At 42.1% G+C, this 72089-nt stretch overlaps 1 pseudogene; it reads left to right on the top strand.

Moving 5' to 3' along the window:
* Positions 1-35246: 35246 nt before the first annotated feature.
* Positions 35247-35364, top strand: LOC126472146 (5S ribosomal RNA; annotated as a pseudogene).
* The last annotated feature ends 36725 nt before the right edge of the window (positions 35365-72089 follow it).

The raw sequence follows: 72089 nt of genomic DNA, 5'->3' as shown, positions 1-72089 counted from the left end.
GGGAAACCAAGAGACGAATACACTAAGCAGATTCAGAAGGATGTAGGTTGCAGTAAGTACTGGGAGATGAAGAAGCTTGCACAGGATAGATTAGCATGGAGAGCAGCATCAAACCAGTCTCACGACTGAAGACCACAACAACAACAATGAGGCAATTACATAATATTCTTTTCGGAATCCTCTTAGTGTTTTTCACCACTCTACACAGTTTCTTGCCAGGACCCCTGTGGTTTTTTGTCATTAGGTCACTAGATTAGGAAAACAGTGAGATAAAGGAACTACATGCTTCAGAAAGCAAATGTTGTACTAGTCTGTAAGCCAATGTGACAGTACAGATCGGACAGTTTCGTATTATATCTTCGGGGTATCCATTACATACGTTCCCTAACGATGGATATTTCGTATCACGAATTTTTCTGGGTGGTAAGGCGCAACACGTAGTGAAGGCAGTTTCTGAAACGTGTAGTTTCTCACTTAAGGCGAGTAACATCCAGAATACAGTTGAGTAAAACGAATAACATTACGAAGAATTTGCTGTGTCATTGGACGTACGAGTAGATTATACGACCAGTGCGTAATAACTAGATTCAGTCACGTCACTAAAATGGCGAGGAGGAAAAACACAAAAGGACGTCAAGCTAACGATCAAATGACAACTATCTAATTAATTTCTGGATACGGGGAACCTGCAGTGTGCTTCGAAGAACACTGTTTACAAAATTGCGTACATCTTATATTCAGATATTGCCAATAGAGGCAGGATTTATATCAGACTAATTAATATGGGATCTGAGTACATAGACAGGAAGAAGAGAACGTACAGTTACAAACTTTTTTTTCGCGTGTGAAACTATTCATGCTGAAACATCCGACCTGGCAGGTACTTGGTGAAAGAAGTCTATTTCAAGAAAATCCCGTCATAAAGCACAAAGAACCGATTTTTGGGTCATAGTTGACGAATATTGTTCATGTCATAACGCGTCGCTATCGTCAAAATGGAGGCTAAACTGAATTAGTAACCGAGTTAACAGATACATATTATTAGTCAGAGCTACATATAGTCAGTTGTCTCGTATTTGGACATACACACCTTAGACAGGAATAAAGGAAGGACAACGAGAGTTTGACGTCTCGTCGAGGAAGAGGTCTACAGAAACTTTACACAAGTTTGGATTTGTTAAGAATGAAGTATGAAATCGGCCAAGGTCTTCGGCCTAGGAAAGAAGAGAAACGATGGGAACAGGTATTTGGACCTTGCTCCTTTAGAATGCGGTTCCAGAGTTGTACTACTGCCACCTCACTCGGTGTTTCGAGACGACATACTTTTGCGTATAATTTTCTGTACCTCAGAACAACTGCGTGGAGACAGGGCGCTATAAAAACACGTTTTGCTTTAACTATATATAAACATGATCTCCAGCCGGGGAAATACTAAGAAGTATTTCATTATAGTCATAAACAGAAACCCTCTTCGCCTTTGTATATCTAATCCATCTTTTTTTCGCCTTGAACGCACACGTACTCTTTAAGGGATTCATAATGACGACGTAGCGAGCAATTGCCGCGCCGAATGCAGCAGGCAATCGCCGCCGCGGAGACGAACTTGTATGTTAAAATGGCCCCAAATAACAGCGTAGTGGCTTTGAATGACATCTCATGAGAGGTAGCAAGCACGGAGCGACAACATAACAACGTGGATGGCCGCGGGGCTGGCCTCTGCCTTCCACTTACATTTGTAACGAGCTCACTCATTAACAAGCGACGAAAAAAGTCGCATACTTTTGTTTAAAGCTTGCCAGCCCATGGTGTTGCAAGTACCAGATTACAGTGTGCTCCATTACATGCCGGCTCCTCGCGTTATTTCGCTAACTTATTTTAACATGCGTAACATTGGTTACTAATTAAAAATACCCGCGAAAATAGTTAGACTAAGAGAAAAAAAGATAAAATTTGAGCACGATTAGAGCTTTATGCGGGAGATAGTTGATTGAAACTGTAATCAAATACGGGTTCTCCCAAGGTTAGTTACAAGTGACCTTAAATAAAATAAGACAGGAAATAAGACGACTACTGCTTCAAAGTATTTAAGGGTTACTTTGCATTTCCCCATGCTCTTCCAGTTTCTACGACTGCACAAGACCGTCTGAATAGCGTGACAGAACGTTCAGTATAATTTCTGCAAACTGGAAAAAAATTGTTAATTTATCTGAGAATATCAAACAAGATTTTTACATATTTGGATTACTGTGAATGCAGTACTTTCGGTGATACTAAACACTAATTTCTCCAGAGTCAGAAGACGTGCATCACAATTACAATCAACAGCAGCAGAGTGAGAAAATTTATCGTTATGGTAAAAAGTATAGCTACACCTCTGCCCACATACTTCGCCGACTGTGGTAAACTGAAATTCATGATTCAGTCGCTCATATCCAGAACTGCAATTCATTTGTATCTCGAGTTAAATGTGCCGTAGTAGACACTACACAAGACATTCGAGAGTATTCGCAAGGGGACTGATGAGCTCAGATATTAAGTCCCATAGTGCTCAGAGCCATTTGAACTAAGTATTCGCTTAAGAGACATATACCTAGCAGCACTCTTTTCTTTCACCCTGATAATGGCACTGACTTGTAACATGATTTACAAGTGACACCAAAACCTTAGGGGCGCCATTCTGAATCGTCTCTGAATCCAAGGATCGCACATCTCACCCAGTGACCACTGTCGCAATGTCTTGTTGAAAGTAGACATAATCTTCCAGAGGCCTTTTGCGGGCAAAATAGATGCACATTATAGGTCAGTAGATTATCTATCCGTTTCTCCGAGAGAAATGATAACAGATCTCTCCCTCATGGGCCCAGTTGATCTAATGTAACTGTCCCACTCACTGCAAAACTTCCAGCATCCGTCTGCACGATGCATCGATGGAAAACTGTATGCATCAATCCATGTGGTTTTGACGTACTGGTATCATACCAGTGTGTGTTGCGACTCAGCAGTCCAGGAAACCTGCTTCCATGGTTCGAGTGTACGACTGCGGTTCTTCTACAACCAAGTCTGAGGTCCGGTGAGCAAACGTACGTCTGTGAGGTTATGGCTTCTGTACTCTAAAGCGAGGAGGTGGATCCAGATGGTATATCTGCTCCCCGTTTGTCATTGCTCGGCATTTATATGGCCTGTGGTTTTCTATAAGCGATAGTTGATGGTCGTCGCTGTAACTTACGTTTACATTTACACGAGTACTCTGCAATTATCACTTAAATGTTTGGAAGAGGTTTCATAGAAGACTTTCTAGAATATTCCTCGACCGTTTCGCTCTCGAATAGTACATGTAAAACAGTGCGAACCCTGATTTCTCTTGTTTTATTGCTACGGCAATTTCTCACTGTGAAAGTGAAACTCAATAAAATATTACTTTTGAATACATTACGGGAAAGGCAGTGATCAATGTCTTACAAATATTTACTATTAAAAACAGTCTTGATCACGATTTATTTATCAAGGTCACCGCTTTCGACCACTCCTGTGGTCATCTTCAGACCATTGAGTAGGAACCTCTTTCTGTTGGAGAATCATTTAATAGTAAATATCAATAAAATATGTCGGCATTCGGAGGAGAAAGCTGTTGACGGAAATTTCGTGAAGAGAAACGCCTTCGTTTTAATAATTGCCATACCAACTCGATTATCATATCCGTGACACTCTCTCCTGTATTTCTTGATAATACAAAACGAGCTGCCCTTCTTTGAGCTGTTTGGATATCCTCACTCAATCTTTTCTGGTAAGGATCCCATCCCATGCAGCAGTACTCATTAAGTGACGGGCTTCCGGATCGTTGACACTGGAACCCGTGATAACAACGTGATGTCCCCGCCCACAAATATTTTAGCCGTGAGTTCTTCCACTGTCGAAGAAAAGTGTAACTGCGTATTTTAAGAACATCCCTTCTCATTTTATCCCGGATTCCCATAGTATATATGTATGTTTAAAAGTTTCTTGTTCCTCCTTATTTATCAGAAAGAATGATTATACGTTCGTATGTTTTTGATTTACTGAGGAGTTAAGGTCCATACGCCAAACTTCGACAACTCTGTATCGCTGGTTGATAGCATAGCTTTCCACATTTCAGTTGGTATGCTATGATTATCCATACACTGACTGACAATACAGTCGGCGAATTCCATGACCTTTTCTCTACTGAATCTTTCCTTCATTACTATGATCCCTATTCATTAACTCTATTTAATGGAACATGTGCAGTTGCAATACACATGCAACAAACCAATCAGATTTCTTCTCCATGTCTGTATTCCTCCGTTATCCCAGTTCTTTTATTTTCTTCCACAGACATTGTTGAAGAGTAAGTCACAACCGGAAAAGGATGTTCCGGGGAACAATGTTTTCTTTGCAGCCATTTCAAAATCTAACGTTGTAGTACCTGGCGATCATACACGCCTCTTATTTGTCAATTCAGAAAAAAAGTCTTCCATATGTATTTCGTCTTTTGTCTGGGAGCGAAGCAAATAAAATAGGAAATACCTTCGTCTTTTCTTATGTGCTTCCAGTGTCAGCGTGTGTTATGTACAATTGTCTGAACTTTTTCCGACAAATGTCAAATGTCCCTTAGATAGAGACAGATCTATTTTTATACTGGAATATCTCCTCTTCTTCACAACCAAACGACCAGATTCTTTTGCTAGGAACAGACTCATCGTCAGTTTAAAAGTAAATAAATAAATAAAAAGAAAATGTTATGAATATCAACACTTAACTTCCAAAGTCTTCACTCCGTAGAATCTCCGAACTAATGCCATGGTTATGGGTGGTCCAAATAGCTTCCTTTCTTGCTTTACACAATGCCGTCTCGTATTTATCATAATTTGGTATATTTTTCACGAAATCAAAACTTTTATCTTTCAAATCTTGATTTACTCTTCAAAAATTTGAAAAAGTCTCTCTCTGTTCTTAGTAGACATTTTTCCTGCTGTCATGCATTCGTTTCTTAATCTGCATATCTACTTCGTCAGATAGGCAAGAAAGTTGCTTTTCAGTCATGGCTTTGCCATTTCAAATATTTAAACAACCTCGTCACTTACTCAGAAATTCACGTATAACAGTTCCGTATGCACTGCGGTGACAAAAGCCTTGGGATAGCGATATGCACACTCCCAGGTAACGGTAGTATCACGTACACAAGGTATAAAACGGGAATGCATTTACGGAACTGTCATTTGTACTGAAGTGTTTCATGTGAAGCTGTTTCCGACGTGATTATGGCCGCAGGAAGGGAATTAACAGATTTTGAACGCGGAATGGTAGATACAGCTAGAAACATGGGACGTTCCATTTCGGAATTCGTTAGGGAATTCAGTATTACTCGATCCACAGTATCAACAGTGTGTCAAGAACAGAAATTTTCAGGCACTACCTCCCACCAAAGACAACGCTGTGACCAACGGCCTTCACAAAACGACCGAGGGCAGCAGCGTTTGCGTAGAATTGTCAGTATTTGTATCAAAACTGAAAAATACACTCCTGGAAATTGAAATAAGAACACCGTGAATTCATTGTCCCAGGAAGAGGAAACTTTATTGACACATTCCTGGGGTCAGATACATCACATGATCACACTGACAGAACCACAGGCACATAGACACAGGCAACAGAGCATGCACAATGTCGGCACTAGTACAGTGTATATCCACCTTTCGCAGCAATGCGGGCTGCTATTCTCCCATGGAGACGATCGTAGAGATGCTGGATGTAGTGCTGTGGAACGGCTTGCCATGCCATTTCCACCTGGCGCCTCAGTTGGACCAGCGTTCGTGCTGGACGTGCAGACCCCGTGAGACGACGCTTCATCCAGTCCCAAACATGCTCAATGGGGGACAGATCCGGAGATCTTGCTGGCCAGGGTAGTTGACTTACACCTTCTAGAGCACGTTGGGTGGCACGGGATACATGCGGACGTGCATTGTCCTGTTGGAACAGCAAGTTCCCTTGCCGGTCTAGGAATGGTAGAACGATGGGTTCGATGACGGTTTGGATGTACCGTGCACTATTCAGTGTCCCCTCGACGATCACCAGTGGTGTACGGCCAGTGTAGGGGATCGCTCCCCACACCACGATGCCGGGTGTTGGCCCTGTGTGCCTCGGTCGTATGCAGTCCTGATTGTGGCGCTCACCTGCACGGCGCCAAACACGCATACGACCATCATTGGCACCAAGGCAGAAGCGACTCTCATCGCTGAAGACGACAAGTCTCCATTCGTCCCTCCATTCACGCCTGTCGCGACACCACTGGAGGCGGGCTGCACGATGTTGGGGCGTGAGCGGAAGACGGACTAACGGTGTGCGGGACCGTAGTCCAGCTTCATGGAGACGGTTGCGAATGGTCCTCGCCGATACCCCAGGAGCAATAGTGTCCCTAATTTGCTGGGAAGTGGCGGTGCGGTCCCCTATGGCACTGCGTAGGATCCTACGGTCTTGGCGTGCATCCGTGCGTCGCTGCGGTCCGGTCCCAGGTCGACGGGCACGTGCACCTTCCGCCGACCACTGGCGACAACATCGATGTACTGTGGAGACCTCACGCCCCACGTGTTGAGCAATTCGGCGGTACGTCCACCCAGCCTCCCGCATGCCCACTATACGCCCTCGCTCAAAGTCCGTCAACTGCACATACGGTTCACGTCCACGCTGTCGCGGCATGCTACCAGTGTTAGACTGCGATGGAGCTCCGTATGCCACGGCAAACTGGCTGACACTGACGGCGGCGGTGCACAAATGCTGCGCAGCTAGCGCCATTCGACGGTCAAAACCGCGGTTCCTGGTGTGTCCGCTGTGCCGTGCGTGTGATCATTGCTTGTACAGCCCTGTCGCAGTGTCCGGAGCTAGTATGGTGGGTCTGACACACCGGTGTCAATGTGTTCTTTTTTCCATTTCCAGGAGTGTATTTCCTCACTGGGATGTTCTCAGTGTTGACTCCACAGTGAATGAGCCACATTAATGACGACAGCCTTCGGCCACCGACGAAAATCGGTATATCCATGTAGCAGCAGACATAGGAACAGGAAGGCTACACAACGAGATTATGCTGAACAAGGTCACCATGAACACATGTACATGTACACATAATGTATGAAAATGTAGTCGATGTCTGTTTTGTAGGTTGACATGTGTGTAGTGCAGAATGAAAAGAAGGGGGATGTGTATATAAATACGACAAGATGGTAACTAAACAATAGATAAAACTAACACAGTATGTAAAATTACAAATTCGTTAATCAGTTGGATGATCATACCAAAGGAAGGGAAAAACAACCAAGTCTACTAATATGGCAGGGAGGGGCTATAGCAGATAATCTGTTCCACATAAAAAACATAAAGGTGGAGAGCTGATAGACGGTCATCAACCTGGATGAAGAGAAGACACGATCAAAGAGTAACTGAGAACTTACAGAACATGCACAACTAATAATTAAGTACAAACAGGAAACGAGTACTAACAGCTTGCAAATGAAGGTCTAAACCCATACATCATGAACACATATCAGTCACGAACTATGAACTAGGAAGATGAGGAAACCTGATAGCATTAAATGGTATGCAAAACTTTCAACTGCTCTATGTATAAAGTCTAAAATGAAGGGCAAAATCACTGATAGAGTTAAGTGTTATAAAAGTGTTTATTTTTCAGAGCTATACGTAACTTAAAGTTAGATTAGTACATAGATCAGACATAAACTTCGTATACAACGTTGTAAACACGAGATGCCCACACAAGCAAGAGGACAACTTTGTTGGAACGTCGAGCCAGGGTCGCAACGATCGTGGGACAACAAAATGGACCATCAAGAAGGCAGCGCAGGTAAAAGGTGGAGACGTCACCGACTCATGGTGGGTAGCAAATGACATGATAGTTTACGAGCAACAAAATACAAGCAATGGATCTAAAAGAGGCAGTATGAAGGAGAATGAAGTCAAGAACGAGCGGCATATAATGTTACCACGCCGGATGACGACAGCCTTCGGCCACCGACGAAAATCGGTATATCCATGTAGCAGCAGACATAGGAACAGGAAGGCTACACAAAGAGATTATGCTGAACAAGGTCACCATGAACACACGTTCAATCCCATCAAAATACCACATAAAACCTGGCAAAGACATCCAATATCGTCAGCTCAGATATTGTGGAATCACACCCTATTCCAGCCCAAGAAGAATGAAAATACAAGCAAGAAAAACAGAATTTGCTGCAAGAAAAGAAAACCGATCATGAAGGAGAAGAAAAAAGACCTGAGCTATAAGAATGAAGATTCACCTTCCAAAATCCTCTCCTGATATCTCAAATGTCAAATATGTCAAAACGCCAATTAAAAACTCCACAACACTTCAACATATTTCTCAGCCAATAGTATGGACACGTAGCACTTTGGACTTAAAATAGGAAACGTCAACACACAATTGCTGCTGGTCTTCATACAGTGGAAGCCAGGGCAAATTATCAAGAACGAGGGCCTACGATCTCTAGCAGAACCGTGATTTGTTACATCACTAACAGGATGACCCTGGTAAAACAGTACTACCACGAAAGTCATGCTGATGTCTCTACAAAAATACATCTAACTGATTGTCTACCACGAAACACTGGCAGCAAAGCTCGTGCCATATTCTCCAGACGCACTACAACTAGATCTGTCGTCATATGTCAATACATACGTCAATACCACATAAAAATAAGACCCTGCGAGCTGTGACAACAGACTGTGTTCCACACAGCCACTCATTATACAGGACCTGTATACTGCCGTCCACAAGTAAGCTCACGAATACGCTGGGAACTGTATACCGCAGTCCACAAATAAGTGTAGAAGTACAACAGGAACGGTATATACCAGTCCCGAAAGTAGTGTAAGGGTGTAATTGTAGTGCGGGTAAAAGTATTTTTTAACCAAGTTATCCAAGGAAAAAATTGTCTTCTACAAGTGTGAAGAAACGTTATCTCAAAGTCACCTGCACGTGAGTGTATAATGTATTCTCTCTTCCTGTGCAAATTGAGACTGTCACGCTCAAAGTATGGTGTGTGACATATCATTTGAATCGTCTCGTCGAGGAGGTGTTAAAATGGATTGTCACCTTACAGGGTCTTCATTCACAGAAGATCGACCCGACCTTCATGTTCAGCCAGTCACCGTTGTGACCGGCAGAAATGCAACCCTCGGAGCCGAATTTCTCTTCACAGCCAGACGGCTGCAAACTCGTAGCAGTGGAATCCAAGGTGGCCATGGCAGTAGCCATTTCATTGTATTCACCAGCAGCTAGTAGAACTGCCCTATCAGTGATGCAACTACAATTATTCACCTCTGAGAGTGAATGGAAATGAGACGAGGGGTTTATAACAGGCGATTACGTGATACCCCCCAACTGATTGTTCTCTCGTTTTCTGAGCCTCTCAGCGCTTTTGGTTGGCCTAATGGTTAACTTCAGGGCTCTAGATCGTTCCCTTATGCAATGTCTCCAGCCTTAAGGGCGTTCCTGCGTCAACCTTTGGTGGAGTTACTACATACAGGGTCGTTACAGAAGAGTGTAGTGTCTGCTCGGCACTGTTGTCTAAGTGCTGAATCAGGTGTTTCCTGGTGACCTCCCTTGCACATTATGAAACAGTAAGCTCCCTTTCTGTCTGTACTCAGCAAACTCAAAGCAAGAGGAAGTGACGTGAGAGGCATAGTAAAACCAGAGTGGAGAGTAATAATGCTGGATAGATTTAAAGAGACGCAAGTAATCTAGTGAAGTAAAATGAAGCGTCGTATAGTATGAATGTTGGTGTGTATTACGGAAGAGGAAAGAATACTGGTATCCGCAAGGAAAATTTGCAATTATTTCTTCCCTCACATCTCATACAGAATGAGGTAAACATATGCTATTACTACAGCGCAAAAGAGTGACAAACGTTGTGAAAATCATTGGGGAAGACAAGACAGTGATTTTGATGGAGTGCATACAGATTATGCAGATGAAATTATTCTTCAAACTTGCACTATTGTTTTAAAAACTTGTCTTTAACCACCTAAGAATGATGACTCTCTAGTAACTGATTTCGGGGAACAAGTATATATTATCTGATTAATAGCAACGGAAGAGAGTAAACGTACTGAAATTACTCTTAAACATATGTTTAAAAATTCATACGATTTGAAACTGTTATGTGAACTAGTCATAATGACTTTGAAATTCACGCTGTCTGGCGGAATATGGCTAATACACTAACGCAACCAAAGTGTTGGATACATATGTATAAAAATAATGCAGCGATAACAAGAGTCGTAAGACATTTTTAAAGAGCAAAGGTTGAAATGAACAGAAGTTTTATAAAAAGTAAAAATGAATCAAATGGCTCTGAGCACTAAGGGACTTAATATCTGAGGTCATCAGTCCTCTAGAACTTAGAACTACTTAAACCTAACTAACCTAACGACATCACACACATCCATGCCCGAGGCAGGATTCGAACCTGTGGCCGTAGTGGTCGCACAGTTCCAGACTGAGGCGCCTAGAACCGCTCGGCCACACCAGCCGGCTATAAAAAGTAATACACATAGTTACGTTCAATGATTAAAGAAAAGTAATTTCATACAGAGACTTTGAATTTACTACATAACTTTAGTGAAATACATATTCTTCGTTTGAAAGTTTGTACTGGTGATCAGACTGTTAAGGGAAGACTGAATGTGTTACCTTCCTCATGTTAGCTATAGTATTAAGTAATGTGAAGGTGATGCTAGAGCATATATTAGTTACTAATCCTCCTAAAATGTGATATAAATAAAAACTTAGGTGATACTGTTTGCTGGTGGGAGTAAGGGGTGGGCGGGGGGGAGGGGGAACAAGGTGGCTTGTGGACCATTTTGTTAGTGCAGGTTGCCTACATCACAGGCAGGTATGCTCTCAGCGGCAAACCTATTGTTCTCCTTTGATTGACAGGTACTTAAACTATTGTTCTGATAAAAGGATTCTTCCTTTTGATTGACAGGCATTTAAGCTATTGTACCCCAGCCCCCTTCCCCACCCCAACCCTCAGGAAACCTCCAACCCACACCTCCCTCTCCTTGCTACAGGTAAATTTTCAAGTTTGACTTATTAGAATAGCCTCTCTCACTCTTATCTCTTTGATTGACTACTTAATTAAATTTATCAATGAATTAACCTAACCCTCCTCCCCAAAAAACGGCCGGAAGTTCAAGTTCCATCATGACAATGCAACACACCACAGCAACCTCCACCAAACTAAGAAAATGGTAGTAAAAAAGGGCACTTGGGCTACCTCCACTAACCTAAGTCATCCGATGGCCATCTCTTCCTAGAAAATGGTGTGAAAAGAACTTGGCCTGTGCTGGATAGGCTGGACATATATCTTTACATAAACAGTATTTATTTAAACAATTTGAGGTAGTACCATCACCCAGTGTGTCCACCACAAGGACCGAACTCCAACTGACCTACTACACTACACATCACCCAGTGTGTCCACCACAAGGACCGAACTCCAACTGACCTACTACACAGTACTGCCACCAGAGGGCACTGTCATCCCTCCTGTGACATAATCCAAGAAGGCGGTCTGGAGGGGCAGAATGGTGTGAATATGACTCAGCTGTTCCGTGTTCTAAATTGCTTGTAAATGTAGTACAGCTGCCAACACCTATGCACTAATCGTGAGGCATAGTATAGCACTGCACTCGATTGCATCCAGTCGCCTCTACACCACATATTCCACATTTACAGAGCATCTTCTCTGTTCCCTTTATGTTTGTGTATGTGTATGCTACAACAAGAGGAATTCGAGAAAACGTCGACATGGACGTGAAGGGAATCAGGGAAATACTCATTTTTTCCATCAAGGTAGCATTGTACCGTATGTCCTTTCAGGTAACAGTGATGCACGCGAGTTGACTACTGTATCTGAAACTTTTAAGGAAGACAAAGAACCATGTGCTTCTAACCTTACATGCATCTGCGTTAAGGATGACGTAGAGTGGACGGGGTGATCGATTGAGATGAAGCTGTAACGAGGTACAATTTCATGACATACCGATGATGCATTGTAGAGAGGGAGGGAGAAGTTGTTGCAGGTCATTAGACCACATTTTCCTGATGTTCTGTGAGGGAGCATCAGTTGTGTGACATAGCCTGCGTTCGACTCGTATATTAACACAAGTTCTGTATTTGACTTAGAGCACTGTCTACTTGCGATCGTTAACAGTAAATCTCTCCACCATCAGAGGTGGAGGACTTGACAAGTTCCATTCATTCACAAGATGCGGAATGTAGCGGTCTACTTCTGGTCAGCTGCAGATTAAATCGGTAACGGTGCTGCAGAGCGGGTTGGTCAAACAAAGACAGAGCGAGGGGTTTTTCAGTCTCTAATTTTATCCAAAGCTTAGCTATAACAGTGAAATTGGGAAACACACTGTCAGATCATTGGTCTGTGTTGAAATTACTGTAAAATGGTTAAAATTGTTCGCACTATCAACTGTGATGCTTATTATTACAGTACATCGACTGGGTCAATTCCATCCAATCCATCCACTGGTACACTGTTGGTTACCACATAATTGTTGACTGACATTGCTTGTTTGAGTTGGAGAAAGAGTTCTGGTGGAGAGGCAACATCATCTGGGGATGGCTAGCACCGAAACAGTGATTGTGTACACGACTGAAATATGAGGAATCACTCGAAACGGAATGCAGAGCCATCAGCTATTCCGTCCAGATGAGTTTAAATGTAGAGGTCGTGAATCACCTTTGGACAGTAGTTTGGAAACACTCCACAACGCCGCCAAACTCTTCCAGTTTCCTTATGATGAAGCTGTCTTTTATTTAAAATCATCCAGTGTGTGTGGTGTGTTATGGTAGCAGCAGTAGCAACCTGACTTATACCGTGCTACATCTAGTTTTTTGTGAGAAGCAACGAATCACAACCTGTTAATGTCAAAAATGGTTCAAATGGCTCTGAGCACTATGGGACTTAACTTCTGAGGTCATCAGTCCCCTAGAACTTAGAACTACTTAAACCTAACTAACCTAAGGACATTACACGCATCCATGCCCGAGGCAGGATTCGAACCTGCGACCGTAGTGGTCGCGCGGTTCCAGACTGCAGCGTCTAGAACCGCTCAGCCACTACGGCCGGCCTGTTAATGTCAGTTTAGAACCTGACGCAGACCTTGAAGTCGTGGTGGAAGAAAACAAAATATATGGCAGTGCACAAAACGTGTTACAGCAGAAAAAAAAACCATGTTTCAGACAACGACACAGGGTCAAAGGCAGGGTCTCTTCGACTTATAGTATAGTTTGTAGGTTACGGTAATCCTCCTACAATACAGGCGATGCACCTTCACACTGGTCCATGCAATAGATCAATAGTTGTGTATTTAATAGGATCGTCACATGTGCTCTATGCCGGAAAGCAGACTAGATTTTGTGACTAGTGATGGGTTAACGAACATGTGCTCTTGCCGATTATGTTGTTTTACGATGTTTGAATACGTGTGCTCGCACTGTGTAACATCTTCACAATTGTATTTAACAGTATTGACAACGACATGCAAATGCGTCAGCTTACATTACGTTGACTTTGCTTAAAGCCATAATATCACCACTTGATAATGACCTAAGACCGAGATTGCAATAGTGTAATAAAAACTTATAACAGTCACTGGTGTGAAGATGATGTCCATCAAAAAATTGTCAATTGGCTGATATAAGCCAGACGTAACCTTATGCATGAGAAAGGAAATACTAAAATCCCGAATGGAGCCAGGTTCTCTATGTCACAAGCCAGAACAATGGGGAGTGATAGCGGAGTAACACCTCTTTAAAAAACCTTGGTTCAGCGGGCCCGGCTCATAGTACCTCGTGAGGGCCCCTGCCAGGGTGACGGTGAAGATGGTCGACGGTTTTGAAGGCGGAAGACGACAACCATGTCCCAATGGTGGATTAAGCGGATCTTTAGCAGCGCCTGTTCTTCAGAGAAGCGACTGCGAGGGGCGTCTGACTCCAGAGGAGTGGCCTATTATCGAGCTCTGGTGCTTACAACCTCTGTTCTATTACTGGGAAGGATTTGACCAACCCACACTAGTTTGAACAACCAAGCATCATGGAATGTCAGCATGAAAAGGACACTACGCCAGGTAGTACCTCTTTGAGGGAATTTGCCACTCTTACCCAGGCCTATGGGTTCTGGGGAGCCTGAACCTAGATGCTTTGAAGTCACGACTACGCATAAAAAATCCAAGACAAAACAGAACTACTATTTTTGGACTTTTAACGTCAACTCTCTGTTGAAAGTCGGGAAACACAAAGAATTCACGATGATGATGGAGAAACATGACATAAACTTCTTGGCCATTCAAGAAAGCAGATACCTAGATGAGGACACAACGGACATTGAAGGATACAGGATTCATAAAGGCAAAAGGGCAGTCAAAATGGATAAGAACATGCCTGTACTTGGCATAGCTTTTGTTGCTCGTAATAAGCCAGCTCAATCGTGGAGTTCTTCAGCCCTTCTGAGAGACTTTCTGTCCTAACTCTCAGCTGTGGTAACAAAGGATACACACTGATCAGTGCGCATGCACCAATCAATGAAGACAACAGACGCAATCCCGAGAAAGTTGAACATGTTTTGGACCTTCTTGAAGAACAGTTAGGGAAAATACCATCTGAGACCACAAATATCCTAGTAGGGTCCACACAAAAAAGGCGATAAAAAGAATGTTAATAATTATAGGGCATCTCATTAGTACCGGTTCCATATAAGAGTCTCTCCAAAGCGATACAGAACAGAATAGAGGGTCATCTTGACCAACAGATGGGGGAATGTCAAGCTGGTTTCCGAAAGGGCCGTTCTTGCCCATAACAGATATTTAACCTGAAGATCATCACCAGGTACAAAAAGCTGGGGAAATAACTGCGTGGTACAATTTGTTGACTTTCAGAAGACATATTACTCCATCGACCGACAGGCATTAATGAATATTTTGGTAGAGTTTGGGGTGGATGATACATCAAGAAAGCTGCTCAAACGAACTCTCACTAACACAGTGTCAAAAACAAAATTTATGGGTGAGATATCAGAACCCCTTACAATCAGAACGGGGGTAAGACAAGGAGATGGACTATCCACACTCCTTTTCAACTGCGACTTGGAAAAGGACATTCGAGAGTGGAGAAAGTTGTTAGGCCAAGAAGAAACAAATGAAGAGCGGTTGAGACTTGGTCCTGAGAACAAAGGGGTGTACATTGACTGCTTGGCCATTGCACATGACCTGACCATTTTTGCTAACGGCATAGAGTCAGCAGTCAACAAGATCAATTGGATGTCAGAAATTGCTGAAAAAGTTGGACTCCAGATCTTTATTCAATCTGGGAAAAATAATACGAGTTAAGAATTTCAGGTATCTCCAGGAGAATGGATTAGAATAAGAAGCAATTAATGTCTAATGTCAGGATGAAGAAGTTAGACCAATCATACCAACTGACAAAGAATACCTATAAGAAAAAAATCTATGAGTATAGGGGCCAAGTTCCGACATTATAATACAGCTGTAAAACCTGAGGGCTTATATGCGTCCGAAACTTTGACCAGCTGAACGGCTGGAAAAGCGAGAGCGTAGGATAATAAGGAAAATCCTAGGTAATAGATGGGCTGATGGACAATGGCGAATGAGAGCAAATGAGGACTTGTACAGCAAGACAGAACCTATCACAGCATCCATTAAGAAGAGACGATTGTCCATCTCATGAGGATGGATGGCGGCCGAATAACTGAAACAATATGGAGTTTCATCCAATCTAAGAAAACAAGGCCAAGATGGTTCGAAGAATGTGAAAAAGATCTTAGGCAGATTGGCATCTCAGAGAGAGAAATTCCTGACAGGAACACATTTAGAAGACTGGTGAACAACTACCAAGGTTTTAAAATGGCTTCAACGTCCAAAAGACGGAGAGGGCCATTATCCGAAGAGCATAAACAGGCACTTGTTGGTGGGCTCAGAAGATAATGGCAGGATGTCAAAGCTGGAACGAGAACAACACCTAGACACTGAAATGAAATTGGTTGTTACCACGCAGTCCATAGAGGCTCAACTCGATGGAAAAAAATAATAAATAAATAAATAAAATAAAATAAAACTTTGAACTAGTTCCCTTTTTCCACCATTCTAGAAAATATGAGGCTTGTTTTTATACATAACGACTTCTTAAATAACTGAACCACAAATAATGCAGTGTGAATTTCATAGTAAGGCTTTCTAAAAGGGTTCGCTTTTGAGAAGAACATTGAAAAAGAAAACCGTTAGACAATGGTATATTCCGTGATCTGTCTAAGGCGTTTGACTGTATAATTCACAACATTCATTAAAGTAAATTACAACATTATGGTGTAACAGGAAACGGCGCTAAATAGTTCAAACCGTGTCTGTCTTCCAGAAAACAAAGGGTATCAATATGAAAGAGTAATGTATTACTCTAACAGTCTACATCCAATTGGAAACTAATTATATCTTAGGACCCTTAAATTTTACTGTGTACAGGATGATTACAATTAAAGTTAAACTTTCGAAATGGTGTAAAAATAACACCATTGGTCAGAATGACATCAAATTGCAACGGAATGTTAGCGAAGAAGGGGGAAAACGTATGACAATAGAGGAAAAATAGTGTGAAAATGATCAATAGATGCCACTGTATGTGTCAGAACACGTAAATGAAAACACCTGTCATGCGCAAGACCCATCGAAGTTGGTGTAAGCACGCCGGGTATACAGCTTTTCCTCCTTTCGCGTCTGCGACGTTCACCATGACTGTCTCCATGCAAAATCGCGCTCTCCTTGTAAAGCTGTATTACAAGAAAAATGACTGTGCACACGTCGCTATGCAGACGGTTTGGACACTGAAGGATTTGAAAAAAGGCGTTGGTCCGATGACTGCCGTGGGCCTGGAGAAAATGATTCGGAAATTCGAAATGACGGTTTCTTTTAGTGTGCAGCCTGTTAGAGGGAGGAAACGAATTGATTCTGCGTCAGTGGAAGCAGTGGACACGGCAATGCCGGAGGAGACGATTGGTGGTGTGCGTAAAATCCCAGGAAACATCCTTATCTTCTATCCATTCAAAAGTACCCATGTGCACGAGTTGCTTCCTGTTGACCTGCCAGGAAGAGAGACCTTTGCTTTAGAATTTCTTGCTCGTATGGAAGTGGACAATGATTGGCCTTGAAAAATTTTGTGGACAGACGAAACCCACTTCCATATGACAGGCTATGTCAATTCACAGAATTGTCGAATATGGGCAACGGAAAATCCACACGCAAATCAAGGGTCATATTTTTTCGACGAGACAGGTGCTTCCGGTCCTGTTACCTTTACTATCACTGGTCAGTGTCTTTTGCGCAACCACGTCATTTCAGCTCTCCAACATCGTGGATGTGTGGATGGGATCATTTTCATGCAAGATGGCGCACCTCCGCACATTGCACATCCAGTTAAGCAGCTGCTGAAGCGCCATTTCGGAAATGCTAGAATTATCAGTCGCCATTTCCCAACAGCCTGGCCTATCCGATACTAGACCTTAATCCGTGTGACTTCTGGCTGTGGGGCTATCTGAAAGATGTTGTGTTCATAGTTTCAGTTGCAAACTTAGCTGCATTGACGGCTCGTATTAGGCAACACATCCTGATCGTGACCCCGAAACTTCTATCAGTTGTGGAACATGCTGTTCCTCGATTTCAACTTTTTGCAGAAAACGGTGACAGCATACTGAACATGTTTTGCGCCAGTCACACAGATATCAATAATCCGATTTGATTTTGATTGAAGCCTTTTATGCGGCTTTTGGCATCAGGAAAATTACAAACCGATGTGATTGATGCTTTTCATGGAGTTTCTGGCCTCAGGACAATTAAAAGCCGATGTGATTGATGCTTTTTATATGGTTTTTGGCCTCAGGACAATTGAAAACCGATGTGAATGATGCTTCTTATGCAGTTTTTGGCCTCAGGACGATTAGAAACCGATGTGACTGATACTTTCTATGCAGTTTTTGGCCTCAGGACAATTAAAAGCCGAGTTTTCCCATCCAATGTGATACGACCTTGCTGTGGTGGATGGGCTAACGTAACTAACAGTATCACACCTGTACACCCACGTACACTGAGTGGTATAGTTTGTTTAATGTCGAACATACACCTTAAGCATTGCTGTATGATTCATTTGTCATTTATAGTCGAACTCTGTTAAATTATGATGCTTACGGCGCCATCTATTGCTATATTTTGTATCTGTTTATTTTTCTCCTGCCATACGCTTTCCCCCTTCTCCTATAATATTCCGTTGCAATTTGACGTCATTCTGACGAATGGTGTTACTTCTACAGCGGTTTGAAAGTTTAACTTTAATTATAATCACTATGTATATTATTGACCTTTCATCAATAACATTTGCAAGTTTTCTGTTCATTTACGATTCAATTTTTTTTCATTATACACATTTTATTTTCCATAAATCACGATATTAAATTTGCCATGCTTTGTGTACTTCTGCTATAGTAAGCTTCGATTAGTCGAAATAAGCTCCTTCATCTGTCCACTACAGCACTTCTCTATTTAGGAAATCTGTTTTGGCTATCAGCCAATGCGAAGCCTTCACCGTTCTGGGACCACGGGGTTCTCTAATTTTTGAATGTGCAATCGTCATGCTAGTGTGGTTTTTCGTCGAATGTTGTTCTGTTCGACTCATAAGGAAGGCTGACTTTGATTTATCTTGCTCTGAGCTTAGTCTTAATGTTTACAACGATAAAGACATTAGATAAGATGTTTTCAGTTGCCCTAAGGGGCTCAGCATTTGTTTGCTGAGTAAGGGCTTGGCGACCGCGGGGTTCCTGAGCTGGGGACTTGTAAGCTCCGCCAGTCCTCCGCCACCGTAAGCTCTGTTCATGCTTCAGCGACCACAGTACGGCGCGGCGGTGGAACGTTGTGTCACTGGGAACGGGGATCTTAACTTCACCGTCTGGATAGCGAGGATGGAATAAACCTCTATAAAAACCCTCAGTCTCAAGGTGTGCTACGCACTGATGACATGCATGGCTGTTGAGGTGGAACAGCCGTTAGTGGGCAACGTCTGGGAAACCTGCCGCACCTTAGTTGAATAAGGTTTACTCAGGCAGGCGGGGCTCTGTCTGAGAGGATCCTTATTTTCCTAGCTGCTCGTGGGACCGATATGGAACCTTCGAATTCTTCTTCTTGTCCTCCCAGCGGTAAGGGTGTACTGCCTGGGAGTACTCACACCCATTCATCAAAAAGAGTGAGGGAGGCCATTCCTCCTGATAATCACATTGTTGTCAGTCATGGGCCTCAAAGAATCATGAATCACAATGTCTTTGTGGTGATCAAGAGGAAGGAGGGGACGTTGGAAAAGTGTCCCCCTTCTATATTCATAAAGGTTTAGAAGGGCTTGCTCGTACCCTAAAGTCTGTTAAGCGGTAGAGAGATGGTTCCTTGCTGATCGAGACTTACTGGGCTAAGCAGGCGGAACTACTTAAAAAGTCACTAAAATTGGGTGACTGCGACATAATTGCAGAGTTGCATAACTCCCTTAACTCCAGCAAAGGTGTGGTAACCTGCCGTGATATTATGGACATAGATGTTGCTGAACTCAAAAAAGACTGGGCACCACAGGGGATAATAGATGTGGAACAAAGGACATGTGAGAACAAGGGAGAGACCACATTTACTGTGACCAATTCTCCGTTGCTATCTGAACACATCATGGTAGGTTTTCTCTGACTTAGGTTTAGGCCCTATGTACCTAACCCTATGGGCTGCTTCAAATGCCAGCGTTTTGGCCATACAATTGCAGAGGCAAAGCGACTTGTGGAAAGTGTGGAAAGGCAGCCCGTTAAGTTGTGACTGACTGTCCGTCTCCAGCAGTCTGCATTAACTGCTCTGGCAGCCACCCAGTCTGGAGCTGAACCAGCCCTGTTTTTGTACAGGAGCGCATAATTCACGAAATCAGAGTGACCAAAGCGGATCCCCTACGCAGAAGCCAAAACGGACTATCAGGCCATGAAACACCCTGTCATTGCCACATCTTATTCTTCTCTGGTGCATAAACCTATTACTAAGGTCGACGCTTCGACTGAGACGACGTCCAGTGTACCATTATCCACCACTAGCACCAGTAGTTGCACCTGCATGTGACAAAGCAAAAGTGAAAGACATAGCAATCCAGACAGCTACGGCAGAAGAGACCAGTAATTGTTCCACAGTGCATACCCCAAAGCCACCCCAAAAGCAGAGTTACTCTCAACACCAATCTTTTTCAAAGAAAAGTGGCTGTCACCGCCCCCTTCCCCCAACATTCTTGCTGGAAAAGGGAGCAAGGAAAGGACGTCAACATTCGGGCCAAAAGCTGACCTGGGCACCATCAGACGTCATTCTGGAACGTCTGACTGATGATGGGGGCATCATGGATTTTGAGGCCTCATCAACAGACCCAGTCAGTCCCACCACCTCACCTCGCTCTACGAGCATCTTACAATTCCACAGCAAAGATGGGGGTAAATCAAGATCTCATTGATGAAATGGCTCACACACTCCAGTGGTATATATATGGACAAAGGACTCATCTGGAGGAATTGAATCTCCTTGTACAGGACAGGTCCTTTTGCCTCTACGTTCAAGAGGCTCATTTTAAAGAGACTGAAACACCTGTGCTTGCAGGCTATCGCCTTTACAGAGAAAAGACCTTACTGGAGACAGAGCAAAAGGTGGGTTTGCAGTGTATGTAAAGGACACTTTTCACTTCTCACCTACTCCCATCACAACAACACTACAAGCGGTTGCTGTTCGGATAGTGGCTCATGTTGACATCACAGTGTGCCATATGTACTTACCACCTCGTGAGCCTCTTCACAGTGGGGTCCTCACTCATCTTCTTGATGAACTGTCCTATACTTTTCTCCTTTTGGGTGACTTCAATGCTAACAGTGCATGAAGGGGTTCTAATACCACTTGCCCCAAGGGTCAGATACTTCAGAGTCTGGTACACACAGCATATCTTATGCTGCTGAACATGAGTCAAGCTACACATTTTAGCACCGCTACAGTTTTGTCTAAAACCGTATACCTCTCCTTCTGGTCGCCTGCTCTTGCAGACACTGGTCAGTGGGCAGTGGGCGATGACTGTCAAGTTAGTGACCATTTCCATATATGAATCCATCTGCCTAACGGAGCAGACCCCAAAAGAAAGTCACCGAGATGATTGTTCAAAAAGGCTAACTGGATGCTTTACTGGAAGTTATCTGTTTTTGAGCAATGTGACGGCGTCCAGGACTGGGTTGATCACATTGCAGCTGTGATTCACCATGCTGCTGATGCATCAATTCCAAAGTCTATGGAAACAACTAGGAAGAGGCCCGTCACTTGGCAGAACGATAAGTGTCGTTTTGCATTCTGGCACAGGAGGGCAGCTATGTGCATGTTCAATCTATGCCCTACAGATGAGAATCTTGCAAACTTTCGAATGGCTCGTGCAAAGGTGAGGAGAATAATTAGGGAGAGTAAGCAGAGGTCTTAACAAGAGTTCCTGAACTCCATCAATAGGTCCATACCCGCAAATAAAGTATGGGAAGCAATCAGGAGGTTTTCAAGGCACAACTCTCGACCGCCAATAGCAGCTGCACGAATACAGGGGTCTCTTGTAACACCAACGAGTGGCATAGCTCAGAGAGTGGCTGAATCATATAAATCGTTTCCAGTCGATTCTAGCCAGGATCCCACCTTCTGACGCCATCGGGAGGGACGGGAGAAGGCTGATGCAGATTTCCGTTACACCCAAGAATACAACCAGCCCTTCTCTGTGGGAGCTGCATTCTGCATTGTCAGTTGCTTGTGATACGATCCCTGGAAACGACCTGATAACCTACAGCATGTTGCGACAGTTGGACCGACGGTTGAAGGAGATCTTCCTTCAGCCCTTCAATAAAATTTGGATAATTGGTGACTTTCCCAACTCGTGGAATGAATTTGTTTTAATCCAAATTATAACACCAGGGAAGGATCAGACAGACCCCATTAGTTATCGCAGTATTAGCCTGACAAGCTGTTTAGGAGAGACACTGGAGCGTATCTTCAATCGGCACCTAAAATGGTTCTAATGGCTCTGAGCACTATGAGACTTAACATCTGAGGTCATCAGTCCACTAAAACTTAGAACTACTTAAACCTAACTAACCTAAGGACATCACATACATCCATGCCCGAGGCAGGACTCGAACCTGCGACCGTAGCGGTCGCGCGGTTCCAGACTAGCGCCTAGAACCGCTCGGCCGCTCCGGCCGGCCAATCGGCGCCTAGTGTGGGTTCTTGAAACCAGGTCCCTACTCAGTCACTCCCAATGTGGGTTCAGGAGGTGTCACTCCATGCTCGGTAATAACCTGAGCCTGCTCGAAGCTGCAGTTCAACAAGATTTCCTTCGTAAGCAACACCTTATCGGTATTTTCTTCGATTTGGAAAAGGCCTACAATACTACTTGGTGGCATAATATTTTATCGCGGCTCCATCAATGGGGATTACGTGTCCATCTACCGACCTTCATACGGTCCTTTCTCTTGGACAGATACTTTAGATACAGGTTGGAAACGTCCTGTCTGACAGTTTTAAGCAGGAGAATCATGTCCCTCAAGAGAGTGTTTTAAGTGTCACAGCTTTGGCCATTGAAATCAACAGTATTACACCCACAGTTCGACGTCCAGTACTATTTTCCTTGTTTGTGGACGACTTCCCCATCTTCTGTGCATCCACCAGCCTCGCCACGGCTATTCAGCAATTGCAGCTGACGGTCAGGCGGTTGGAGTCATGGTCTTGCACCACAGGCTTTAAATTCTCATTAGAGAAAACAGTTTGTGTTGATTTTAATCGTTCCCACCGTCTGTTTAACTTGTCTGTTTTAAAACTGGGGACACCATTCTCACTTTTAAGGAAAAGGTCTAGTAGTTGGGTCTTACCTTTGATGAGAAGTTAACATGGTTGCCACTCCTAAAAGAATTGAAAATCGGATGTCTCAAAGCCTTAAACATCCTTAAATAGGTCAGTCATAAGTCTTGGGGAGCCAACAGGGCACGTTTGCTCCAACTTTTAAGGCCTTTGTGTGACCCCGACTTGAATATGGATGGCAGATTTATCGCTCAGCAAGACCTTCATACCTTAAAACGCTGGATGCAATTCACCACGAGGGTATTAGGCTGTCAACAGGGGCCTAACGCACAAACCCTGTTGTTAGTTTGTGTGCAGAGGCTGGTGAGCCTCCGCTGTCTATTCGACGTCCTCTTCTAGTTGTACGCCAAGCATATAGGACATTGTCTGTTCCTACATCGCCAGCGTCCAGTTACGTTGTTCAGCCGCCACTGGAACGGCTGTCCGATCATCGGCCATTTGGGATCGGTGCAAGGGAGAGCCTTGAATGATTACAGTCTACACGGACAATTCTAAGCAGGGAGATTTTTTCGGTTGTTCTGTCGTGTTTCCCGATATTGTCCGCAGGATAGGGCTTCCAGTGCATTTTTCAGTTTATTACGCGGAACTGTTTGCTATCCTAAGAGAAATGGAGCAGATGAGACGGCGTCGTGACCAAAAAATTGTCATCTGCTCTGATTCTCAAAGTGACCTTCTCGCTGTTGGACAGATGTACCCAACAGATCGGATGGTGCTACAGGAACAGGACTATCTCCTTCTCTTGCATAGGTGGAACAAGGAAATCATTTTTTGCTGGGTTCCAGGGCACACAGGCATTCAGGAAAACGAACTCGCTGCTGCTGCCGCCAAGGAGGCTTGCTCCCTTCCTCCTCCTGCTCGCTGTTCAGTCCCTCTGTGAGCTGTCACTTCATTTCTGACCAGGGAGCCCATATGTTGGTGGGAGTCTCAGTGTCTGCAAGTGAGAAATAATAAACTGCGTTCCCTTAAGAAATCAGTGCGACCATGGATTGCCTCCTTCCGCTAGCGACTGTGTGAAGAAGTAGCCTTCACTCGGTTTAGAGTGGGACAATGCCCATTGTCACATAGCTTCCTCTTACGTCAGAAGGAGCCCCCAGTGTGTCAAAGATGCGGGACACAGCTGTCAGTACGACATATTTTAACTGAGTGTGTTTTATATGACGACCTGAGGGTTGAACTGGGTGTCCCACAGGATCTTCCCTCTGCTTTAACTGATAACGGGGAGAGTGCTGTTTGTGTGGTGTCCGGAATTCTTCCCAAAATACTGGGTGTGAGATCTTAATGTGTCACAGAGTGGCTGGGTCACGTATTATTTCTAAGTTGCCATCCAGCCACGGTTATCTGTCCCTTTTTTAATAGCATCTTTACAGGTATTTTATCCATGATTTTATTTAGTTATACTGCTGTGTATCGCTGGGATTTTATTACGGGCTTTTCTGAAGCTCACCTTCTTGGGGTTGCTTTACGATTCCTGTGGTGAGATCAAACGTAGTTTTGCAGTTTATTGATCTTCTTCCATAGGTTTTCACGATTTTCTTCGGTATACCATTAATACAAGGGCGCTGATGACCTTGCTGTTTAGTGCCCTCCGCCATAAATCATTATCATGATCCTCATCATCTTTTCAGTTACCTGCTGTTGTTATTATTAGGACAATGTGTGGGTTATTCCACAAGTGTATTCAAAAGTTCCACACAGTTGGCTTACGATTACTCCATACACAGCCTCGTGAGGATATGCCACCATGTAACAAAACGGAACAGGTTTTTGTTAAATGGTAGCAGATTATTAGATATTCTATTATCTTTTCAATCTGTAGTGTCATAGTTCCATACTTCTCATCTTTTAAATAGGTTATTATCTTGTTGGAAGTAGTGTGTGTAAGCATGTCTTTTCCTTACTCACTGCGAGAAGTTTGTCTTGTAGGGGACGGTGTTGAACCTGGAGGATAGTGTACCTATGAACACATGATGTTTCCTTGTCGGTGTTTCACTCTCGTGACCTGTTTTATACTCACATAAAGGATCGACATAAGCAGTTTCGGTAATTTTCTGCTGTTTTTATTCTTGTGAGACATGAGGTGCTGCTATGTGCAGCGTTTGCAAATATTGCGAATTCTACATGTTTCACTCCTGTATTATATATTAAAGCTTTTCTGCATTTATTGTCAATTCTTCAGTTACAGAATTTTGTGTGCAGTATGATTCTGTGCATTTTTATTTACGTAACATTTGGGTGGGTCAGCCATACTTCATCAGTCGAACACCATCTTGTGCTCTCAAACGGAGTGTTCCAACACATGATATTTGCAAATTTTACTTATTACGTTTACTTTAAGAAACTTCATGATGGCTCACAAATATTGGGATCAAATTACTTTACGGACGTGTGTTCTGATCTTAACTGTCCACGAAAATATCGATTTAATTCAGAGGCAATGATAACAAATCCGAGGGAGCATCCTCATCTGCGCTTCTTCGAGCTGTTTGCCAGAAGCAAAGACACTTAAATTTTTGCACGGCTTCATGGTGAATAGTTACTTATTATTTAATGTCTGAGCAGTAGCTATTGAAAATTAACTTCCGTTATGCTTAGACTAAGTATTTGTGTCTGTAACTATTCATCTAAATATTTGTGGTCACATAGCATTTCACATTTGTTTTCTGGGGCATACATTATCTTATTTTACTGCATAGCTTATTATTTCAGGCCGTAACAAAATGATCGTACTAATAGTTTAGTTTTATTCACACAAGCGCGTCCTACACATTACCATACAGCCCATTTGTTTTGCTGCAGGTGATACAGCCATTAGATTAAGATGCAGTCAAGTATAGTTTTAGGCAGAGTGGCTAATGATATTTTCTTAGAGGTCAGGAATGGTTCTAAGTCAATTTTTTTATTATTAATCTTTGAAAAGCTAAAATATATGCAGTAGAGAACTTATAACCGATTCCCTCAAAGCGTTTCTCTTAAATAATTAAACAAATGAATAGAATGAATTGCAGTGTTGAATTCTTGAGTTAACAGCTGATAATAGATTTATGTGGAAGGAGCATACCCCAGTGTAGCTGCTGTACCTAAATAAATGTTCCGTCACAGTGTGGGTGCTGTCAGATGCATTCGACATAAAAACAGAAAAATCTGGAGTAAATCGCTTACGTTTATTCCATAACTTCATAGAGTATTATCTTTTTGCTTAACTCATCAAGCCAAGCTATAGTTTTCTGGTCACAAAAATGTGATATTCGAATAATCTGTGGCGTGAACTCCAAAATATCTTGTGGAGACGTATTCCATTAACTGAGGACTGACATGTGCTTCCCTGAAAAATTTGTGATAGTTAAGTGAACTTTGTACTAGAAGTAAGAGTAATCTAAATAAAGATTTAAAGGTACTTACTCTGGCCGAGAAAGATTTCCTTTATTCAGGAACACACATTTTCGAAAAGTTGTTACCAGCCATAAAATCTTAGCAACTAATGAAGTTCCATTTAAGGAAAACATAATGAGTTTATTCGTGGCTAACTCCTTTCACCTCAATGACGAATTTCTTAACAGAATCAGCTGATTTATATCTGCGGATCTTCAAGGTATTAATGTGATAACTGTAGGTAGGTGTTGTAAACAGCTTTCTGTTTGATTATTCATGGCTAAACAGCCTAAGAATTATGTTATGCTCCCGAGTGTATATGTATTTACATATTTATAACACGTTTTTCTCTAAAATGAAGCTAAGTTTAACCCTATTTACTTATTCACCATGCACAAGCAACATTTCACTTACTATATGTGGAATTACGATCAGCATATCTCCTTTTTTGTAAATATGTATTAAGAAGTTTTCTCTTTATGACTCTTTCTACGTGCTTGAGTATTTCCTCACTATGTATTCATGGAAAGAAAAGTATATATAATGTAATCTCATATAATCCTCACCACACACATTTCACCTTCGTTGGTCAAACGTTCCCAGCAGTGGAACTCTAAAATATTGTAACTACCTAACACTTTCCTGATCTTGCTATTGGAATCTAAGCACCTTCGGTTAAGAATGGAATTTTTTTACTGGTTTCATGTTACATCTTTCCAGGTGTTACTATGATTACTGAAGTTTCTTCGTTATCAGCAATGATTGGTGTCAAATTTGCACAGCACATTTAATGTCCATTGCGTATGGGTATTCAGAAGTCCTGGCCTTCATGATCCACATTTTATTTCTTTGCGCATTAGCCTAATGTTACATGTAATCTACGAAATTCTTGTACTAACTGGTGCATTTTGTTCTGCTGTTACTTGTTTTTCCTGTGCCTTTCAGGCATATAACTTCTTTCCAGGGTTTTCTGGAGACATGTAGGCTACAGCTACTCGTTCACGGTACTAGTCACTGCAAAAAAAAAAAAAAAAAAAAAAAAAAACTCTGCGCGCAATATTTGTGATGGGCCATACAAATAACATCAAATTACGGGGAAAATGTCTAGGTTGCTGTGAAAATAAAAGTAGGAAACTAGACGGTATTCTTAACACTTAAATTTCAAAATCTAGGGTTGAATGGGGTTGATTTTTCATACCTCCAGGAGGCAGAACTGGCAACGCGGTGGACCGCTTTCTATGCTGTAGGTAGGTGTTATAGCCGGAAAAATAGTTTGTCCGTCCAGTGTTCACTAAATCAATACTGCAATACGTTCACTGCATCATTCTTAACCAATCACATTATTGCACATTATATACACAGGGATGGAAGAGCTGATAATGGGCTTCATTTCTTTTCGCAAACTAACGTCACACATTATTCCAATCACACTCTACTCAGCCAAGACTATTGTATGTTTAACTCGAAGTTAATCAAAATTTGATACCATATAAAGAAATAAATGAACGTTGATACACTTGGACGTTTCAGTGACAGTAACAGTTATGAAGAGTCTTGTGACGAAGGCAGCAACACCCCTCATCTGCATAGTTGGCTGAACGTAACACTACCTGCAATGTTTTTCTCGTCTGAAATAAGTCCAAGGAATTCAAAATGTTTGACTCCATTGATTATTTGCTCATCATTACGTATTAATGAGATTACGCTTTCACAAGAGTTATATGTCAGGAACAATATACTATTTCGTTTGAGCGACGATGTGTTCTCTGTAACTCATAAACCACAATTACCTCTTTGGCTACGTGATTTATATTACATGCCATGACATAGTTTTGTAGATATCCGTTCAAGCTGTCTGTATGGTACAGGTCTTAAAATGTATAGTTTTGAGACTATTAAGTGGGCCAATAACCCTACGTATACTATTTCCTTCAGACAACCCTCTACCTCGATCTAGTTCAGTGTTATTATTTATGCATCGTGATCAGAAAGACCACTGCTGTCTTGCTCATTCTGAGCATTTCAACTTTACGATCTGTTAAGGAATTACTGACAGTGCTACAGTTTCCCCACACTCTGACTGTGAAGCACACTGTTTCACGTTTTAGGACTCAAGTCGATCAATTAACATTTTGCCCCTGAAGATTTACTTAAGTATTCGAAGACTACGATTAGCACTTTTATTACTTGGGTAATTTTACTCAACGTTAAAGTTATACACATTCAGTGGTGGTACGTTGTATTCCATTTAATGCCCCTTAAATACGAATATGCTTATCATATAAACAGAAGCTTCTTTAGAAACGAGATCCGGAATTACTCCTAGGATATCCTAAGAGATGTGGGCTTATATCAAAAGTGGGTTACATTTTTACTGAGACGCAGTAAAAGGAGCTTTGTAGGTGCAAGAGCCTGAATTTATGTCCAGGAGGCTTAGGTCGAAATGGCCTTCTGCCCTTATTCTGTTGCGGATGAGCAGTTGTACAGCGAGTGATATCAACAGCGGGCAGTTCTTCTGTAAGCCACCCCAGGTGCTTGGGCAACGTGATAATTTAACTAAAGTTCATATTGTCAATATCTGTTGGTGTTTCATTAGTAGCCGCTCAGTAGTACACGACTTCTGTTTTCCTCTTGTCATTTTTATGTGTTACTAAAAACACCAAATATTTGCAGTTTTTTTTCTTTCCCATGAGCCAAACCTTCCCATTTCTAAGACGTGTCAGAGGTAACTCCTCTCGTACAGTTAAAAGCAGATTGATTTATTTAATAGATGTAACATTTTTCCAGTACGATATGTCTCTGAGCTTCGCTATAAAAAGCAGTACTCAATTCACGGTTAATATACAACACTGAATTCTTCTTTTTTTTTTTTTAGTTGTGGCTGTTTTTATTACTTTAAACGACACGGTACTGCTAGTGCTCTACTCATCATTAAAGAAATATTAAGATAATTTTTAAGGTCCTTTTAATACAGTTTTCATACTACTACAGGTGGCCAGTTAAAACTACACGGGTTTGCTGATTAGAGCAGTATATTCGCCTCCAAGTTCAAAACCTATGCATTAAGCAGTTTTAAATTATCTCATATACGGATCATTCAAATGAGATATAAATAAATCCTGTGAGGCTGTATGTGTTACTCGGATATGTGATAATAGCGTAGACAAGCTGTCGATGTTACCCAACCGCACAGATCAAGTGAATTTCCATAGACAACTGGACTATTATTAGTGACATCTGAGGTGTGTGAAGGTTAGTTCAGGCAAGTGCAGCGTCACGTTTATGCAAGGAACTGGTGATGGCAAATGAAATTCATCGTCGAGTGAAAGCAGTATAATAGGTAGCGTGCTTCAGATATAGGACTGCCTTTTTGTGGTGTGTTCAGGAGTAGCTGACAGTACTACCCTCGCCCTGCACTGCAACCTGAAACGTGTCTTCTGTGGACGCGTTAGTCAAGGAGGACTACCGAACTACTTTAAGTGTCCTTTCAATTGCTGTCAACATCAGCGTGGAATCCACACAGACGATACTGCGTTGGAAATTCGAGTCGAGAAGGTTATACGGTGTGAACACCCCTACAAATCTGAAACGGCAGAAAAACTGGCCCATAGGGATGTACATGGAATATCTGACCAGACACCAGAGGGAAGCGAGATAAAGCTTTGAAAGCATTAGAGCTATGCAAGAAACTTGACATAAATATTTGCCACCGACAACGAAAGGAGCTATGTACGAAATATGATGTCAGCATTGCCGACAGACAGTAAAAATAAAAACTCAGGTATGTAGACATCGATCCTCACTCTGGCCAAAGCAGGCACAGTCACTGGCCTAGTACCACTACTACCATTACTACTAGTAAATCCGTAACTTGTGAACACTAGTCTACGTTTCATGTAAACAACTTAGTACATTCCGTATATTCTATACTCTACACAGAGCAGATGATTTCGATCCCATTTTCCTTACAGTATTAACGTGTAGCTACTTCCAGCTTATGGTAGTTTCTGGTGTGACGTGATCCTGACTGATCACTCACGCGACATGCATTTGGCACAAATTCCTCTTGTTATCAAGCTCTAAAAGTACACACGTAACAGCAATAGCAGAAATATTTCAGGTACGATCGTTGTACGTTGCTTGTGTTGGTTTATGAGATAAAATATCATGCAGCCAAGTTTAGGACATTATGAAATGTGTTAGAGAGATGGTCTTTCTTTTTCTTTATTATTTTGGAACGAAATTAACGCATATAAAGTGCTCTCAATTAAAATCATGATATACATCTAAAAATATAATACTGTGATTGGCATGTGTGTGAGGAAAGCGCAGTATTTTCATTTGCAGCAAGATGATCATTCTCCATGCACGGAGTGTTTGGTTCTTCATTACAGATTAAACCACTGTAAAAATAAGAATTTTTAACAAACGTATGAAAAACGTTCGTCGTAACTTCTGCAAATTTCTTGCACTCTGCTAGCTGATTTATAGTCCCATTACGTTACTTTTCAAAACATTTATTCACCGTTTGTTTTATTTGAAAGACACGAGATTAAATAAAATACATGTGATATAAGATATCCTCCTACGATGAATTACAGGAGCATGTAAGAAGCTACACCTGTTCGTCGAAAATCAGTTTGTCGTGTGTCGTTGCAAGAACCTCGTATAGCATCCAATATTAACATTGTTTTTGAGATCTGACACCGTCTGATGAGTGTCATTCTCATCATCCTCTGTCGAAGTTGCCAGAAGATTACAAGGATGTCATCAACGTCTGTCGAAATTGCCAGAAGATTACAAGAATGGCACTCATCGAAACGTCACGGAATTTTGAAGCGTAAGCAGTGTTGCCCATCATTATGCTAGCGCAAGTCATTTGCGTGCAGAGAGATACAAGTATAAAATGCAAGTTTCATGCCTTATCAACAACAAGTTCATCAGAGACGAAGAAGTGAAATCTCTATCGAACATCAAGCGCGCTGTAGAGGTTAAACGGTTTTGTTCCTTAAAATAAATATTTATTACTCAGTCCCTTAGTGGATTTAACCTCTACTGGCAGACCGCTCTTAACCTAATATATCCCTTGTTTTCCGTCGCACAGGTCCTAAAAGAAGAACAACTTATGTCGTGTTTGTTATTATAAAACAGTTTAGAGACGAAGAGTACAGTAGATAACTTTTTAAATTGACGTTATTATGTGTACAAAACAAATAACGTGCAGTAGGAATCAAGGAAGAAATAAAAATAAAGTGAAGCTACTGTCGACTCCGAGATCAGTGGAGACGGAGAACTATCTCGGTGGGATAAGGAGGCAGAATGAAAATGGCTACTTCCTTTTCAAAGGAATAATTCCGGCATTCAACCTTACTTCTGAGATAAACGAAAAATTTCAGTCTGGTGGTCCGGCTTTTATTAGAACTGTACTCCTCTGAATTACTTGCTCATACATCAATTTCTGCGCTACCTTACTCACATGGTGAAAAGAAACTTTTAGGCAAACTGTTTAAGGTTTAATGAACTTCATAATGAATATTTACAACAATAATCGCAATTAGGCGTTTCATGAAGCCGTGCTGACAATTATTTTGCTTGACACCCTATCGGCCATGACGTTAATGAGAAATCTGCAACAGGCCGGCCTCTGTGGCCGAGCCATTCTAGGCGCTTCAGTCCGGAACCGCGCTGCTGCTACGGTCACAGGTTCGAATCCTGCCTCGGGCATGGATGTGTGTGATGTCCTTATGTTAGTTAGGTTTAAGTAGTTCTAAGTATAGGGGACTGATGACCTCAGATGTTAAGTCCCAGCCGGCCGCTGTGGACGAACGGTTCTAGGCGCTTCAGTCCGGAACCGCGCTGCTGCTACGGTCACAGGTACGAATCCTGCCTCGGGCATGGATGTGTGTGATGTCTTTAGGTTAGTCTGGTTTAAGTACTTCTAAGTTTAGATGACTGATGACCTCAGGTGTAAAGTCCCATAGTGCTTAGAGCCATTTGAACCATTTGAAATCTGCAACACTTCCTCTCATATTCGTCAGGTAAAGCAAAACGCTCAGCACCTTTCATTAATCTAGTAGAATAATTTTGACAATTTTGAAAAGCAACAACAAATCTAAACCACGTCAGTTTAACATTATGGTTCAAACATCATTGGTTTCTGGAACGCAAAAGAATGACGAATCGGAAGGTAGCTATGAGACCATCTGTACGAATTAAAATCAGGATGATGTTTAAGTAGACGTTTTGAACAGTCTCAACGTGTCACTTACATAGAGAAACATGAAATACTTCAATAAATTAACTTGACTATTAATTACAAAATAGCTGTTCGAAAGTATTCAAAACTTATTTCAAGTTTTTTTGTGATATGCAAAAGACATCCCAGCATTAAGATTTATTCTCAGGTCTATGTAACTGAATTTAGCAATCCATGCGATATTAAACGACAATCCAAAATTCAGAAAGCAAAACAAAACAATAACAAGGTAAGGTATGTACTTTGCGGTATAACGTAGTGAGCCTCAAAAAACGAGAAATATTTGTTCCATGAAATATTGAGTCATAGCGGTACAAGAATATTTAAGTTGAGAAAGTCCCAAAAAGCATTTTTAGCAACAACATTATTTCTGAAGTAGAATAAATGAGCGATCTACAATGAGTTTTACCAGGATAGCGTACATTACTGATGATGTAAGAACGTAGGTGTCAGTAGGATTGGGTAAAAACATTGATTACTGTGAGTATGTACGCGTATGGTTCGAATGCAGGATCAGCGTCCCTTTAGGAACAAAAACCTTCGTTGAAACTTAGTGCTCTTATTAATTCATTAGGAGCAGTACTTGTGTAATTTATACGTGATATCGAACACAATTTTAGGTTATCAAAGGGCTTTTCTGCCAGCCTTCGCTCGTCAACGAAGCAAAGAATTTACTTGACGACACCATTCGGTGCAAGGCACGCCTGTATTTTTGTGAGTTCTCATGGATTAATGGGGGTCTCTTCTCTTAAAGATAATACGGTTGCGCGGCAGACCACGCAGTGAGGCTAAAAAGGTTGAGTGGATGGGTAATTTATTTTTTAGTGTCACACAACGCTTTAGTGAGAACGCCGTTAATGTGATGCCGACGAGAGCATCTAGGCCCATCTCCATGCACCATTAGCGCCGGGGAGAGTGCCTCATTATCATCGACTGCATCGGGAATCCTGAAAGCGACATGGATATTGTTGACATATATATTTAAGAACAAATTTGGTGTAGCAACGTAAGCGTCTAGAGCAAGATTCCAGCAGGAAGTGCCTGTTCGATAGCAAGTCCTTTCAGAGACGGACTAACATTGCGTCTCAATTTTTGTGCTGCTGATGAGGTGTTTCCGTTTCTGTGGAAAAGCGTTGAAGGCGATTACAGAAGAATTTGCCTGATTGTAATATTCGCCGTTACCGATGCATCCACACTGAAATCTATGCTCTAGACTTCCACACAACCATATTAAATACTTAATGTAAATATTCGAATATGTTTCTTAACCATCAGCGAGACTTACAATGCGAGGGAGGCTAAGCTCTTTATGTAATTGATTTCGACTTACAGTTAAAGTGAATAATAGAAATCAGAAAATGACTTTTTAGGATACAGGTATCTTTTGGACAAGTCATAGACCTGCAGGCCAAGACAATCGATAGGTTCATCAGATGCGTGTTACTATAGGTAATTCACGAGCAACGTACTTGTATTTCCTCCACTACACGAGTTGTTTTATACTTGTGGGTCCACCTCTCGTAACAGTTGTATAGATACTTTTTTGTAGGTAGTGTACGTTTTGGAACAACCGGAAGACAATTTACAGGTTACTTGGTTGCCAATGACGTCCATAATACACCAGATGCCTAGAAAGCGAGATAACTCTGAAGATTCGTATGAACGTTTCTAGGAACTGTCCTGTGAGAACCGGCTCATCCAGCCAATAATGGTGTCATCTTTAAGGTGAAATCCCAACCATCCGATAACCTGTTTTTTTTCCGCACCCATGAAACGTTGTCTGAGGGGAAGTAAGTGAAAACAGTATCTGAAACCCTGGACGTTAATATTTTCAGTCTTACTCTTTGAGGACAGACTTTAATGAGACTAAGTCAACTTTCGCGGGCCATTAATTGATTACATCCCTGTCAGTTTTATAACCAAATCATTATATGATCCTGCTGAAGACCTGACAAGAATATTAACCCAAGCCTTTTAAATTGAGTGCTGACGAAATATTTTTCTTATATGTACAGAAATATGGCGTAATATCCATAATTATTTAATTATTACGTACGTTGCCATAAAGCTGACACGTACCACAGTTGGAAACCTGAACAGATAGACGTGTTCTTATGCCTTTGATGTATCCATTCACGATATGGGGACACAATATGAATTAAAGGCACTCGGTTAAGGCAACGGTTGAAGAGGGACGTACGCATCATATTACAGAAGACAGCATACATGTTCGTTAGTTCGATGTATCGCAGTATTCATTGCTTCGAATCCACTGTAGCATGTCGATGTGGTGCAGATCGTATGAGACCAATATGAATTCTATCAATTAAATGATTTGACAGGTGGCATATTATTTCATGTGATGAATGCCTCTTTGATTATACTAGTACCTTTGTTAACTGATGACGGTGCATGTGAAGTTTGACATGTATACTTTAATGTCATGCAAATGCAACAGTTCACACGAGAAGGATTATCTAATCCAAGATCATGGGAGTGCTACAGAATTTAGAATAATACCTTGAGTTTCAACTTCGTAACATTTGTGTTAACCCAATATTAAAGGGGCAACGGCCTTGCCGCAGTGGATACACCGGTTCCCGTGAGATCACCGTAGTTAAGCGCTGTCGGGCGTGGTCGGCACTTGGATGGGTGACCATCCAGGCCGCCAGGCGCTGTTGCCATTTTTCAGGTTGCACTCAGCCTCGTGATACTCGACCGAATAGTAGCGGTTTCGGTCCAGAATACCATCATAACGACCGGGAGAGTGGTGTGCTGACCCCACGCCCCTCCTATCCGCATCCTCCACTGAGGATGACCCGGCGGTCGGATGGTCCCGGTAGGCCACGCGTGGCCTGAAGACGGACTGCATATAATATTAAAGGGATGAGGCAAGGTGAAATATTTAAAAGGGGGAGGGTGAATGAGATAGTTCTGTACATGCAAATGTTTATCTCCCTATGAAAATATTCTCTACTGATACTAGTATGATCATCTCCTAGATAACGTGCAGTATGTCAGCAGATACGTGCAGTATATCACTTGATGGGATCTGATGAGGGATGTATTTAAGGAGACTGACAGGCCTCCAGTACACATTCCACTCAGTGGTATGATGATTAAGAAAAGCAGTTTAGTCAAGTTGCAAAAAGTGACGATGGTCTGACGCTGGGCAAAAATGGATACTATTTCTCAGTAGGTGAGACATGAATTCTTCGCGTGCTTTTGTGGTGAACAAGGATAGTGTGAGAACGAATGTCTCTCCTGTGTATAATCGGCACCGTATTTGCGGAGCGATATACATAAATGATATTTGAAGTGAATGTCACCAACGGTAATGCGTGACAGTCAAACGTCATGACGTACTGGAAGAAGTCAACATGCAAAAAATGATATGATAACCAGATTCCATTTTACCACAAACGTTCAGCGACCCATGCGACTACGGAAAAGCTTGAATATCTTTGAAGGTACTGATACTGGTCTGATGTTAGCTGACGATGTGTTGTCCCTCCTTCACAGAATGAATCGACGTTCCGGGCGAGAAGTGTTAGAGATGACACATACTGCAACCATTCCTGGTGAAGGGCAAGCCGGAAGCTAATATCACAATGTGAGTATGTTTCCACGGTATTCTCTGAGACCATTAGTCAAAAATTGGCTCTGAGCACTATGGGACTTAGCATCTGTGGTCATCAGTCCCCTAGAACTTAGAACTACTTAAACCTAACTAACCTAAGGACATAACACACATCCATGCCCGAGGCAGGATTCGAACCTGCGACCGTAGCTGTCGCGCGGGTCCGGACTGAGCGCCTTAACCGCTAGACCACCGCGGCCGGCGACCATTAGTCCATGCCTAAGAGACTATTAACAAGTGTGAACGGAAATTCACTCCCTGAAAACTCGTGCACATCTTAAAGATGACCGACATCCCTGGAAGAGATGGGATTTTTGTGCAAGCCAGCGCGCCTTGTCATTAGCTAAGACTGTCCGTTAACGGTTTGATGTAATGATCCAGATTTCAGAATATTAACATGGAACCAGAAGTTCTTGAATTTAACTGCAGTTTTGTATTTGAAAGGTTATAACGATTGTGATGCTCGCAATGTAAATTCCTCCATCATGCTACCTTCAACAATCGTGAGGATCATTCAGCTCTAGTTTTCTGTGCAGACAGTTAAATGTATTACTAAATCACATTAATTTCGCCTAAGTGCTAAAAGCTCTAACGTGTGGACGAATTCAAGATTCCATCAGCTGAGATTGTCATAATAATGAGAATCACTGTTTGGCAGTCACCTGCAAATTTTTATTAATAATATTCCACAATTCAGTAGCTTCTATTTCTTAATTCACACTTTCTGCGACGTGCGCCTTTCAAAACGTGAGAAGCCAGTCATTAACAACAAATTCACAAACTTGCCAATTCAGAGGCCAGATGAAATTAAACTATTGTCTAACCGGTCAAACATATGTGGGTAGAGTTTTGTCCCTTCTGATCTCCCAGCAGAATGGACATTCTCCCTGCCCCACGACACATAGCTCTTACCAGAGAGACAATGGCCTTTTGGGAGTTCAACAATTCGTCACGGCTCTGGGACTGAACATGATGACTCATTAAACGTACAATCAGCTCTCAACATTCCAGCAAGCCGGAGGGACAATAATGTACATTTTACCAAGATGACGTGGAAGATGGTACAGCTATAGCGGTATGGACCTGCCTTCAAATTTCTCTGGATAGCAGCGCCTCATGGCACCTAACGAGTGAGTACGTTGAAACCCTCGCAAAGGACGCAACACAAAGCGAGACGCACTTATCTCCCATTTCTATGCACCTAGTATCATCTGCACATGAGGTAGCCGACAACTTGACACCCATTATAAGAGTGCGCTTCCATTACAATGTCCACAATTTCATCAACAGCATAAGCGCCAAAATTTTCCCAGTCTGTTCGTGAGACCCAGCATGAGATCATTAGATATACTACCTGAGTATGAGCAAATGTCACGACGTGAATTGTATGTGCACCAAACGCCAATGAAAAAATTAAGAAATAAAAACATCCCCATACTTTTTGTGTCCTCTTAAATCAATACCACGTCGTTCTATCTTACTGCGTTTGTCCTGTGGACGTGTAAGTTTCTTTACAAACGCAGTGTATTGAATCTTTATTTATAGCGAAGCGGTCGTTTGTACAGCAAACAACCTGAATGACCTTATGCGGAAATGGCGAGAGTAAAATAACTCAGCGTCGTGTAAAAGTAATTCCCACCGGAAAGCGACATGGAATGTGATTACTTTCTTCTTTATCCTGCAGACTAACGCAGGATTATCGCTTCCTTTTGATCAACGTTCCATACAGCTGCGACAGGATCCCAATTCCGTTTCCGAGATACTGCTTCTCACGAGTTAATGCAAAATACGTATTACAAGTTTCACAATACTCGGTGACACATATTTGTATACGAAGAAATATCACTGCAGACGAGCTGTTCATTTCAGCCAGACTTGCAAAAACTCTACATCTGAAATCGTGTCGAAACGAAATAACTCGCTTAAACGATTTCCCTGGGGTGCACTTGGCGGCCGCGTCGGCATTTGCTGACATCCGGACTTCCTCGCCTCCATTTACGGTTATTACAACGCGAAATTGAATATTACCGGAACATCTCTCCCTCGAGTGCAGATTAAACTCACGTTAAAACAGAGCGGCTCATACTGAGAGTTATCTTCACGCTCTTCCTTTTAACGGCCGCGTTAATTCTTTCTACCAATTGAACCTGTTTACAGAACAACGATTTTAACATTTCTGCGGTGGAGCAGCAGGTTCACAGTAAATCATTATTCTTCTCTTTGTGGTCTGCTACTGCAATGTTTATAAAAGAGACTATACAAGCTTACTAACTGCCACACATGCTTCACGAGGAATGGAGCACGCATTTTTCATCTTTATTTCGAAGTGCTGTTTACACAACACTCCTTATTTACAACGTATTTTCTATTTTATTCGATTATCATTGCTTATATGAGTCATTACCGGTTTAAGTATGAGTATCTGCCTCTTCAGTAAAATTTAACTGTCATAATAGTAGCGAAACTAGTAGAGCACACTTCCGAATGTATAGAGCAAAAATAATGCCTGGAACGTTATTACTACGTTTAAAAGTGAGAAAGTTTGTGTAAAATATGAAGTAAGTGAGCTAAACATACTAAGAACCGTACCCGTCTTTATTACCCAGAAATAGACATCTTATATTTTTTATTGTTTCAAGATCTTAATTCAAGACTTTTGATCATGGGTGTGGTGCAATAAATAATGTTCAGCATCCAATCTGGCGAGTTTCTGTCGAACATACTGCAATCGAGGAAACCTGTTTCATTGATTGTGATGGGAAAATTTCTGGTCCTTTCCATTAGTCCTGTTTTCTCTGTCACCTCGTGCTTGTGTTATCATGGTTGTGCTTATCGAATGATTATTATTTGTTTATTACTCTTCTGGGTGGCATTATCTACGGCTTCCTAAATTTGTATTCAGCACTTTTTTCAGTTTTTCTTTTACCACCTATGGCTGTAGCAGGCTATAGCTTTTCATTGTGGTTGAGACTATGCAATGTGCAATTAGTAGCACACAGACATTAATCGAAGGCCTCTCAGGAACATATTTGTAGTTACAGGTTACAAAACAAAAAAAGTAAGTGTTCCCCTTTTTAACCACGGTTAATAACAGCTTCAAAATCTAAACTGAATCATTTGAACTATTAAACGAAATTATATCTCTAGGAACAAGAAAGATAAAATTTAAGATTTAAATTCAACACGGAGATAAAACGTATTATGCCTTGTTATTTATCTTAAACAGTCGAAATATCAGTAGGAATAAATGTGCAGTTACGAATCTTTCATACAACTAGTTGTATATACACACATCAAAAACTTTTTTTGGATCACGTCGGTTCCGAGAGTTCCGGAACCTGTGCAGAAAATTGGAATAGAGATCAACATAAATATCATTTCCGCCCTTTTTATTGCTCATGAAAACCACACATTGCACGTTGTACCACCATACAGCGAGACTTTCAGATGTGATGGCCCAGATTGCTGTACACAGTGGTACCTCTAATACCCAGTAGCACGTCCTCTTGTATTGATGCATGCCTATATTCGTTGTGGCATACTATCCACAAGTTCATCAGGGCACTGTTGGTCCATATTGTCCCACTCCTCAACGGCGATTCGGCTTACATCCCTCCGAGTGGTTGGTGGGTCACGTCGTCCATAACAGCCCTTTTCAATCCATTCCAGGCATGTTCGATAGGGTTCATGTCTGGAGAACATGCTGGTCACTCTAGTCGAGCGATGTCGTTATCCTGAAGGAAGTCAGTCACAATATGTGCAGGATGGGGCCGCGAATTGTCATCCATGAAGACGAATGCCTCCCCAACATGCTGCCGATAGGATTGCACTATCGGTCGGAGGATGGCATTCACGTGTCGTACAACCGTTACGGCGTCTTCCATAATCAGCAGAGGCGTACATCGGCCCCACAAAATGCCACCCCAAAACAGCAGGGAACCTCCACCTCGCTGCACTCGCTGGACAGCCTGACCGGGTTGCTTCCAAACACGTCCCCGACGATTGTCTGGTTGAAGGCATATGCGACGCTCATCGGTGAAGAGAACGTGATGCCAGTCCTGAACGGTCCATCTGTACGGCGCTGCATGGTGTCGTGGTTGCAAAGATGGGCCTCACCATGGACGTCGGGAGTGAAGTTGCACATCATACAGGCTATTGGACAGCCTGAGCGAGGCATGTCATCTACAGTTCCTGTCTCTCTGTATCTCCTCCAGGTCCGAACAAAATCGCTTTGGTTCACTCCGAGGCGCTTGGACACTTCTCTTGTTGAGAGCCGTTCCTGGCACAAAGTAACAATGCGAACGCGATCGAAATGCGGTGCTGACCGTCTAGGCATGGTTCAACTATAGACAACACAAGCCATGTACCTGCTTCTTGGTAGTATGACTGCAACTGATCGGCTGTCGGAACACCTCCGTCTAATAGGCGCTGCTCATGCATGGTTGTTTACGTATTTGGGCGGGTTTAGTGACATCTCTGAACAGTCAAAGAGACTGTGTCTGTGATACAATATCGACAGTCAAAGTATATCTTCAGGACTTCTGGGAAAAAGGGTGATGCAAAATTTTACTATCTCACGAAACAAGCGTCAAAAGAAAAGACTACAAAGAACGAAACTTGTCTAGCTTGAAGGGGGAAACCAGGCCCGTTAGATGGCGATGCTATAGGTCAAACGGATATCAACTACTTTTTTAAATAGGAACCACCATTTTTTTTAGTGTAGGTTGAAAAATTACCTGAATAATGACTAAGGTAAGGAGTGCAGTGTACGTTTAATACATTTAAAGAATTACAGGACGACACAGCCTAACATCCGCCAAGCTCTTTAGGATAATACGACTGACCAAACAGTAAGTATCCTATCAACTGTAGGCCACAGAGAAACTTTTTTAAAATACAAATCCATTAAAAAATTACAGTATACGAGTATATCAATTTCTACAGTGTCTAGTTATCGCAGTATTATCGTGTACTTGTGCCGAGCTAATGTGACTTTACGTATTTGCGTTCTACTCTATGGAATCGCCGACATATTGTAACTGAGGCGAAATAAGGGGAACCAGCCCGCGTTCTCCAAGGCAGATGGAAAACCGCCATAGAAACCATCCACAGACTGGCCGGCACATCGTACCTCGACACTAATCAGCCGGACGGATTCGTACCAGAGACCGGCACGCCTTCCCGCCTGGAAAGCAATGCGTCACACCGCACGGCTAACCGGGCTGGCTGACTTAACGTAACTGAAATTTAATCGTTCGAGTGGAAAGACACGTCAAAATTCAAGAAAGTCACTTTCCTTCACAAAAATAACGAAAGTGTCATCGCTACATTTGGCTTTATGGTGAAACATAAAGTTAAAACTAAAACTTAAAATATCGTTCAAATGGTCGTCTTACAAACGGCGTTTCACTCTTCAAAATCTGATTACTGGTTTCGAAGTACTAACGATATTTAAAACTCTGTATGCTTCTATTTCTGAAGATAAAGTTATTTGCTGTCGTAATCATAATTTCTTGGTTTCATATACAAATAAGGAAATACTTGACGTGTGATAAGAAAGAAACAGTGTTGCAACGCCGCAGTACTGGTATAATAAAGGTACAGAGTGAATGTAGCTTTCATTCCGTCTGTGTCGTTCATGTACGTCGAGAGGTGGTTAGTGTGAAAAATGACGTTTTTCACAAATCAGTATAAAGTAGATATGCTGCTTCTTTACGGATAAAAAAGCAAGGAATATCAGAGTTTAATGTCCAGTCGAAATCGAGGTCATTAGAGGCGGGACACAAGCTCGAATTAATGCAATGATAGAGGAGGAAAGAGATAGGAAATCGACTGTGCCCTTTGAAATGAACCATACCTGCATCTGCATGTACCGATTTACGGAACTCATCCAAAACCTGTATCACGATAGTCGGACACGGATTAGGACTATCGTCTTCGCGAGTGCAAGTCCAGTATGATAATAAATGCACCACCTCATTCGACGTTTACGACAATGCTGAAGAAACACGAAGAGAGCAGCTGAGCTGTGCACCCAGCGGTATGTCGGCAGACCGTATCCCACAAAAGTGACAATTTAGCCAATGTACATTTTTTTTTAATTGTAAGGACGCTGGAATACTGTGCAGAGAATAAAGAGCAAGCCTGCAACGAGCAAAGTGAAGGAAATTGATGTTGTGGCAGCTGCTGCACATAATCCACGTGTTAGATCCGGAGAATTTGCGAGTGCCTCTGGAGTGAATTAGCCCAGCTTTCTTCCCGTTTTGCACTTGGACAGCTTTTGTCTATGTCATGTGTCACTTCACCATCAGATTGACCAACGGGATTGCAAATGATGCGTGAATCCCTTCACTCTGTAGTGATTCGACATCAGGACAATAGGTGCAGTCTTCAAAGAACTCACTTTACTAATGAATCTTTCTTTACAACTCATGGAAAATGAATGTAAGAAATAGGAATTATTGGACCGCTGAGTATTCGCACTGGCTGAGGCAGGGTGAACGTCAGAGACAGTGGAGTGAGAACGTCTGGTGTGGGATAGTTGGAGACTGGATGACTGCTCCTTACTTCACTGAAGAAACTATAACGGTTAAGACACACGCAAAATTTCTGAGTGGAGGAATACCTTCTCTTGTAGACTAGTTATAACATGAAATACAGGGCTATTCAAATAGAAGGAACAAATTTCAAACATTTTTTGCTTCCAAACTATAAAAGACAATAACACAATGAAAACGCTACTAGAAAGGCAAAAGATAAATTTTTATGCATTCAATGTGAGCACCTTGTGTAATGCGACAAGTATCAAAACGGCGGCTCATTTCCTGCCACACACTACGAAGCTTGTCTCTCGTTATCGAATTGTAAGGGCGTGTAGCAAAACAATGCCTCCGAATTTTTATGTAAAAATTTTCAAAGCTTTTTAGGTAAAACAAATGTTATTAACCTTCTACATCTTTATTCTTCATGTCTACATATTCATTTCTCAACATATTCACCCTGACGGCTAACATATTTCTCTCAACAAGAGGCCAGTTTGTTGATACTTTCACTGCAGAATGTTTGACTTTGTTGACTGAGCCACAACCTCATCTTAAATTCCATAAGGAAATGTTGAATGTTAGATTTCATCCCCTGTTCCAGATAGTCCCAGACACCAAAATCATAGTTCATAGTTCATGATCACAGTAAGATAAATGTGTCGGCCTAAATCCACGTACCAACTGCCCCCCCCCCTCCCCCCTCCAAATTTCAGTGGCCAACGGTACACTCGACTCCACGTATCATTGGAAATACGGCCAAATTCCGACCTGTTGGATGAGAGAACGTATCTCCAGTCATTTGCTGTCCAGTTTGCGTGTTGTTTGGCCACGCACGTAGTTCCTTTCGCAATGTTCATTCGGAAATCGCAGCATTCGAACTGTGTTCACTGGAAACAGCAATTCCTGTCTGGTCTGAACTCTTTGAAGCCAAATGTCAATAAAAAGACTAGTCCTTGGTTTCCTGTTCCTGTCGGTTAGCATGGTTGTAGAAACACTCTGTGTTCTGTCAGCGATGGAAGGCCGCATGACCAGCTGGTACCAGCTCTAGACCATCTGCAATGCTCTAAAACGACGCTCTTCTGAGGATGAGTGTACGGGTTTCCCGTCTGTGTGTGTGTGTGTGTGTGTGTGTGTGTATGTGTGCGCGCGCGCGTGTGTGTGTGTTTTAGGGGCGGGAGGGTCAGGATTGGGGCTGTAGGTGTTATTGTGGGTAGGTAGGTCAATGTTCTACGTTTACATCCACTTGATCTTTGCAATTCACAATTAAGTGCCTGACAGATGGTACATCGAACCATGTCCATGTATGTCTCTATTCTTTCAAGTCCGCCTGCTTAGCTGAGTGGTCACGTGCTTGCATTCTATGTGAGCGGGCCCGGGTTCGATTCTCGGCCGGGTTACAGATTTTCTCCGCTCGGGGACTGTGTGTTGTGTTTTCCTGATCATCACTTCATCCTCATCACCGGCGAGCAGGTCGCCCAATGTGGCGTCGAATGTAATAAAGACTTACACTTGGCGGCCGAACTTCCCCGAATAGGTGCCTCCGGGCCAACGATGCCATACGATCATTTCATTTCTACTGTTCTAATCTCGGGCATCACTTCTGAAAAACGAACATTTAAAAATTTCAGTGCGAGCTCTGATTTTTCTTACTTTGTTATGAAGTTTATTTATCTCTATGTAAATGGGCGCCAACAAAATATTTTCACACTCTGAGGAAAAAGTTGGTGATTGGAATTTCATGAGGAGCTATTCCTATAGAGACAACGCGTTTGTTTTAAGGCTTGCCATTCTAATTCGTGTGTCATATCCACGGCACTCCCTCTTCTATTTCGCGATAATACAAAACGAGCTGCTCTTCTTTGAACTTTTCGGATATCCTCTGTCAATCCTATCTCATGAGTACGCGACACTGCACAGGAATACTCCAATAGAGGGCGGACAAGCCTGGTGTCAACAGTCTCTTTAGTAGATCTGTTGCATCTTCCAAGTGTTCTGTCAATAAATCGCGGTCTTTTGTTTGCTCTCCCCACATTATCTACTCGATCGTTCCAATTTAAGTTATTCGTAATTGTAATCCTTAAGTATTTAATTAAGTTTACAGCGTTTAGATTTCTGTGGTTTATCCTGTAGGCGAAATTTACGGGATTTTTTTTAGAACACATGTGGATGAATTCACGCTTTTCGTTATCAGGAGTCAAAAAATGGTTCAAATGGCTCTGAGCACTATGGAACTCCACTTCTGAGGTCATCAGTCCCCTAGAACTTAGAACTACTTAAACCTAACTAACCTACGGACATCACACACATCCATGCCCGAAGCAGGATTCGAACCTGCGACCGGAGCGGTCGCGCGGTTCCAGACTGTAGCGCCTAGAACCGCTCGGCCACTTCGGCCGGCTTATCAGGAGTCAGTTCCCACTTTTTCAACAATGCAGATATCTCGTCTAAATTATCTTCAGATTGTTTTGATCATCTGACAACTTAAGAAGACGGTAAATGACAGCATCATCTGCCAACAATCTAAGAGGTCTGTTCAGATTGTCTACTAAATCCTCTACGCAGATAAGGAACCGCTGAGGACCTATAATGCTTCCTTGGGGAACGCCAGATATATCTTCAATTTTACTCCATGGATTTCCGTCAATTATTATGAACTGTGACCTTCCTGACGGGAAATCATGAATACGGTCACACAATTGGGACGACGCTCCATATTCACCTTCTTTTGTGAATCAGTTTTGGAAAACCGTGTTTAATGACTCTGCTTTAGTGGCACTGTCACCAATAAAATCACTCAATTTTATTAGAAGTCGTTTGAGAGGAATGATGTCAAAAGCCTTATAGTAGTCTAAAAATACGGAATCAGTGTGACGTTCCCTGTTGATAGCACGCATTAATGCCTGAGTACAAAGGGCTAGCTGTGTTTCAAAACAACAATATTTTCTGAATGTGTGTTCGCTGTTTGTCAAGAAATCGTTTTATGGTGGTAATTCATAATGTTCAAGTATATTCCTAGCTCCTGCTGTAAATCTGCTTTAGCGAGTGAGCCTGTAATTCAATGGGTTACTCGTATTTCCTTTTTTGAATATTGGTGTGACTCGTGCAACTTTCCAACTTTCCAGTCTCTGGGTACGGATTATTGTGCGAGCAAGAGGTTGTACATTGTTGCTGAGTATGGAGCTATTTTATCAGCATACTCTGAAAGGAACATGACTGGTACACAGTCTGGACCACAGGCCATGACTCTATTAAGTGTTTTAAGCTGGTCCGCTACACCGAGGGTGTCTACTGTACTTCCAGGTTACTGACGTTGCCTGCTGTTCTTGATTCGTATTCTGGAATATTTACTTCGTCTTCTTTTGTGAAGCAATTTTGAAAAACCGAGTTTAGTAACTTCGAATCGGCTCCTGAACTAACAGTTCTAAATAATTTTTGAAGAAAGCATTCTGTACGATTTTGGACGACGATTTATGCCTAACCAACGGCTTTAAAAATGTATTTAGCAGACGTACAGAGGGTATATTGAAGTCTTCACCAGCTACAATTTTATGAGTGGGGCACCTGTTTCAAATGGAACTCAGGTTTTCTTTGAACTGTTCAACAACTATGTCATCTGAGTCGGACGGTCGGTAAAAGGAACCAAGTATAGGGTGATTGGTTTGAAGAGTGGGTTATGAGCTGATTTTGCAAATACTCTACGTGACATTAACAGCATGAAGTCAACTACGTGACGTTATAACACAATGACCAACTAATGCATCTTTGTGAACAATGCTGGAACCTATAAGCGAAAGAATAATTTGAATGCAAACTACAGTTTCGGTGGTATTATTACTATGTCACTCACACGTTTTGCTAAAGCTTTGATGCTAATGATGCAAAATCATTTCTTTGCACTACCTGTCACGTCATTCTGACCCGTATGTGGTCATAATGACAAAAGGTCAAAAACAATGTGCTAGTTGTGAAAGGAAATAGAAACGATTAGATCAAATCCCGTCAACAATGAGGTCACTGGAAACCAATAAAGGCTTGGTGGTGGGAATGAGGGGGAGGGGAGGGGAGCGGCATGGGTATTCGGCTGAGCACTTTTCAGAAGACGCACCCGAGCATCTGTCTCACGCCGTTTTGGAGAGACTCAGTAAACTTAAATCTGGATAACGAAATGGAGATCCGAAGCATCTACTTTAAAATTTCGAGCCTTTTGTCTTAATTACTTTGCTACCTAGATTAATCCTGTCTTCAGTGTTCAGTCTACAGCAGTATTTTAAGTATTGTATTAGCTTGTGGTAAGCTTATATTAGAGGTAGTCTTTGTCGTTCTCTGTCGTATATCGAGTCACAGAACGTCTATCCATACTGACAGAGACACAAGTGGGATCGATGGTTGTACTGAATTGTTAGTCAGAGAATCGCGGTAGCGTTGCCTCCATTACCTTCGTCCGAAGAGGAATAAAATAAGGTGCTGACATAACGTAATTATACGCATGGAACGCCATAATGATTCTCACGTTTAAAGTAATACAACTAACTCAGATTTCTCAAAAGACCTATTTTACGCCATTATTTAGGTAAGTGTTTCTCTTATTCGCCATATATATCGGTTCATGGAAAGACAGCTATGAGTGAAATGAGGGTGTGGTATCAAGAATGTCGTAAGGAGCGTTTGGCTTTAACACAGTTATTATTATCGCCAGTAATTTCAAACAAAGACACCGTGAACTAACCGATTTACATTAACAAGATAATAAAGGAATCTGTCTGTAAGACTAGGGATTATTACAAGGGGTAACTGCGAACACAATCGTGAACACGCCTCCCGAATTTTTTTGCCGCAAAAACATACATTAAATCTAAAAATTTGCAGGAAGTTATCAAATACCCACATATCAGTGTAATTAAGAATTGCTGGACTTCTACGAAAAGTGAGTTGTGAGACGTGTCACAAAGTCATTGAATTAGTATTCAATAGAATTTCATTGAGTAGAATGAACATCCTAATGAAAAAATTCTAATCTACATCTTGTGTCCTTTCCTGCCAACATGGTTCTCTGGCACAGGCCACAGCCGATTTCTTCACCACCCTCGTCCAACTAGGGCCGGCACCCTGTTCTTAATAGGCTCGCAGTTGACACCAAGGTCAGCCTAAAAAAAAAAGGGAAACAAATGGAAGAATATATGGTTCTGTCCCTTGGCAGTCGTTATCAGATCGTAGGAAGTGATCTGTCGCTAATGATCACGCTATAGACGGGACCGTAAACCTTAACGCCAAAAAAGAAAAATAAAGGTACGATAGAAAAGGTGATAACACGTAGAAGCTTAATCTCCCGACATGCCTTCCCCCAAGTGTTGACGTGCAAATTAATTTTCCGTCTTACCCGCAACGGCAGTCTCCTCACATGTAATTGTGTTTGTGAACTTTCTTCTCTGATCTATTGCTTTTAAGAAACCTAAATATAGCAAATCTGTGTTTCAGACTTATCCTAATAGCCGTTGGAATTCACCCTACTGTAATGGATTCCTATTTTTAAGACAGCTACGTTTTTTTGTGTAAGTTGCAGCTGCTGGTCTTAGCCATAATGAGCGGGTAGAAGATTAATGTACGCAATTATTGTGCCTCAATTCGATCACAGCACGTTTCGTAGACTTTTCCTCCATTCCCACTTTAAGTGCTAACAGTCCATTATAGGATTCGCATGCTTCAGATTCAACCGTCGTAATCTACGTGGCTACTGTTTTGTATTAAAACACAGAACTTCACTCATTTTCGTGGCTACAAACTACTACCGGCAACTGTCAATAGTGTCAAATTATACCATATTAAATTGTTTGCATATATGAAAAGAGAAGGAGATAGGTTAAGGACGTGTAAACCCAATAACGAACTCCACGAAAAACACTTGTAACGTTTCCTTACCTGAGGATTGAGTATTAGGCTTCCAACCGAATTCTGAACCGTTTATAGAATTGAAAAACAACCAAGGGCTACCATTTCGACTTTCAGTTAGTTATCAATGTTTTTGTGACCAAAATCCATAACCTTGTAGTGTTAAAAGTTGGTTGAAAAGTAGTTTAACGCATACTGAAAAGCCTAGACCCCAGCACCTATGATCTAACCTTGTAAGAAGAGTGTTGTTATATTACGGAGAAACATAAACTGTTCATTCTGAGACATAATTACGTCAACGAGCAATATGCGTCTTGTTTAAATTACGTACGGGAGTGCATGTGGACGATGTCGACAACAGGCGATATTTCGATAGGTGCACAAATTGTGATTTCCAACGCAAAACTGCAGCAAGTACGTCCAGTGCAAGAGAATTTAAAACCTCGGTTTGCAGAGGAATTCCGAAAAGATAACACACACACACATATACACAGCAAACCAGTAAACACTAGTGCTATCATACAGCCAAAGATGAGCGACGTCAGAAGCTGTTCTTAGAGAAGATTAGCAAGAAACGTGTGAGGTAGCATTTACTCTATGCCTTTGTTTTTTGACAAGCGAATGAGCAGAATTCCACGCAGAAATCAATCAAAAACCTCCATCTCTCTTTATAAGATTACTTACTGACTGCTTTCTTAATAAAACTATCCCAGTAGCTGGAAGTGTATGCCAGGTTCTCCGCGTTGTTATATTCCATCGGATGACCAGTGCCAAGACAATGTTCTATAATAGCAGATTTGCTGCGTTGTTTCAAGCGTGTGTGACGCTTATGCCCAGTACACCAGTCCTTCACAGTCGCGATGGTGGGACCAATATATGACATGCCACAGCTGCAAGGAATGCGGAAAATACACGCCTTACTCAAACCAAGATCATTCTTTACGGAACGTAAAAGGACCCTCATCTTAAATGATTGTCGAGAAACACATTTCACTTCATATTTCCGCAACATACGACCATTCTTATTGGAAATGCACGCAGCGTAAAATAAAAAGGCCATAGACTTTGGTTCCACCTCGGTAATATCATCACTTGACATCTGCACGTGGGTCGACTGCACAAGTACGTATGATCTATCTTTCAATATAACCATACTGACGAAAGGTGACCTCAAGATGGACTAACTTAGCTGACGAACTGTCGGGGTCTAAGATGACTTGGGCGCTGTAAACCGAGGTACTAAGTACCGCTTCTTGCTGAGTCGGATGGTTACAACCGCCAGCTTGTAGATACAAGTCAGTATGAGTAGGCTCATAGACAGCAAGTCCCAGTGTATCATCAACCTTCCTCCTGACCAACAAGTCAAGGAAAGGGACGCAGCTATTCTTTTCCGCTTCCATATTGAGACAAATATTCAAGTAGACTCAATTCGAGTGTCCTAAGAAGTCATTCACGTTCTCATTGCACTGAGGTCAAACAACGAAAGCATCGTCTATATATCTGAAAATACAGGCAGGTTCCAAAGCCTTCGACTCCACGGCACGTTCCTCGAAGCCTTCCATAAGATAATTGGCGATAATGGGTGACAATGGGCTTTCAGTCTTAACTTCATCTGTCTACTCATAGAATAAAAAGTAAGTGGAAGTTACCACATGTCGAAATAGGTTCATTAATTCGACTCCAAACCTAGCCTCAATCAACCGTAACTAATCAGAGAGGAACGTGAGTGAATAGGGGGACCACATCAAAACTTACTGGAATACCGGAGTCATTCAAACGCATTTCCTCAGATCGACGTAAGAAATCCACCATGTTCTTAATGTGATGCTCACACCGACCTACTAGTGAACTCAACAGAGTAACAAGGTGTTTTGTTACACGATATGTCCGAGCACCAATGTTACTCGCAATCAGTCTAATAGAGACCCCTTCGTAGTGGTACTTACGGGGAACGGCACATTGAGAATTAACGCCCTTGACAGTCTCCTGCGACAAGGAATTTCTCTTCAAGAGGCAGTTAATCTTTGAACAATTTTTGTGTGATCAGCACCGACCATGCGATATGCTGAATCAGACAGTAAAAGAGTGCGTCTTTCAAAAGATAGATCAGACCTGCGTTGCGCTGTGAACCAGTTGTGCACATTGTGAGTGATGACAATACCGAGGTGGCACCAATCTCTACAGCCTTTTTGTCTTACGCTGCGTACATTTCCAACAGAAATGGTCGTATTTTGTTGAAATATGATGTATATTGCGTTTTTCGATCACCATTTAACATCAGGGTCTTTGTACGTTGCGCAGAGGATGATTCTGGTTTGCGTGATGCGGGTGTCTACCGTACACCTTGCAGTTGTGGCATGTCATATCATCAGGAATGTGGAATATAACAATACGCAGATTCTCGCATGCACTTTCCGCTGTTTTGATAGTTCTATTAAGAAAGCAGCAGAAATTTAATTAGCAAGTAATCTTATAAACAGAGATGGAGGTTTGATTTAAATACTGCGCAGAATCCTACTCTTTGTCTCTCTTGTCAAAAAGAAAGGGACAGAGTTAATGCTGCCTCCCCTGTTAGTTATTAGTTATTAGTAACGGTAATTTCTGACGTCGGTCATCTTTGGTTGGGTGATAGTGCTAGTGTTTACAATGTCCCGGAAGAAAGTCAGGTCACACAGTACAGGCATTTTATGTGCATACACCTTAATCCAGAACGTAGCGTATCGCGTGGCTTCCAGATAGTTCCTTTCTTTATCTCACATAACAATCTCCTGAAATTATTCGCAGGCAATGTTGTACACTATTTTTTCTCCTTCAGTGCAGTAACAAGTATGCTTCTTCCACTAATTATTTGTTTATCCATATACCTATACTTAGACACTCACTCAATCACACTCACACACACACACACACACACACACACACACAAGCGCGCGCGCGCACACACACACACACACACACACACACACACACAAGCGCGCGCGCACACACGCACACACACACACACACACACACACACACACACACTCACACACACAATTTCCACAACTACTAAATGGAGAACGAGTGACTCCCCTTCACACATACTTAAACGAGTTTAATGAGAGATTGTTTGATAACCTGATGCATTGGTGCTAACAAAAGATTAAATTATGAAAAAATGTGTTGAAACGTATGTGATATCATATAATAATTTGAAAGTACAACAACGGACTTACAATAGCCAGAAAGCAGTCATATATAATCTCCCCACTTTTTGTATTTCAGCGCGGGCAGTTCAGTCTGGCAGGTCACCGCAGATGCAACTCTCAACTTTCTGCAGACCTATAGTTATCCGGGCCATTAATTCTGTGAACATTGTACGAAGACCAAAGCACAATGAAGATTGACCATCGTTACAGAAGCAGCTACTTGGAGGGACGTGTCTTGTGTGAGGAGAACGTTTAAGCCGTGCATCCCTCATTTATATTCACCCCACTTCTTCAAGGCAATCAGACGGAGCGCTCTATCTTATCGCCAATCGCGTCTCCAATTACGTACTTATCTAATACGTCTGTCGACTGTAGAAGGCAAGGTGCTCGACATGGATTGGACTTAGGATTCCCAGCCTTACTGAATGACGTATGTACGTTTGTAAAGCCTTCTCGTATTAATTTTCTGTCAGATGCAGGGTCTTCCAGCTTACGCTAGGTGATGAAAAAATGAATCCCACTGCACACTCGTGTCTTTGAAAGATGTATGCAATTATTTAAATATCTTCGAGTCTCAACTTTCAGAGAGCAATTTTGCTTATAGTGCTCCAGCTGTAAATTGTTTTCCAGAATTTTCTCTTCGTGTAACGGGTACTTTAGATATCGTGTTCAACGGCTGAGCGATACCGACTGTTGGTTCGCCCTGTATTGCGCGTGTGAACAGCGTCGTGAAACAGAACTCTAAATGCGGAATTTGAAATAATGAAAATGAATCTAATTAACTGCCAAAAGAAACTAATCATTTGTTCAATGAACACTACATAACTGAAACTCAATACCGAAGTACATTATGAAAGTTGCGCTGTATGAAGCGCAACATTTGACGTGAAATAACCACATAAATAAATTATCGCTCTACTCAGAAGAAATAACTGTATGCAATTACCAACACTGCACGCAGAAAGTCAATTCGGTTTTTGCTTCATTTCCAAAAACAATCTGTTGCTGCGTGTGGCGCAGAGAACAATGCACACACGACAAAATATCCAAAACTTTAAGACTCTACTAACAATGCTAGAGGTGAATTTTAGTTTAAAGAAAATCGCTCTTTAAAAATTAAACTCTGATTATTGAAAATAAGGAGTGTGGAACATAAGCAGACTATAGCAGTTGCGAAATACTCTTATTACAAAAAAATTAAAGACATCTCAACCACTAGCATAGATTATAACATAATGAAAACAAAGAGATCAAATTAACACTGATCATAAATATTATCAAAAAATAATATCTGAGAAACGAAGATTGTCTTCAGTTAACAGTTCTAACAAACATCTTATTATTGAGAATGCATGGATGACCTTTAAAAGTTCCTCGAAAAATCTTCTTCATTAATACAAAGAACGAAGTAGTCTTATGAACAAGTTTTCATCTCCGTAATAAAGGGTTCCATACAGTTTCTCCCAGATACACAAATAACTGATCTCATTCTCTGAAAAATTCAACTGCTCACTACTGTATCTCAAATAAGAATGCCCCAGCACTGCACAACTTACTGACTTGCAACTGAATTACGGATGAAACTAAACACAAAGTCGAGAATCTTATTCACTACTCGTGCAGTGCGCTCATTCACCATTGCGCCAGTATAGTACAATATCAAAAACATATGAAAACCTTACACTACTTTCAAAGTAATTAAGTGAGCATTTAATCTGTTAAATTGTTCGCAAGTAATGGAGTGTCTGTCGTTTTACGAGTGCAGTTGTTTCCCACAGATGACACGTAGGTGTGTCATTTTCTCACAACTACTCGGAGCTTGATTAGGATTCATGTTCACTGTTTTCACGTTAGTACAGCTGTCTTAGATACAGTCCTAGCGAAACTACTACTATAATACGAACCAAAGCTGTTGCAGAATTATGTTCTTCCCTTACTGCACTTGATTTGATACTTCATTTAACCCTGTGTCGGTACCGAATATAGAATTACTATTACGTTATGAAGAAACATAATTAGTAGCGTTACTGTATGTTGGCCATGAAAGTGAGCAATTCAGAGAAAAAAATCATTAAAGAAAGCTAATAAGAAAAGAGTAGCTCAGCAGTGCACTACCAGAAGCTGTGCTTTAGAGAAATACGCTAGCCCGAAATGAGCGCGCGTGGGACTGGCGTTATTATTTTATCCTGCGCGAAACTAATCGGGTACGTGCGACGGGGCAGAGCGCCGACCAATGAAGCACCAATTGGTCCCGGCGGTGACGCCACGTCGCTTCTTCCAAAGATAACCTTGCAAACAGTAATTAAATTTCGCCGCTTGCCGGCGAGACGATGGTACGCCCGTCGGCACCACAGAGCAGATTTAAATTAAGCGGCTCTGTTTTTAATAATAGGGTGACGTCAGTGTCACCCATCTGGCGTCTTCGATTAATGAAGAAGGTAGAAGAGAGCAGACCGAGCTCCACCCATACGTGGGTCCGCACAAATTCAATAAGTGCACCAAGGCGTCCCGCGGTGGCCATCAATTAAGACGGCCACCGAATTGGACTCGTGGCAACTCAAAAAGCTACTGCCGCTTCACATTTCTGAACTCTTCCTACCATAATTAGTCTCATTACTTATACCTAAGTGGTCTTGGTCGGCGTAACAATTTATTATGGTATTCTTCTCTCCGTGTTACTGGATTCCAAAGTCAACATTATGTAATATTTCAGCGGTCCCACTGCCACTGTCTTCAGATGAAACGCTGTTTTTGAGTGTCACTGATCCGATGCCAACGCCGTTGTGTGCAATGAGTCGTTGTTTCAGCCCAGCTAGCTTGCATAGATTTTTCCTGTCGTTTTGCACGTCTATAGTACGTACTTAGGTCTAGTATGATGCGCTTCTCAACCGTTTCCGAGTAATCGACGTTCAAAGTCTTACAAGTAAATTTAGCTTCATATTACACCGCCAGCTCTCGAACAGCGACGCTAGCGGAACTAGATAAAAGAGTAACCCATAAACTGGATATTTAGTTAGTTAATTACATGTTCCCCAGATCATTTGAACAGCTCTCATCTCGAAATGGTATTTTTATTTTTACAGGCACCCGGTTTCTGAATAGAAACTTTTCCATAAAATAGAAAGAGTTGTGCAGGAGATGTGATTTTAGGTTATTTTTCAAACTTGGTTTGTTACCTGTCAGACATTTTATGATACAGGGCAATTCAACTAAAATTTTTGGTGCTGTATATTGAACTTCTTTCTGACTCACTGGCAACTTTAATAATGCGCAATAAAAGCTACTTTTTTCTCTAGTGTTGTAGGATTGTACTTAATATTCTTCTGTAATTGTGATGGACTATTTACGACGAATTTTATTAGTTAATATATGCACAGAGATTGTGTAATTATAAGGCCTAACCCCTTCCAGAATTAATTACGTGACGATAGCGGGTGAACACCAAATGTTGTTGTTACTGCTCGCTTTTTGCAGTCAATATTATGGAGTCGAACTATGCAAAATGCGTCAGAAAGCTGATTCGTTAGTTTCTGAGAAAAGCAACTGCACGAAGAGCATAACTAGGTGAACTTAAATGTCTGAGAAGCTCAGTAATGCGCCTCTCCCAGTTCAATCTTCATTAATGTTCACACCCACAAATTTGGAGTTTTATTTCATGTTTGCTGACTAGTTTTCACGTGATATATCAATTGTTCATAAGAGTATTTGTTGTACTAAACTGAATATAGCATTTTCTCAAAATTAAGGGAGAGTTAATTTTCAGAGAACGACTTAATACGTGTCCATTCAATTCTCATCCCTACCTAAAAACTGCAAAGTTGTGCAGGTCACACCAATACTCAAGAAAGGAAATAGGAACAATCCGAATAATCCGTTGAATTGCAGACCGGTGTCACTGACCTCGATTTCCTGTAGGATTCTGAAACATGTACAGTGACTGAATAGTATGAATTACCTCGAGGAAAAAGGCCTTTTGAGGCACAGTCAGCATGGATTCAGAAAGTGTCCGTCTTGTGAAACACAAATAGCTCTTTATACGAGCGAATTAATGAGTATTGTCGACAGAGGATCTCAGATTCGCTCTATATTTCTAGATTTCCATAAAGCTTTTGACACTGTTTCTCGCAAGAGACTTCTAACTAAATTACGTGCCTGAGGAGTATCGCCTCAGCTGTGCGACAGGACTTGTGACTCCCTATCACAAGGGTCACAGTTCGTAGTAATCCATGAGAAGTCATGGAGTAAATCAGAAGTGGTATCCGGTGTTCCCAGAGGTAGTGCAGTAGGCCATCTGCTCTTCCTGATCTGTATAAATGATTTAGGAGACAAACTAAGTAGCACTCATAGATTGTTTGCAGGTGACGATGTCATTTACCGTCTAGTAGTTCAAATGGTTCAAATGGCTCTGAGCACTATGCGACTTAACTTCTGAGGTCATCAGTCGCCTAGAACTTAGAACTAATTAAACCTAACTAACCTAAGGACATCACACACATCCATGCCTGAGGCAGGATTCGAACCTGCGACCGTAGCAGTCGCGCGGTTCCGGACTGAGCGCCAAGAACCGCTAGACAACCGCGGCCGGCATCTAGTAGTTATTTGAAGATCAAAAACAGTTGCAAAATAACTTACACGAAACATCTGCATGGTGCGAAAAATGGCAATTGACTGTAAATAAGGAACCCTGTGAACTGCCGTGCGGTACGCGATCCTTACCAGGTAAGATTGACGGAAGACATCGAAAAAGTCCAGGAATCACGATGGTCCCACGGTCCGCCGATGGAGCAGTGGAAAGGCTTACCACAATAACTCCGTATCAGCTTTGTGGTCCTCATGGGAAACCTGTTGCAAACCACGCATTTCCGTCCATGGTGATCACACACCCTAGGAAGGACCATGTCCCTCCTTTTTTTTGGCCGGCGGGAGTGGTCGACCGGTTCTAGGCGCTACAGTCCGGAACCCCACGACCGCTACGGTCGCAGGTTCGAATCCTGCCTCGGGCATGGATGTGTGTGATGTCCTTAGGTTAGTTAGGTTTAAGTAGTTCAGTTGTAGGGGACTGATGACCTCAGCAGTTAAGTCCCACAGTGCCCAGATCAATATGAACCATTTGAATCGCCTTTTTTTAATAACCAGGGTCTCATCACGAATCGCAGCAACTTCTGTGTAAATATTGCCTTCGAATGAAATTGTCATTTTTGTTTCTGTCGCTGCGTTCTTTCCGTACCTTACTGCAGCAGCTTCTCCCATGTGTGGTCCAAATTTCATCGAGCTAAGCTACTTAACAGTGACATATCATGCGAAAGTTATTTTCGTCCTTACGTTTCGCACACGAGTGCATTTATAAAGGACCTAGAATGCCTAAATTATCGTAATTAACAAAGCACAACGATTAATTTATGTAAAGGTACCATGGGTTTTCGGCACAAGAGACATCAAAGTGCCCTGCAATTTTGCAGACGTTACGCCCATAACTATCTGATATACAAGTAATTCTGAATCTGGCAGGGGTCAAATACAGGGATCGAAAGACTATTTACAGTTTGTACAAAAACCAGATGGCAGTTATAAGAGTCGAGAGGCAGGAAAGGGAAGCAGAGGTTGGGAAGCGAGTGAGACAGGGTTGTAGCCAGCCCCCGATGTTATTCAATCTGTATATTGAGCAGGCAGTAAAGGAAACAAAAGAAAAATTTGGAGTAGAAATTAAAATCGATGGAGAAGAAATAAAAACTTCGAGGTTTGAAAATGACATTGAAATTCTGTCAGAGACAGCAAATGACCTGGAAGAGCAGTTGAACGGAATGGACAGTGTCTTGAAAGGAGGATATAAGATGAACATCAACAAAAGCAAAACGAGGATAATGGAATGTAGTCGAATTAAATCGGGTGATGCTGCGGGAATTAGATTAGGAAATGAGATACTGAAAGTAGACGAGATTTGGGGGGAAAAGTAACTGACGATTGTAGAAGTAGACAGGATATAAAATGTAGACGGCAACGGCAAGGAAAGCGATTCTGGAGAAAATAAATTTGTTAACATGGAGTATTGATTTAAGTGTCAGGAAGTCTTTTCGGAAAGTAAAGTAGTGTAGCCATGTATAGAAGTGAAACATGGACAACAAATAGTTTAGACAAGAAGATAATAGAAGCTTTCGAAATGTGGTGCTACAGAAAAATGCTGATGATTAGACGGGTAGCTCGCGTAAATAATGAGGTACTGAACAGAGTTGGAGAGAAGAGGAATTTGCGGCACAATTGACTAGAAGAAGGGATCGGCTGGTAGGACACGTTCTGAGGCATCAAGAGATCACCAATTTAGAATTGAAGGGAAGCGTGGAGGTTAAAAATCGTAAAGTGAGGTCAAGAGATGAATGCATTAAGTGGATTCAGATGGATGTAGGCTGCAGTAGGTACTTGGAGATGAAGAGGCTTGAACAGGATAGCGTATCATGGAGAGCTGCATCAAACCAGTCTCTGGACTGAAAACCACAACAACAACAACAACAAGGATGTGGGGCAATGAAGCAGCAGGTGATCTAGCTAAGGAAGCAGCCTGACCATTGGAAAAATTAAGCTACAGCAAGTTATATGTAAGCTAAATAAATGGAAAAGTAAGAAAAAGAGTTAAGAAACAAAAAGGGAAATTAAGTGACAACGAAATAAAAACGGGGGAAACACCGAACCGTATTTTCCAACAATCTGCCAACGTTTGAAGACTAAGTTACGACTACCACCAAATTTTACGGCCAAGCTAACAAGTCGTGTAAAACTGAAAACCTACTACAAAATGTTCAAAATAACTGAAGACGCGCTTTCAGTATGTAAAGGTGGAGATAATTAGTAATCACCAACTTTTAGCCTTTAGTAATTTAACGAACGAGTGGGATACTCTCAAAAATCATATATCTGAAAAAGGAGGACGTTGGCCCATTAACAAATCAGCCTTAGTTCATAAACTCAAAACAGATGGTTTCAGTTATAACTTTGAATAATCTGGTTATATCCTAGAAAGCTTGCAGGTTTGTAATTGCATCTGTTACAGTCACTGACATAATTACTGGATATTATATCAGAAAAGTGCGCACCACAGAACTTCAATGTTAATTAAACTGGAAATAGCTTGAAGAAAAAGATATTTTAATGTAGATATAAACGCGGTGTTTAGGTAAATTGGAGAGTCATGATGTATTATATGTCTGTGTTTGAAAATTAAGGCCCCTAATGAAAATTCAGATTGTTAATCTAAAACTCTACACATAATGTTTTAATTTAATCTTGTAACATGTAGTTTTACAATGTAATTGAGAATGTTAAACTTAAAAAAATTTCAGAAATGTAACGAAGACGTTATACAGACACAGATAATAGCCTGACGGTAGTTCTGCCCTAGTGTGCTATTGCAAAGTAATGTATGTCGCCTGAATTTCCCAAGAGCGTTTACTGATGCTTCAGCCATTATCGACACACATCGCCGACTGGATATATGTGTTTCAGCAGACTTGTGTGTTGGATTCTTCAGATAATTTACACTCGTGATAAAGAAGTCCGTCCAGCGTTTTACCAGAACGCGATACCGAATCTGTTTCACTCTTAGTCCAGCAGCCATAAGCTTCTGCTGCTTGGTAGGAGTGCGGTTTTATATACTAATAACGGTTCCAGTAGAGTCCATTATTGCACAGTGTCGAAAATCAACAGAAGTAATTTTCTTGTTGGAAATACAGTGCATAAAACCGACATGAGTAGCATCAGTTATACTTACGGCTATATAATTATCTTGCCTTGATCACAATTATTTTTACTGAATCACTTCCATCACTTGGCCACTGGTCATTTTTAAAGGACATAGGCATGAAACTACACTCCTGGAAATTGAAATAAGAACACCGTGAATTCATTGTCCCAGGAAGGGGAAACTTTATTGACACATTCCTGGGGTCAGATACATCACATGATCACACTGACAGAACCACAGGCACATAGACACAGGCAACAGAGCATGCACAATGTCGGCACTAGTACAGTGTATATCCACCTTTCGCAGCAATGCAGGCTGCTATTCTCCCATGGAGACGATCGTAGAGATGCTGGATGTAGTCCTGTGGAACGGCTTGCCATGCCATTTCCACCTGGCGCCTCAGTCGGACCAGCATCCGTGCTGGACGTGCAGACCGCGTGAGACGACGCTTCATCCAGTCCCAAACATGCTCAATGGGGGACAGATCCGGAGATCTTGCTGGCCAGGGTAGTTGACTTACACCTTCTAGAGCAGGTTGGGTGGCACGGGATACATGCGGACGTGCATTGTCCTGTTGGAACAGCAAGTTCCCTTGCCGGTCTAGGAATGGTAGAACGATCGGTTCGATGACGGTTTGGATGTACCGTGCACTATTCAGTATCCCCTTGACGATCACCAGTGGCGTACGGCCAGTGTAGGAGATCGCTCCCCACACCATGATGCCGGGTGTTGGTCCTGTGTGCCTCGGTCGTATGCAGTCCTGATTGTGGCGCTCACCTGCACGGCGCCAAACACGCATACGACCATCATTGGCACCAAGGCAGAAGCGACTCTCATCGCTGAAGACGACACGTCTCCATTCGTCCCTCCATTCACTCCTGTCGCGACACCACTGGAGGCGGGCTGCACGATGTTGGGGCATGAGCGGAAGACGGCCTAACGGTGTGCGGGACCGTAGCCCAGCTTCATGGAGACGGTTGCGAATGGTCCTCGCCGATACCCCAGGAGCAACAGTGTCCCAATTTGCTGGGAAGTGGCGGTGCGGTCCCCTACGGCACTGCGTAGGATCCTACGGTCTTGGCGTGCATCCGTGCGTCGCTGTGGTCCGGTCCCTGGTCGACGGGCACGTGCACCTTCCGCCGACCACTGGCGACAACATCGATGTACTGTGGAGACCTCACGCCCCACGTGTTGAGCAATTCGGCGGTACGTCCACCCGGCCTCCCGCATGCCCACTATACGCCCTCGCTCAAAGTCCGTCAACTGCACATACGGTTCACGTTCACGCTGTCGTGGCATGCTACCAGTGTTAAAGACTGCGATGGAGCTCCGTATGCCACGGCAAATTGGCTGACACTGACGGCGGCGGTGCACAAATGCTGCGCAGCTAGCGCCATTCGACGGCCAACACCGCGGTTCCTGGTGTGTCCGCTGTGCCGTGCGTGTGATCATTGCTTGTACAGCCCTCTCGCAGTGTCCGGAGCAAGTATGGTGGGTCTGACACACCGGTGTCAATGTGTTCTTTTTTCCATTTCCAGGAGTGTATTTATAAAGTTTAGCTGATTTCTAAAAGACGTTATATACATTGAAATAACGCAAGTCATGACACCATGTCGAAAGGGGAATAGGTAGACTGATCCATGGGAAGACCATCAAATAAAGAAGAAACTAACAGATCTGGTCTTTAAATTGTGCGTTGTGAGTTGCCATTCCTCCTTTCAAGTTCCTAGTTTAAGATAAAAGTTGTATAAATTTCGTATTTCTACCTTATATCGCCATAAAATTGGCGAACATCTCCGTCGGTATGTTTTTAGACATAGTTTAGTAAGACAGTAATTCAATTTCATGAGTCATACTCGAAGAAGAACCGTTCTTACACGATTATAGTTAACGAAATTTCCGTTATTACATGCTAAGAGTGAAGGAATGTTAGAGGTTAACATCCCTTTGATGACGAAGTCATTGCGGACCAGTACAAGGTAGCATAAGGATGGAGCACAAAATTCGCCGTATTCTGTTCATAGATAACGTCACGAAATTAGTCTTAATGCATCTAGGAAAAGCGCACAACATGCAATCTTCCTGAATGCGAGTCTAGTGCCTGAAGCACCACGACACCACACTTATTATCGTAGATAACGAAAGTAATTTTTAAGGAATGACTGTAGTTAACTGATATTCCATATGATTAAGTGTTTTACTTAATCACTTCTCTTAAAAAAAAAAATAACACCTGCTCGTAAACCCTAACGCACAGCACGCGAGTTTGCGAGACTGGCAGGTGAGCCAAACGCAGTCGACTCGGCAAGGATTAACGGGCATTGGTTTCGTACACCGAACAGCCTGGGTGTCGTTTTAGGTGACTAAGGCTAACGCTGGACTGTTCTCTAATTTCCGCCTGAGAAAATACTTGTCCTCAGTTATATGTTGGATGTATTCCAATATTTGTTTTGCCATATAATTTTAGTCTCTACAGGTCCCTCTATCGCCATTGAAGTTATTCCCTGATGTCTCAACACAGCTCCTATCACCCTGTCCCTTCCCTTTTCCGTTCTTCGTATGTGTATTTCCTCGACGATTCTGCGGAACACTTCCTCACTTCTTGTCTTCTCAGTCCACCTAATTTTCAACATCAACCTATAGCACCAAATTTCAAACGCTGCGCTTCCTTCTTTTCCGGCTTTCACACAGTCTATTGGTCTCCTCCTTACTATGATGTGCTCCAAATTTACGTTCTCAGAAATTCCTTCCACTAATTAAGGCTAATCTTTGATGCTATAATGTAGAGTCACACTAATGTGACCACCTGTCGAAAGCCTGATTATGGTCCCCAAGGATAGATGCATATTTGTGTTGATCCATTGTGCCTCCCAGAATGACGAAACCCGGGAAATGCCACGAAAACGTTCCCCAGACCATAATGCTCCCTCCACCGGCCTGGACTCCTTCGACGATTGTCGCAGGATGACTGCGTCCAGGCGTTTCACGCTGAATGCGCCATCGGCCATCTGTTCGATGGAGCATAAAACGTGATTCATCCGAAAAGGCTGCCTGTCACCACTCAGTAGACGTCCAGTTGTGGTACTGGCGTGCAAATTTAAGCCCTCGTCGCCGATGAACAGCTGTCAGCATGGGTCCATATACCAGGATTCTGCTGCGGAGGTCCACATTGAACAACGTTCGTTAAACAGCCGTTTAGGATACACCGTTAGTGGCCGCTTGGTTCATCTGGGCGGCTACTTACTCAGCGGTTGCATGTCTATTGGCCCGTACACGTTTGTGCGCCCGTCATTCACCCCTGACATCAAGGTCCATGGTGCACCACAGTTGCCTCCGCGTTTGAATCGCGTCACTTCGCCATTCCCGATATATATTAACGACTGCGGCACGGTAACTGTTTGCGAACTTATCCTCTACGAAGATGCTTCCAACCTTGGTCCGAAAGCCAATGATCATGCCCGTTCTCACATAAGATAAACCGGTTCGTTTAGGCATTACGACAAGTGCACTGTTTTCCGCGTTCCCGCCGACACGCCTTTATACCCTCCACTGCCAGTGCTGCCACCTGGTGTCTGTAAGTGGTTGTTGCACGCTGATGCTGAACACTGGCGGTGTTCATATTAATATGGCTGACCGTGTGATAGACGTATATTGGCCAGCAATAGTTCTCGGCAGTGTTTCGTGCTGTTTGTGGCGAAATAACTATTTAGTAACCTTTTGGAAACGTTCGTTCGCTGTGTCTTTTAGATTCTTCTGTGCGTTGAAGTCGTTTAGTAAATTTCGTGCTCCACTTTGCAGCTGACGTTTCTTATTGTTTCTAGTGAAATATTTCAGTAAAATTTTCATTCAATGTTTTAACTTCGTTGAGAGTTCCAGTGGCAGCTTGAATATTTGATTTCACCTAATAATTTTGTGAAGTTTTGTTGGTATTGCTATTACCGGTGGTGTAATAGTATTAATACAAGTAGTTGCTTTATTAGTAGACAGAGAATTTCGAGGCCGCTATTGTTAGTTTTATTAATAGTTCCACTGGTGTAACTGAACTTACGTAATGTAGACGTATAGTTTTTTTCAGTAACTGTAAAATTTTACCACGAGTGAGAAGTGTGTCCTCCGTCATAAGTTTGTGAGTAGTGGGTTACCGTGAGGGATTTGTTCAAAGAATTTTCATTGGTGTGAATACAGTAGGGAAGCCAATGGGCATTGTAGCGAGATCCTCTCCTGGGAATGCAGAATCTGTAGTAGAAATAAGTTGATACAGGAGCAGGAGCGTAAGATCTCTGCCCTTCAGGTGTAGTTACACTGCATAAAAGGAGGAAGTAGATAGGTTGAGGATGGTGAAGGGCGGTGGGGGAAAGGGAACTGGCAATTGGCAAGAAGGCAGATAGGGGGAGGAGGTATTCTGACAGTTATACTTTGCGTATATGCAATAGATTTGATCAACTGTCAGAGTTTAGTGGAGAGGAGGTTCTTGTAGCTTAGATGTAGGGAACATGTAGCAGTCCTCAGCAGTTAGGAGGCCTAGGTAAGTTGCAAAGTTTAACAGAAAGAAGAAGGTTGTGCTGATAGGTAGTTCGCACGGTAGAGGTGTGAGCCAGCAGTTGCAGGAAGTGTTGGGGGCTGGGTACCAGGTCACCAGCATTGTGAAGCCTAGTGAAGGTTTGACTCAGACGACTGACAGCATAGGGGAGTTATGAAGGAATTTTACGAAGGAGGTTCAGGTAGTGATAGTAGGTGGAGCAGGGAACAGTCTTGATAGGGACGGGCCATATAATGTAGTTGGTAACCTGGTAAAGATACCTACTCAAACTGGTGGCACTAATGTGCATTTCGAGCAACTGTTTCAGCATCATGATCGGCCCCATCTTAATGCGGCTGTTACGTGCATTAACATGGGGCTGGAGGGGGCGCTGATGGCAGAGAGCATTGGTCACATTTCAGTGGTGCCAGTTAGGTCTATCAGTAGCTCGGGTTTCACTAGGGATGGTCTGCACCTCAATAGGTATGGGAAGGGAAGGCTGACAAAGTTTATAGGTGACAGAGTAGTAAGTGGTGGTGGGATCACTCATGGAAAAATTCCTGTAGTAGTTGGTGTTAGAGCTGCACCTTTTTTAGACTGAAGTCAGCTGATAGGTATACCTGCTTAAAGGAAGTCCCTCTAACTAAGGGCTCACCTTCAGAGGACGTCATGTTTCCAAGTAGAGAAGAAATTAGCATATTTCATCAAAATATAAGAGGTATTAGAGATAAAGTTAGTGAACTGCTTATAGATGTTGACTCTGAAATTATTGGTATATCGGAGCACCGTTTAAATAATTTGACAATTCAGAGGCTTCCTTTACCAGGATCCGGATTAGCTGGCTGTTTTTCAAGGAGTACCTTGCGCGCCGGGAGAGTGGCTATGCACGTAAAAAACAGTATTCCTTTTGAGTCCATAGACGTATCACGACACTTCACTGAACAGATATTTGAATGTTGTGCAGGGGTAGTTGAATTTAGTGAAACTAAACTTTTAATTGTTGTTGTTTATAGGTGCGTTAACTATGACTTCAGAGCATTTCTGCTCAAGGTAGAGAGGGAACTTGATTCACTCTGTACGAAGTACCAGTAATTTGTTATATTTGGTGTCTTAAATATAAATTTTGTATATGATGGTGCAAGAAAAAGGATGTTGGTAGATCTCCTAAATTCATATGATCTCATGCAGATCGTGTTTTTTCCAACTAGGGTGCAGGGGAACAGTAGCACAGCCATAGACAATATTTTATTCATTCTTCATTATTAGATGGGCAATCCGTTAGTAAAAGGATGAATGGCCTTTCAGACCATGATGCGCAAAATTTTAACACTAAAAGGCTTTTGTACTCAAAAAATGTCACATGTAATTACAAAAAAATAATTACTAAAAAAATTACAAAAAAAACTTTTTTAAACCTTCTGAAGGAACAAGAGTGGCAGGATGTTTATAGTGCCGATAACATAGATGATAAATTTAATGCTTTCCTTAACACATTTCTTTGCGCTTTGAGAGTTACTTTCCATTAGAGCGTTCTAAACGGGGTACTAGTAGTAATAGGAAGCCCGGGTGGCTAGCTAGTGGGACAAGGATGTCATGTAGTAGAAAGCAGTATTAATATCAAAATGTTAGAAATAGTCACAAAAAAAGCTACAGTAGCCCATTACAAACAGTTTTGTAAGGTGTTCAGAATGTTATTAGGAAGGCAAAGAGTATTTGGTGAGCAAATAGAATAGCTAATTCACAGGATAAAATTAAAACCATATGGTCTGTTGTGAAGGAAGTGTTTGGTCAACAGCACAAGGTCGTCGATATAAAGTGAGTTCGTAGAAAAAATATTTATGTTACTGATAAACCAGATATATGTACAGTATTTAACAATTATTTTCTGAGCATTGCTGGTCAAGTAAGTAAAAATTTAGTTTTTACAAGGAATCATATAACTTTCTTGGTAAATGCCTTTCCGAGATTGATGTCTGAAACACCCCTCTGTGATACAGACAAGGGGGAGATCGAGTCAATAATTAAAACACCGAAGACTAAGGACTCTCATGGATATGATGGAGTGTCTAGCAGAATATTAAAGTAATGTGCTGCATATGTTAGCCCTGTATTTAGTAATATTTGTAATTTTTCTTTAAGGAATGGTCAGTTTACGGAACTATTAAAGTACTCAGTAGTACTCGTAAAACCGCTTTATAAAAAGGGAGAAAGGAATAATGCAGACAATTTTAGACCTATTTCTATGCCATCAGTGTTTGCTAAAGTTGTTGAAAAGACTGTGTATGTAAGGATAATTGATCATTTTATATCACATTATTTCCAATCAAATGTACAGTTCGGCTTTGGAAGTCTTTTAAAAACAGAAAATACTGTATTCTCTTTTCTCTGTGAGGTACTGGAAAGGTTAAACAAAATGTTTCGAACGCTAAGCATATTTTTTGATTTAACTAAGGCGTTTGATTGTGTTGATCACAAAATATTGCTCCAGAAGTTGGACCATTACGGAATACGGGGAGTAAAAATGGTTCAAATGGCTCTGATCACTATTGGACTTACCTTCTGAGGTCATCAGTTCCCTAGGACTTAGAACTACTTAAACCTAACTAACCTAAAGACATCACACACATCCATGCCCGAGGCAGGATTCGAACCTGCGACCGTTGCGGTCACGCGGATCCAGACTGTAGCGCCTAGAACCGCTCGGCCACTCTGGCCGGCAATACGGGGAGTAGCTCACAATTGGTTCACAATTTACTTTAGCAAAACACAGCAAAATGTCATTACTCACAATGTTGAAAATGGCTGTGATATGGTGTCTGAGAGGATACAGTCAAGTGAGAAGGGGGTGGTAGTGTTGGGACCGCTCCTGTTCCTTATTTCTATAAATGATATGCCCTCTAGTATTACGGGTAACTTTAAAATATTTCTGTTTGCTTATGATACAAGCTTGGTAGTAAGGGATGTTCTGTACAACATTGGTTTGGTTTCAAATGGTGCAGTTCATGACCTTAGTTCATGGCTTGTAGAAAATAAACAATCGCTAAATCACAGTTAGCCTCTGTTTTTACAGTTTCTAACACACAATTCAACAAAACCTGAGGTTTTAATTTCACAGAATGGGCATATGATTAGTGAAACTGGACAGTTCAGATTTCTAGGTGTTCAGATAATAAACTATCGTGGAAAGCTCACGTTCAGGATCTTGTTCAAAGACTTAATGCTGCTATTTTTACTATTCGAACGGTATCTGAAGTGAGTGGTCTTGTGAGAAGAAAATTAGTCTACTTTGCTTATTTTCATTCGCTTATGTCGTATGGTATTATATTTTGAGGTAGCTCTTCCCATTCTAAAATGATATTTCTGGCTCAGAAAAGGGCGATTCGGGTAATAAGTGGTGTACGTTCACGAACCTCTTGTCGACCACTGTTCACGAGTCTGGGTATTTTGATATTGACCTCTTAATATATACATTCCTTACGGTCATTTCTTGTTAACAAGATTAGCTTATTCCCAAGAATAAGCAGCTTTTACTCAGTTAATACTCGGCAGAAATCAAACCTGAATTTGGATCGGACTTGCTGCATCCATTTTCAACAAGCTACCACTCGAATTCAAAAATCTTAGCAGTAATCCACGCGCTTTCAAATCGAAGCGGAAGAATTTCCTCATGGGTCACTCGTTCCATAGTGTCGAGGAGTTCCTTGCGAAACTAAGCTGATTCTTGTTGAATTGTTGGTTGTGTTTACTTGAACTTATGGATTGACTTTTTTCGGGTTCATAAACATTTTATTTTTCTCTGTTATTACTTTTATGTTGTCCTTCTTTGTAGTCAGTTCGTCGTCGATTAAATCTGTCCTTTCTGAGGCCCCTTCTATTTCTTATAGCAGAAATCCACTACTGGCTTGCTGGACCTGTCGTAGCTTCACCAGAGCACCGTTAGCTGTCACTTTTCAGGGTTCCTGTAGGACCTTCACAACTACCGTAGCGGTCCCGGGGCAGACACAGTATCTGTATCACGCTCCTACGGCCAATCCCCTACTTCATGCTGTTGCCCATCTCCCACGACTTGGACGTGGGGTTGGACTTGTGGGAGCAAGAAGATGGAAGAAACGACAGAGAAATAAACGAGCGGGCGAGAAAAGCAGGAGCATTTCGGAAGTGTGTCAGAAGCCTGATATGGAGCAAGGATGTGCCCCAAATCAGTAAAAAGGTCATATACCGGTCATACTATGTCCCAATCCTGACATATGCATCCGAAACCTGGGTTATGAAAAGAAGAGAGAAAAACAAAGTACAGGCTAGTGAGATGAATTTCTTAAGAAACAGTGTTGGAGTGACAAAGATAGACAGGTTAAGAAATGAGAGGATCAGAGAGTTAATGAAGCTGGAACCATTACAGGAGGAGATAGAGAAATCAAGGCTGAGATGGTATGGACACGTTAAGAGAATAGATTGGATTGGATTGTTTGGAGGAAAGAGACCAAACTGCGATGTCATCGGTCTCATCGGATTAGGAAAGGACGGGGAAGGAAATCGGCCGTGCCCTTTCAAAGGAACCATCCCGGCATTTGCCTGGAGCGATTTAGGGAAATCACGGAAAACCTAAATCAGGATGGCTGGAGACGGGATTGAACCGTCGTCCTCCCGAAGGCGAGTCCAGTGTGCTAACCACTGCGCCACCTCGCTCGGTAAGAGAATAGAGGAGAAGAGGATACCCATTAGGATACACGAGATGAAACTGGAAGGAAAGATACCAAGAGGAAGAGCGAGAGACAGATGGCTGAAAGGAGTAGAGGAATGTGTCCAGAAGAAAGGAGAAGACTAGACCAAGGTGAAGACGGAGATGTGGTGACAAGACAGAAGACGATGGAGGGCTATGTTCCATACAGACCCCGCCAGTGGCTAGAAACTGTCCAAGATGATGATGATGATTACTTTCATGTTGTCATTTCATGTAGTGACACGTTCTATGTCCTTGGAGATTTGCTCCTCAATTTGGTCCTACGGAACTTGACGTGTAAATAAATAAATAAGTAAATAATGTAACCATTATTATTGTTCCCTCATGTTTTTTATGCACATTGTATGTCATTCCTCTTTTGCTACGGCTTATACCCATTATCCTGAGACATCTTGCACCGTTTTACATTGTCGAAAGCATTATATTTTTCGTGAATACCGATAAAAATTCTAGCAGAGGATGGGAGTTCTAAGATCTGAGAAGGCTCAAAAAGTTTCAGTATTTTTGACGATTGACAGACTGTTGTAATGGCGGTAGGTTCAAAATGTTTCAAATGGCTCTGAGCACTATGGGACTCAACTTCTGAGGTCAGTAGTCCCTAGAACTCAGAACTAGTTAAACCTAACTAACCTAAGGACATCACACACATCCACGCCCGAGGCAGGATTCGAACCTGCGACCGTAGCGGTCTCGCGGTTCCAGACTGCAGCGCCTAGAACCGCACGGCCACTTCGGCCGGCTGGCGGTAGGAGGTTTACCTGTATTGTCAAATCAGCATTCTTATCCTATTACATTATCATGTTTGCAAATAATGCAGCAAATTTTTGCATACAATGAGAAGATTTCACTATGAAATATAGCATTAACAAACTATTAAACTGTGTCGGTAGCCACATTTTCACTGGTACACTTCGTACTGTAGTCTAAAGCTCACGGTCCGCACAGATTTAGTGTTTGCCTCAGGTTCGAGTTCGTACCGTCCTTATTTTATCTATTGCGTACGAAATTCCAAACTCCTCCACAGAAACACCTCACAGCTGCATGCGATACGAAATACGTGTACTGTTGCTGCTTCACAAATAGTGCCAGTGCACGGTAACCAAGTAAGATAATGGGGTGGTGGGTGGATGATGTCATTCATTCCAGTCACGCAATATTTACGTTTATTTCTTAGTACTCCTACATTGCTGAAACACGAGAGAAAAGTGGGGCAGAAACGTCGCTGTCCGTTAGGTGAAACCAGAGAAGCGAAAGTGTCAGTAGGCGGTCTGGCGTATTATGCTAAGCAGCGGATTCACGCATGGATTACGTCGTGCGTCGCGGGGAGCTCGTGACTGACTCAGCAGAGATGGCTATCCACCAGGATAGCTCGCATTCACTTTGCTTAATAGCTCATCCCGCCTTGTCTTTATTAGGAAGCCTAATCGACCAACTTAACGTGGCGCCCAGATAAAACGTCAGATACATTACTCAGCCGTGGGTAAAAATAAGTGAACGCTCGAGGAAACTGGCTATCTGATATCGCAGGGCGATTCTACCTCGATGATCTCTTCAGCCAGAAGAGCTTAAGGAAGCTTGTCAAACAATTCGTCCAACGCGATTAGTGCATCCGCCGCCTCTGCTTCTTTTTTCTAGATCTGAAAACCTGTTTTCATTTACGGTCACTGAGTTGCTTTGCTCTGCAGCCACGCCGCCGCGTGCTCCCCACGCATTCGCTTCTTTTCTTTTCGCCTCTTTCTTGCATACGTCTGTGTGTGTGCACGCGAGCGTGAGTTTGTGTAGCTCTTCGTTATATTTGAGGCACGCTTGCATTATACCTCAGCCTCCAGTAATCTTAAATAATGTTCCTAAGAAGACATTGAGAGAGTAGTCGCTAGAAGATGTTGGTTTATACAGCTGGGTATTCATGCCGTATTTTTGTGAATAGTTTAAAACAGTGCACTATCTACAAACCGTAAGCACAGACTTTAGGTCCACGATATTCATTGCGTGTCTTGAGACTACATTCTTAGACGCAGGAAAGCAGTGTATCACAATCAAAGGCAACATTTAACGTTCAGGACGTATTTTGCCATCTACACACAGATTTAATAAGACTTATTCAGGTTACTATATGAAGACCTACGACCGGAAACACTGCCCATGAAAAAAATTGTTTTTGAATGTTTCCTTCATTTCATGAGACAAATATTAACAATTTTTGCTTGAGAAAAACGAATATGACATAGAAAAACTTTACTAACTCTACTTTCTGTGACGTATAATAAGTGGAAGAATGTTTTTTGGCGGATTAAGGGAAAAAAGTACATTTTAATTCATAGGAAAATGATACTGGAAGTTAATTTAAAATCTTTTTGATGAAGGTTACATTCTAAGAGAACACATGCAGGTTGGTTGGGGTCGAAGAGAATGGTGGGCTTATGAGATGGTTGTCTTTCGGTTTACCTCTTGTGAGTGACTGCCGGAACCTCCCTACATGGACCTACAATAATCCACACTCTTTGCTTCATCCCAACGGCTCTGATACCTTTGTGCCACTACAGGCTTGTTGGATTCTTCTCCTTCCAAACAGTGTTCGTTTTCTACATCAAGCTTCTAATTTTTGTTTGAGTGGGTACGGGTCAGTTATCTAAATGTGAAGTATCTCGAATAGCAGATGGAAGACCCTTTTTCCTTCATTGGCAATTCTGCCTTTACAGGTGGTGACAATATGTGTATGGTTTGTAGGCTCCAACTAAACCATCGTTACACCGAAAGCCATCTACATCTGCATGCACAAGGATACTTAAGTGCCTGGTAGGGGATTCATCGAACCATCTTCACAATAATACTCTATTATTACACTCTCGAACAGCGCTCCGAACGAACACCTATATCTTTCGGTGCGAACTCTGATTTCCCTTATTTTATGAAGATGATCGTTTCTTCCTGTGTAGGTCGACGTCAACAAAATACTTTCGCATTCGTAGGAGATAGTTGGCGATTGAGCTTTGGTGAGAAGATTCCGCCGCAGAGAAAAACTCCTTTGTTTTACTGGTGTCCATCCCAAATCCTGTATTATGTCCGTGACTCTCTCTCCCCTATTTCGCGATAATACAAAACTTGTTGCCCTTCGTTGAACTTTCTCGATGTATTCCTTTAGTTATATCAGGTAAGGA

Source organism: Schistocerca serialis, chromosome 3 (assembly GCF_023864345.2).
Source record: "Schistocerca serialis cubense isolate TAMUIC-IGC-003099 chromosome 3, iqSchSeri2.2, whole genome shotgun sequence".
NCBI lineage: Eukaryota > Metazoa > Arthropoda > Insecta > Orthoptera > Acrididae > Schistocerca > Schistocerca serialis.
The sequence above is the reverse complement of the archived record's forward strand: the minus strand, read 5'-3'. Positions and strand labels throughout refer to the sequence as shown.